Source organism: Cetorhinus maximus, chromosome 21, assembly GCF_964194155.1.
Source record: "Cetorhinus maximus chromosome 21, sCetMax3.hap1.1, whole genome shotgun sequence".
NCBI classification, from domain to species: domain Eukaryota; kingdom Metazoa; phylum Chordata; class Chondrichthyes; order Lamniformes; family Cetorhinidae; genus Cetorhinus; species Cetorhinus maximus.
Window position 1 is genome coordinate 19566807 of NC_135899.1, and position 72089 is coordinate 19638895.

Below are 72089 nucleotides of genomic sequence, written 5' to 3' on the forward strand. Positions count from 1 at the left end.
TGGCACAGATCTTGTTTGGCCGTCCAGTGCATACCAATTTATGGACTCTTACCCATTCTACTGTCTAAAAGACTAGAGAGCAACTTTTAAAACTGTAAGAGAAGACGGCCAATGTCTTGATAAAAATGTGGGTACAGAGCTGCCAAGTTTACAGTTGGGACAAGTTCACATCCAGGGGCCCACAGAAGGGTACGTGGCAACCAGCCGACGCGTCAAAGATTGGTTCAGAACCAGGGTCCTATGAAGTCATGACACAAAAAGGCACAATGGTGAGATGTAACTGAGGAGAAATCAGATCTATTCCAGCTCCTCAACCACCGTACATTCCTATTGCATTTAGGAAAAGATCCCTAATGAAACCAGAAACAAAATGCAAGTCTCACAATCGGGCAGGTCACTGTGAGCAATTAAATACACCTCCAGATAAAGTTACCATCATAGGATCTGGGCGTACCAGCAGATTGCCTTTACCCTTCAGGGACTCATAGATTCATCCGTTCGATATGCTCATGTTATACCATTAGGTAACTAAACATGAACAAGTATTGTAAGTAGTTACACTTCTTTGGAAGGGGTTAAAGTACCTTTAAAAAGGGGGAATGCTGTAATATGTCTCTAAGAGATAGCTGCCTATCATCACTAGAAGGGAAGTGTGTCATGCAATCTAGCTTTAGTTTCACTTTTGATAGTGAGCAGAGCACACAACAGACAGTTCTGCTGCTGATGCCTTCAATGTTTCTATCCATGTATATCTGTCCCCATGTTCCTCGCCTCAATAAATGAACCCACAGCATATTTACACAATCACTTATGTGCAATTGATGCCTTTATATCATTGTAAAATCACCGACATGGAGTACAAGATAATGTATGTATACAGGCGAGCAAAGCTTCCCATCAGCACAGGCTGTGTCTGCCCGGTGTCCCTATGTGGTTCACAAAGTGAATGAGGGGGAGAGAGCGCTGTGTCAGATGATGTACAGGTGAGTGATACTCAGTTTCTGGTTTTCCTCAATGTTTGTGCATTTTCCCCTCAATTATTTTCTGTTCTGTCATTTAATATACTTTTCCCCAGACAACGTACCAGGGAATGTTTGATATGAAACGAGAATTGTAAATCTATTTGTAATCTGTTTGTGAGCGTGCTGAAGTATCTCAGAATGTCAAAGGCTGCATTAAACAAAATAGATCTGTGTTGCACTTTATGTGATGTCAAATTGGAACTGTCGTGTAATTTACCTTAACTTTATGAATAAAGTTTATATTTTGAAAACAATAGTATTACAGTTTCTAGTACCTGTCGAACAGGAATTGACGTTTATCTCGTTGTGCGTCCCTGGGAACAACCTGTAGAGCACAGGGTCCTGTTTCACAGAACTGCTCAGGAAGAAACTCGACAGAAACCACTGCATCTCATTCCAGACTTACTTCGTAAAGACACTTTGCAGCATTTAATCTGTCCTGTTTTCTATTTTATCAGAGACCTTCCCTTCTGTTCATCTCCCCCACCCACCCCACCAACCAATGCATCAACTATCTCACTAGTCACTTCTTTTAAGACCCGAGGATGAAGTCCACAGGATCCGGGGATTTGTCAGACCGCAGCTCCAACTGTTTGCTCAATACCACTTCCCTGGTGATTGTAATTTTCCTGAGTTCCTCACTCCCCTCCATTTCCTGAGATACAGTGATTTCTGGGAGGTTACTTATATCCTCAATAGTGAAGGTTAATGCAAAATATCGGTTCCATTCATCTGCCATCTCATTATTTTCCATTATTAATTCCCCAGACTCACTTTCTGTAGGATTAACGTTCATTTTGGTTAATGAAAACAAAAATTGCTGGAAAAACTCAGCAAGTCTGCCAGCTTCTGTGGAGGGAAGGATAGAGTTAATGTTTCGAGTCCATGGTGACTCTTCTTCAGAACTGAAGAGAAGTAGAAATGTGGTGAAATATATACTGTTTAAGGGGGTGAGACAGATGAAGCTGGATAGTAGGTCAGTGATAGGTGGAGGCAAAGGAGGTATTGCAATAGATGTCATAAACAAAAGTTCAAATGGGGTGTTTATGGTGGTAATACTGGCTAAAGGAAGTGCTAATGGTGGCATTAATGATAGAAAGCAGGATAAGCAAGTTACATTTGGCCCAAATGGGGGTGGGGTGGGGGGGTGGGGTGATGGTGTGGGAGAAAAGATCAAAATAGGCTAAAAGGTGGGGATAAAACAATGAATGGAAATAAATTTTTAAAATAATAATAGGAATGGGTAGGAAAAAAATGAATGTATTTAAATTAAAATTTACAATTAGATATTTGGAAAAAAGGGGATTAAAATGGGTAAGGATGGAGGAGAGAGTTCATGATCTGAAGTGGTTGAACTCGTTGTTAAGTCCGGAAGGCTGTAAAGTGCCTAGTCGGAAGATGAGGCGCTGTTCCTCAATTTTGCGTTGAGCTTCACTGGAACATTGCAGCAGGCCCATGATGGACATGTGGGCATGAGAGCGGGATGGTGTGTTGAAATGGCTAGCGACAGAAAGTTCTGGGTCTTGTCTGCAGAGAGACTGAAGGTTTTCCACAAAGCTGTCACCCAGTCGGCGTTTGGTATCTCCATTGTAGATGTGACATCATTGGGAGCAGCGAATGCACTAGACCAAATTGAGGAAAGTGCAAGTGAAGCACTGCTTCACTTGAAAGGAGTATTTGGGCCCTTGGACGGTGAGGAGTGGGGGGGACTAAAGGGACAGGCATTGCACCTTCTGTGATTGTATGGGAAGGTGCCATGGGAGGAGGGTTAAGGTGTTGGGAGTCATGGAGGACTGGACCAAGGTGTCCCAGAGGGAACAGTCTCTACGGAATGCCGACAGGGTGGGTGGAGGGAGGATGTCTTTGGTGGTGGCATTGTGCTGGAGTTGGCGGAAATGGCAGAAATTTTAAATCCTCTCTGCACTCTCCCCAGTTCCTCTATCATTTTTAATAATAAATTGACCACAGCCACGTGCAGTACTGTAAGTATGATCTAACCAAAGTTTGAAATAAATTTAGCTTAACTTCCCTAATTATCAATTTGATCCCTTCAAAAAGAAGCCCTCCTGGTTGGTTTGTTTCTCTTCAGCCTTTCCCTCCCCAGTATTGACTGGCTGACTAATTGTTTCTCTCACAGACACACGCACACAGACGCATATACGCGAGCGCGCACACATACACACACACACACACACACACACACGTATGCACACATGCACATATAAAGACACGTCATCCATTTATAAATTGTGTTTCTGATTCTGAAGTTCAAAACATTAATGCAAATTATCAACTGCAGTGGGCCCAGTACTGATCCTTGTCAAATACTATTTCCCACTTTCTGCCACTCTGAATAACTGCCCTCTGCTTACTACCTGCTAGCAATCCATTCTTCCCTTCTCCCCTAACCTCCATATTTTCTGACTTTATTCAGTAGCCTATTGTAAGAGGCATTGTCAAAGGCCTTTTGTAAATCCAGGTAAATTGCATCTACTACATTACCATTGTCTACTGTCTCTGTTACCTCCTCCTAAAATTTCATTACTTTGGTCAAGAAAGATTTTGCCTTTTGAAATCCATGCTCATGATTCTTTTTTTTTGTTAGAAGCTCTTCCTGTCTCTAGTAGGGATTGCATTATTTCTTCTAGCACCAACATTAAGCTGACTGATCGACTATTCCCTAGGCACATTCTGTCCTGCCTTTATAAGAACAGGAATTACATTCGCTATCCGCCAGTCCTCTAGCACTACACCTTTTCCTCAAAAAAATATTTTAAATCTGCGGACATACCTCTGCTATCTATTCCCTAGATTTACTTTAAATGTCTGGGTGTGAAACTTCTGGGCGAGGGTTTAATCCTCTTTGAGTTTGATTCGATCCCTTTTCGCTTATTTTAATTGCACTTACTTGAAGACTTAGATTATTAATCAATATCATGTCTACCTGTTCTAGCTCCCTGTTAAATACTGAAATTAAATAATCATTTAATTTACTTAGAAAAATATACTTTATTCATAAAATATCTGAAAGGACATTACAAACGTTTCTAAATCGCCATCAGAAAAAGTGCAATCAGATTCAACTTTAACATATGGATCACGAGGTGCTTCAATACAATCCATGAATATTACAATCATTTCAACCTGGTCATGACAGTCAGACAGTGCAATGGTATTGGAGTTATCAACCTACATCATGTTGCACTCTGAGGTGCTTCAATATAATCATGATACATTTAGTATTCACTACATACATTCATTGTGAGCCGTACAGCCTGAGGGGTCGAGTAATCATTTAATATTTCTGCCCTGTCTCTATCCTTATCTGTGGTATTATCCTATCTATCCCTTAATGGTCCTATTTCCATTCCAGCCTTCCTATTTTTATTTATGTGCCTGAAAGATATTATATTTTTTACCTTCCTTTTCAGAGTTTAACGTTTCAGAGTAATATCAAACAGTTGAATTTACATATTAAAGGGAAAATTAAAGGAGAATGAAAGGCTATGTGAGGAGAGGGCCATGTAAGATCTAACAGGAGTAGAAAAACAAGGAAAAATAGAAGCAGGAGTAGTTCATTCGCCCTTTGAGCCTCCTCCACCATTCAATATGATCATGACTGATCCTCGATCTCAACGTCATAGTCTCGATCACTCCCCAGCCCCTTTGACGACTTTAGTGTCCAGATGTCTACCTAATTCCTTCTTCAACATATTCAGTGAATTGGCCTTCACAGCCTTCGGTGGTAGAGAATTCGCCACCCTCTGTGTGAAGAGGTTTCTCCTCATTTCAGTCCTAGATGGCCTACCCTGTATCCTAAGATTGAGATCCCATGTTCTAGACCTCGCAGCCAGAGGAAACATCATCCCTGTATCCAGCCTGTCCAGCCCAGTCAGAATTTTACATGTTTCGATGAGATCCTCTCTCATTCTTCTAAACTCGTGTGAATACAGGCCCACTCGACCCAATGTCTTTTCACACGACAATCCCAGGCATCAGTCTGGTGAACCTTCGCAGCACTGCCTGTATGGCAAGTTTTCTTTCTCCGCTCAGGAGATCAAAACTGCACACAATACTCCAGTTGTGGTCTCACCAAGGCCCTGTATAGCTGCAGGAAGACATACTTACCCCTGTACTGAAGTCCTCTTGCAACTGCTTGCTGCATGTGCATGCTTGCTTTCAGTGATTTGTATGCAAGGACACCCAGGTCCTTTTGTACATCAACATTTCCCAATCTGACACCATTTAAAAAATATTCTGTCATTCTGTTTTTCCTAGGGAAGTGGTTAACTTCACACTTATCCACATTACACTACTTCTGACATATATTTTCCCACTCACTCAATTCATCTAAATTGCCTTGAAGCCTCTAAACATCCTACTCACCGCTCACATTCCTGCCTTCAAGAAGCCCCCAGCCATTTGTGCATAAATCTGCTACGTAAAGTAACTGAAGTTGGGGAGGCCATTTGGAATTCCACTGTCAAGTGGGTACTGTGTTAACTTGCTGGTTTTTTTAAATTCTAAAATCTGTTTTGTTCAGTTGCCTTAAAGGGGGATGTGTAGCTGGGAATCAGGTTAATATTAGGAATGGTAGGAGTTGGTATAGGAGTAAGTAATTTGTAGTCTGATTTATGTGTTTAAAATCTTTTATTTTGTTAATAAATACTCTAATTTCATTTTTAAGATCTCTAAAGTCTTAGTGGACACATTATTTCTGAATTTAGTGCACACATCTTCTCGTAATAAATACAAATTGTAAAACCATTGTGATAGAGTGACCAAGTTTCCCGTGTGGATGTGGTCCGCCCGGCACACATCATCTGCCTTGTCATAACACCGACCTCTTGGGAACAACACTGTAAAACTACTCCAGTCTGAAAAATAACCATTCACCATACCTGTTTATGCTGCTGAGGCAAATTCATATTCATACTGTCACTGCCCATTTTATCCCACGGGCTTCAAATTTTCGTGTTAGCCTATTATGTGACTTTTTTCAAATGCCTTTTTGGAAGTCTAGAAATAGCACATTAGCCATGTTACCCTATCAATCCTACCTGTTACCACATTAGAAAACTCAGTCAAGTTGGTTGGACACATTTCTTTTGAGAAATCGGGCTGGCTTTCCTTAAGTACTCCACACAATTGTCTACGTGTTTTTTAACTGTGTCCAAGGTTATCACTTCTAAAAGCTTTCCCAGCACAGGGGTTAAACTGTCTTACCTGGAGAGGCTGGATTTATTCTTAGACCGTTTCTGAACAAGGATGAAACATTTACATATCTCCAGTCCTCTGACTCCTCTCCTGTACCTAAGGGGATTGGAAGATTATGACCAGTGTCTCTGCAGGGAACTTTAATGGAAAATTTAATAGAGAAGTTCAAAATCATGAAAGGTTTTGAGAAAATAGGGAGAAACTGTTTCCAGTGGCAGAAGGTTCAGCAACCAAAGGATACAGATGTAAGGTATTGTTTAAAAAAAATCCAGAGTGAGATGTATACAGATTTTCCCGCAGCCAGTTATTATCTGGAATACACTGCCTGCCAGTGTGGTGGAAACAATATTCAAAACTAACTTTCAAAAAGGGATTGGCAGTGGGGGAAAAGGAACTGGACTGGGACCAGTTGAATAGCTCTATCAAGGTGCCTCTCCAGACAGAGGGGGCTGATTGACCACAGTCTGTGCATTGTGATTTTATGATTTTGCATTGCTTCCCACCTGAAGCAGGCTGGCATTCCCACTGCACATCTCAGGTCCCTATCCACGGGAGCGATGGCTGAAGTACCAGAGTAAACTTCAGGACAATTTACAGGCAACTGTCACTCCATTTAATCCAGCCAGAAGCTCTTCAATTCATCCAGGTAAGTTTGGAATGGGGGCTGTAAGAATCCAGACTCTGGAGCAATTTGTAAATAAAACAAACAACATGTTTAGTTTCTGCTTCTCAGATTTAATGATGAACTGTGTCCTTTTTTTTAGAAAACTGCTTCTATTCCACTCGTTTTCAGGTTCTTTTGGTTGAAGAACAAATTTACAAATGTAATCATGGACTTCCAATGTAAATTATAATTCTATATAAAAATGATAATATGAACAGGTTACATGTACAGAGAGACTTAATAATGTTTTTAATAAAATATGTAACTACATACTAGTTATTTAAGGACTATTTCACTGACGGGGAAAGTGATGAGACAGAGCAGACAAACCACAGATAAATGATAACTGTGACTCCACTTCTTTTTGCAAAGTATACTTTATTCCTAAAATATCTAAAAGAACATTTCAAAATGACCATCACAGAAATTGCAATGATATTCAAATGATCATGTTGCACTCAAAGGTGCGTCAGTACAAGAGAAAGCCCATGACAAACATTATAATGCAGCAACCGAACTACTTTTCACGTGGTCAACACTGCTTGTTAATGGCATACATACCCGATCAGTTCACACATCACGTTCAATACAGACAGACTATCACATCAGTATTCACAACAGTGTCACATCATTTACATGCTCAAACAGTCTCAAAGCACGTTCGCATTTTAACGTGAAACAAACCGGAAACACCCCTCCAATTTTATTACAGAGTACCCACTTGAATTTGACAGTCTGGGCAATATTTACAGGCGTGTACCAACCCAGTCCAGTTTCTCAGTGTTATTGAAACATGGTGAGAGTTTGAAGAAAGTTAAGATGACAGTTTTATCGCGATTACAAGAAACAAACCAATTAGAGATTAATATAAACAGAAAATGATGGAAATACTCAGCAGGCCAGACAGCATGATAACGGCACTTGCTCACTGTCTGAGCCCAAATTGAAGACGGACGAGTATCACAGCAGCAGCTGGACTTCCACCTCCCCTCCTACCGAAAGGAAATGTCAGACTCACCGCTGAAAACCATGACAGCCGAAATGTCCATGGCTGTGAAGAAGGGAGAGAATTCGGGAGGTTTGGGGGTGGAAATCTTGACAGCTGCTTATGCAGGAATAACACTAACTCCTGGGAATTTATACAAAGCGGGGAGCTTGTCATTTCCCCCACTTCACTTCCTCTCCCTCTTGTGCTTTTCTATCTCTCTCTCCCAACCTCTGGAGAAATTATTTCCTGGACCCCCCGGGAAAGACTCCCCGGACCCCAGTTTGAGAATCACTGAACTGATTCATCTCAAACAAGCTGATGTCCCACCACCTTCCGCCTGTGGAGCAACATTACAGGCAGGAAGGTCACCGGGTTCCTGCAGTTCACAGCTCATTCTACCCTGTAACTTCCTCTCTACAATTGAGCTTCTATTTGTTTCTTCTCTCCCCCTCCTTCTTTCCCCCAGCCCTACAGAGGTCCTCGCTGATCTTTCAGTTCCCAGTTCCCACACAGGGTTTACACCCGGAATGTTAACCTGGCTTCTCTCTCCACCTGTGACTGAGACCCACACCCATCAGTTTACAGCTGGCAGGAGGCAGGGAGCCGGTGTGAAATTATGGGATGGATCTGTTAGTGACCTTGAATCCCGCAGATTCTCAGCGGTGCCGAGTTTTTCCCGTCGTCATTCGGTCCCGGACTGAAGATGGGAAAGATTCTCCCAGTGAAAGTGTGGGTGAAAGTGTGGAGATGGGACATGTTGTCCGCATTGTAAAATGACACCTGTCCACCCTCATAGTCCAGGAAAACCCCGATCTTCCGGGGATTCACACTCGGGGTGAGGGGGGTCCGTGAGGGGGAGGTGGCGGCTAAATAACCTCTTCCGGGATCCAGCTTCACAACCCACAATCCGGACTCGGGGATCAGCGAGTTTCCCCCTTTCCTCTTCACAGACTCTCGGGCCACTCCGAGCCCCCACCGAGTCTCCTCCCCCACCCCCACCTCCCAGTAATGTCTCCCTGATGTGAATCCCTCTGATCCCAGGACACATTCCCAGGGATCAAACCTCTCCGGGGTGTCAGGGAGCGGCTGCCGTTTGTCTCCGAGTCTCACACTGGTCCGGTCCTCAGACAGGATGAGCCGGGGATTCGCTGTGTTCAGATCCAGAGTCAGAGAGGCTGGAGCTGGGGGAAAGTTAAAATAACACAGTCAGTGATTTAGAGAGAGGGGCTGGGGAGGGGGAGAGAGTGTGAGGAAGGAGCCCGGAGAGGGAGAGAGGGGGAGAGGAAGTGGGAGAGAGAGAGAGAGAGAGGGAGGGAGAGAGAGAGGGGGAAATAGGGAGAGGGAGAGAGAGAGTGAGGCGGAGCGAGAGAGAGAGGGAGGCGGGGAGAGAGAGAGGGAGAGAGAGAGAGAGGGAGGCGGGGAGAGAGAGAGGGAGAGAGAGAGAGAGAGGGAGAGGGGGAGAGGGAGAGAGGGAGAGGGAGGGAGAGAGAGAGAGAGAGAGGGAGACGGAGCTGGAAAGAGATGGAGGGGGGGAGGTGAAGTTGAGGAGAGAAAATGGCAGCAGAGGAGGGAGCAGGAACGTGGAGAGGGAGAGTGTGGGTGGACTGATGGAGAGGAAGAGGTGGGAGAGAGTGAGAGCAGGAGGGTTTGAGAACATGGGAGCAGGAGAGAGAGAGACCAGCATGACAGAGATTGGGAGAGTGGGTGAGAAAGAGAGGGTGGAGCAGGGGGGTGGCAGGATGTGTGTGGGGATGTGAGAGTGAGATGAAGGGGTCGAGAGCGCAGTGGGGCAGGGAGAGTGCGAGGGTGAAAGTGAGATGGAGGGGTCGAGAGTGCAGGGTGGCTGGGAGAGTGTGATGGTGTGAGAGGGAGAAAGAGATGGAGGGGTAGAGAGTGCAGGGGGCAGGGAGAGTGTGATGGTGTGAGAGGGAGAACGAGATGGAGGGGTAGAGAGTGCAGGGGAGCAGGGAGAGCTTAAAGGTGTGAGAGAGAGAGCGAGCAAGAACTGGAGGGTGAACGCAAATCGGGCAGAGTGAAAAAGAGAGAAGGGGAGGGCTTACAAGGGTGGGAGAGAGAATGTGAAGGTCTCAGAGAGAGTGGGAGACTGCTGAGAATGTGAACGAAAGCAGAAATGGGAGGGGCGAAAGTGCAGAAGAGGAAAGGGAGAGCGTGGGAGGAGGGGAGGGTGTGGGAGAGGTATAGCGGAATGGTGAGGAAAGGGGGAAGGAGAGGAAGGAGAGAGAGTGTCTGGGTCGGTGGAAGAGAGGGCGAAATGGGCCTGACAGGGACAATGGGTGGGGAATGGAGGTAGAGGGCGGGAGGGACTGATATTAGATCGAGCAGGAGCATTGTTGAGAGGGTGAGTGCATGGCAGGAAGAGGGAGAGTGTGTGTGGAAGGGGAAAGAGAAAGATTGTGGGAAGGTCAGAGGTAATAATGAGAGCAGAAGTTAAAGAGGCAAAGAGAAAGGGAGAGTGGGAGGTGAGTGAGAGAGTGTGGGGACAAGGGGAGTGAGAAAGTGTGGGTGGAGAGAAGGATGGGGGAGAAGAGGGAGAGCGTAAGGACGGGAGAGCATGAGTGACAGGGTGTGGAAAGAGATAGTGACGCAGGGAGAGAGAGAGTATGAGAGAGGGAAGAGAGATTGTGAGAAGGAGAGCAGGAAGGGGAAAGATAAGGTTTGGGAGAAAGGGGGATGGAAACAGCAGGCTGGAGAGAAAGAGAGCTGGAGAGAGTAGGTGGGGAGTGATACTTCTGCGAAACAGGTATGAAAATGTCATCACACAGATTGTATACAATCTGATCCTGTAAGGTACCAAAGAAAATTAAATTACAAGAACACTATGGTTAGGAGCAGGGGTAGGCCATTCGGTCCCTCAAGCCTGCTCAACCATTCGACGAGATAATGGCTGATCTGATTGGATATATTCAATGACCCAGCCTCCACTGCTCGCCAGGGAAGAGAATTCCAAACACTAACCACCCTCTGACAGAAAACAAATTCTCCTCATCTCAGTCTTAAACGGGAGACTCCAAATTTTAAAACTGCCCCCTAGTTCCAGATGCCTCTCCAAGGTAAATGTCCTCTTGGCATCCACCTTGTCAAATCCTCTCAGCGTCTTACACGTTTCAGTAAGATCACCTCTCATCCTTCTAAACGCCAATGAGTAAAGGCCAAACCTGTTCAACCTTTTATCATAAGATAATCCATTCATCCCAAGAATCAGTCGAGCGAATCTTCTCTGAACTGCGTCTTATGTAACTATCTCATTTCTTAAGTAAGGAGATCAAAATGGTACACAGACTTCAGATGCAGTCTCACTAAGACCCTGTACAGCTGTAGCAACAATTGCATAGTTTAATACTCGATTCCTCTTGCAATAAACATGAACATTCCATTTACCTTCCTAATCACTTGCTGTACCTGCAAAGTAATTTTTGTGATTCATGTACCTGATTGTCCAGATCCCTCTCTACTGTAGAGTTCTGCTGTCTCCCTTGGTACATTGCGAGGTCAGACCCCAAAATTTGTTACAGTCCCAGGCAAGACCCTCAAATTTGGTTATGATCTGCTTAGTGACCATTAACTTTTTTATGTTAATCGACCAAATTTGAAATCCCAGTTGCTTGCTAAGATGATAAATCCATAAGATTCCATGTTTTGAAACAAACAGAAGAATTTTACTAACCAAGAGTCAACAATGCAAACAGATAATATTATCTCTTATATTCTAACATAAAGAATTAACATGAGGTAAACATTAATTAACAGGAAAACTGCGGTCGAACACACCACAAACCACATGTTTAATGACAGACACGAGCAAGGCAAATCACATGAACTTGCTCATAATCTGCCCAAATGTCAATTATCACCATTAAAAACCCCCCGGAATAATGGAGGATCAAAGGACAAATATCAACAAGGAACTGCAACACAATATTATTAGTTAAAAAAAAAGTACAAGAGAAATTAATGGGACTTAAAGTAGATAAATCCCCTGGACCTAATGATCTACATCCCAGAATGTTGAATGAGGTGGCTGTGGAGAAAGTCGGTGCATTGGTGGTCATCTTTCAAAATTTTAGACACTTTGGACTTGTTCCTGCAGATTGGAAGGTGGCAAATGTAACCCCACTATTTAAGAAACGAGGAAGAGAGGAAACATGGAACTACAGACCCGTAAATAAAGGATGTGATAACGGGACGCTTAGAAATAATGGGAAGCTTGGGCAGAATCAACATGGACTTGATGAAAGGGAAATCACGTTTAACAAACCCCTGTTGGAGTTTTTGGAGGATGTAACTAGGAGAATAGGGAAAGGGTAACTGGAGGATGTCGTTTATTCAGATTTTCAGAAAGCTTTTGATAAGGTCCCACAACAGAGGTGTGCAAACAAAATCAGAGCAAATGCAATTTGGTGGAATGTACTGGCATGGATTGAGAACTGGTTTATGGGCAGAAAACAAAGAGTAGGAATAAATGGGTCATTTTCAGGTGATCAGGCTGTGACTAGTGGGGTATCGCAAGGATAGGTGCTTGGGCCCCAGATATTCACAATCCATATCAATGATTTGGATGTTGAGATTAAATGTAATATTTCCAAGTTTGTAGATGGAAGTGTCAGTTGTGAGCAGGATGCAGAGATGATTGAAGGAGATTTGGAGAGGCTCAGTGAGTGGGCAAAAATATGGCAGATGGAATTCAAGGTGGAGAAATGTGAGGATATCCACTTTTGTGGGAAAAACCGAAATGTAGGGTTTTTCTTAAATGGAGAGAGGCTGGGAAATGTTAATCATAAAAGGGACTTATATGTCCATGTTCATGAGTCACTGAAAGCTGGTACAGCAAGGAATTTAGAAGGCAAATGTTATATTGGCCTTTATTGCAAGATGATTTGGTTACAGGAATAAAGGTGTCTTACTACAATTATATATAGCCTTGGTGAGACTGCATCTGGACTAATATGTTCAGCTTTGGTCTCCGAACATGAGGAAAGGTATATTTGCCATAGACTGAGTGTAATGAAGGTTCACAAATAAATTCCTGGAATGGAGGGATTGTCCTGAAGATGCAGAAAATTTGGATTTATTTTAAAGTGCCAGCTAGGACCAGCATCTAGGTTGCCAAAGCATACACAGACAATCACAGCCTTACATGAAAGCTAAAAACATGTACAAAGGGCTCAGCTGTAAATTTGCTATTAGGAAATGGGAGACACACATGGGCAGGGACTCAGGATGACTCGATCAAGACATGGGGAAGGCCATTTAACACCATCTGATAGCCCCAAACCACACCCAGTCAGCCCCCGTAAACCTTTTGTCTAGAACAAATGCACATTCTTTGTTGTCTCCCAAAAGGATAATGCCCAGTCTCTGCACTGCAATTACTGTACAAGAACACAATGATCAGATTATTGTGCTGTGGCCTTTGTCTAACTAGCACCATTAAGTTGTAACTGCTAGTAAAAAATATATTAACTGTGCTCATTTGAACCTCGGTGGAGAAGCGCCTGGATTGCCCAGCGTTAGCTGCCCACATGTGTAATAAAGGAACCACTTGAATATTGCATCTGGACTCCGAGTGTTGAACTTTTGTACCAGAGTATTCCTCGGACCTTTCAGTCCTGTGAGCAAAGATTAAATAGACGGGTCCTTTGCTCTCTGGAGTTTAGAAAAATGAAAGGTGATCTCATTCAAACATACAAAATTCTAACAGGACTTGACAGGATAAATGCAGAAAGGATGTTTCGCTGGTTGCGGTGGTGGGGCGGTCGAGAACCAGGGGACACAGTTTCAGATTAAGGGGCAGGTCATTTAAGGCCAAGATGAGGAGGAATTTCTTCACTCAGAGGGTGATGAATCTTTGTAAGTTTCTGTCCCAGACGGTTGTGGAGGCTCAGTCATTGGGTATGCGCAAGACTGAGATGGATAGTTTTCTACATATTAAAAACATCAATAGATAAGGGGATAGTGCAGGAAAATGGTGTTGAAGTACAGAATCAGCCATGATTTCATTGAATGCCAGAGTGGGCTGGAGGGGCTGGACGATCTACTCCTGCCAAGAGCAGTTCTACTCCAGTATCTTGAAAGGGTTAAACAATTTTAGTTAGAATTGCCTGTTAGTAACAATAAAATATAAGCAGAAAAGCAGAACGGGAGAATAGCAGATGTGTTTCAGACAGAATAAGAAAGGAGATGGGCAAGGCAGTAGAACAAAGAACAAGTTCAGGGAGTGAGTGGGCATTGAAGTCAGGAGGCACAGACTCCTGGACAATCAGCAAGAGATGGTGGTCTTGCGAGGATGAGAACAATGTCGAGTGTCTGTACACACGGGAAATAAGTGACCAAAGCCGAAGGCCTCTTTAAGCATGTGATTGTGAATTGACAAGATTAGATTACAAGCCTGTGACTAATTGTGTATAAAAACAAGATTTCGCTGTAATCTGCACAGCTCGGTCTAGGAATGCCCAACGCTGTCTCTCCGTGCATACACTTGAATCACTAATGAAAGATCTTGGCCTGTACCTGCGTCTCCTGGTAGTTTGTAAGGCAAATTGTAACATGCTGACAGCAGTTCCACTCTAGCATCTCAACACAGGCACGGTCCCAGCTCCTCAGCTGAGCTGCTGCACCAACTGCTGCTCCCAACTCTTTAAACTAAATACAAATGAACACAAATGGTTGTTAACTGACCTTTGAATTCACCTGTTAACCTGTGATCTCCCAGCAGGGTTCAGCCCCCTTGCCCTGAGACAGGATCTGAATGTATCAACCCTTGGGACATTCTGAACCTTAAATGTTACAATCTCCAGTCAACACAAAGGTTATTCCCACAGGTGTGAACTTACAATCGCTCCACACCAAAAATACACAGTCAGAACTCCAGCAATATAGTTTTAATCATCCTCGCTATTAAAATAATACATTGCCTTGATATTCTTCCTGCCAAGTGGACAAGTTCATGAATTTGGACATTATAATCCACCCGCTAAGTTAACTATCAATTAATCTATCTAAATCCTTTTGTAGACTCTTCATGTGCTCTTAACAAGTTAAATTCCTAATATCTTTGTGTCATGAACAAATTTAACTACCATACATTCGGTCCCTTCATCCAAGTCATTGATATAGATTGTAAATAGTTGAGTTCCCAGCGATCATCCCTGTGTCACTCCACTAGTTACAGCTCAGCAACCCAAACACAGGAGCAGGATTGGGAGAGAGAGAGAGAAAAAACGTGTGAATATAGAGAGGGGAGAGGGAGGGGGAGGGGAGGGAGAAAGGGTGATGAAGGAGTGAGAGATTGAGAGGGGTGGGGGTGTGGTCAGTGAGTGGACAGAGTGGAGCCAGAGTTAGCTGGAGGGGACAGTGACAATGGTGGAAGGGGAGGGCTGAGATGGTGGAAGGGGGAGGGGAGAGATGTTGGGAGGTGGAGCGGAGAGAGAGCATGGGATGGGGAGGGGAGAAAGAAAGCTGAAGGGAAAGGAGGAGGGATTGCGAGGGACAGTGTGCGGGACAGGGAGGACAGGGAGAGTATGGGACTGAGATGAGGGAAGAAGTGCGGAATGGGGAGGGAAGACTGACTAGAGGGAAGTGAGTGAGAGAGGGGAAGGATGGGGAGTGGAGTATGTGTAGGAATGGGCGGAGGGAGAGAACAAAGGCCACGGAAAGGGAGGTGGAGGGGAGCAGGGGACCAGGAAAGTGAGATGAGAGAGAAAACAGGAAGGAGGGTTGTGAGGAAAATGTACAGGGTGGGGGTGGGGGGAGGCAGAGGGAGCATGGGAGCAAGAAATCGAGGAAGGGAGGACTGGGGGGGAAGAGGGAATGGGTGGCGAGTATAGAGAGTGGGGGAGGGGAGAGAGCAGAGATGCGGGAGGAGCAAGTGCAGATTTGGGTGGGTGATATTGGGGAGACACTGGGTAGGTGAGCGTAGAGTGTGAAGGGGCCAGACAGCAGTGGGAGGGGTGTGGGCATTGTGTCATCCAGCGTGGACAGGAGCATTGAGGAGCTGAGAAAAACACTGCTGCCTCCCCCATCTCCATATTGTAAACAGGAAAATAAATGTGCTCAGCTTTTCACTGTCGCCCACATCCATGTCCAGGAAACCCAAGGCTCAGGGCTTGAGTCTCAGGACATCCCAATTTTTGGACAGAGTCCAAAACAGCACCAACATTAGCAGATGGATGGCACCAAACGCCTGTTTTCGGGACTTCCCTAGTCCCTTAAAAACATCCCAGCCCAATTATGAGTTGGACGAGATAACGGAATCTTCTCGCACAGAAGGAGGCCATTCAGTCCATCGTACTTGTGCAGGCTGTCCAATTTAATCTTCTAGTCCAGCTTTTTGCCCGGATCCCTGCATATTAGTCCATTTGAGAACATCTTCAATTCATTTTTGAAAGTTCCTATGAAATCCACATTTTCAGACAATGAATTGCAGATCATGAACATAGTCTGTGAGATTTCATTTTTGCTCATTACCCCTCTAATTCTTTTGGTGATTATTTTAAATCTTAGCCTTTAGTTACAGACACACTTACCAGAGTAAACAGATTCTCCTGATCTGCTCAATAAAGCCCTCATAATTCAAATTCCTGCATTGAATCTCCCTTTAAACTTCCCTGTTATAGGGAGAGCATTACCAGCTTATCCAAATACCCTGTAAACTGAAGTCCCTCATCAGTGCTATTGTGCTGGTAAGTCCCCCCTGTACCCTCTCCAAGGACTTGACATCCTTCCCAAAGTGTGGTGCCCAGAAATGCAGAAATTACTCCTCCAGAGGCCTATTTGAAGTGCTCATTGGTGCAAACACTGCACCTGAAACTGTTCCTTTCTATACCCGTGCACTTGCACACGAGGGACAAGTTCACTATCCTGATTTCCTAATCCAGAAGGCGATCAAGAGTCACCAACAGATGCTCGAAGGTGACATGGAGACACATGGGGTGAAATTTGTCATGGATGGTTGTGTGACTTGGACAACACTGAAGTAGCAGCTTGGAACACATTCCTCTCAATATCTGTTTCCATTAACTCCGATGGAGATTGATATTGAGCACGATGTAAGCTGGGTTACTGATTTACTGTCTGATTTTCACATATTGCGTTACCATCCAAACAAGGTTTACTCTTTCTGAAACTCTTTTTCAACTGTTTAAAAATAAAGACAGTTTTAACTAAACACAGACATTTCAGGACATGTCATTGAGGTGGTGGCTCACCAACAGGCAATCCGTCTACAGCAACTTTCATAGACAATGGCCTCTCTGGATATGTGTGAATCGCTTTCTTACTGCCTTATCAAGATACAGATATTACATCCATAGCTGGCATACACCTGGAGATATCCCCTGCTGAGAGCAGGAAATGGCCACATGCAGGTGGAGGGATTGATAAGGCATGAAACACAATTGGATGACCCGAATCAAGGTATTAACTTATATATCAAGGGACCAGGGTCAGAAAGGGATATAAAGCCACAGCCACAAGGACAGCCAGGAAGGCGTGATGTGGTCAGTCACAGGAAGTCGTGCAGGAGAAGTCATTCAGCAGACTGACCACGTGGGAATGGGCTCCGACAAACGGATCTCACTGAACAACTGGTGTTGGAAGTGTATATTATTGCATGGTTGGTTAATAAAGGTTTTGAGGGGTTGTTTAGGTTGGGCCTGTACTCATCAGATCTCAGGGTCGGGAGGGCATGTGGAGGTGGATCAGAATAATGCCCAGTGGAACGAAGGGAGGTTCAAGGGTGACAGAGGGGAGTGGAAAGCTGATATTGGGTGGGTTAATGTGATGGGGGGAAGTTGGTGGGTGGCAGGGGGAAGGGTAGAAGTTGGCGGATGAAGTTTGGAAGGTGACACACGCCATTCTTCAAATCTGACGTTGACCACGCAGTTAGTCAGTAAGTGAGATGCCTCGAAGTGGGAGCAAGGTCTTTTTGGTGGGTGGTGCACAAGGTCAGCAGAAATGGCCGACTAAAGGGACACCCTAATAATTATGAGGTAACTGGATGTCATCCATGTTCAGTCGTGTTCTCCCCTCTATGGTGAAGCCCACACGTCAGCAAGTTTATGCCCATCTCATCACATCGAGATCCCAGCAAGGTATGGAGCTTCCTTTCATTCTGTGCCATTCGCCATCAGCTGCAGTCAGAGGCAGGGATGAATGGAGAGAGAGAGGTGGAAGCCTCCAAGGAGCACGGGTGGTGGCCAACTCATGACTCCAAAACTCCATCCCCCCAGCTGAATGGTCATGCCTGGCAAGGGCTCATGTGTTTAGTCTTTCTATGTTACCAAGGCAATGGTCTCTCTGTAGGGACTCGAGGGTAGTGGAGGGTATTAAAGGAACTATCTCGGTGATTGCCGGGTAGGATCCTCAGAGACAAGGGATACCCCCAGCAAAAATGGCTGATGACGCCAGTTCACCACCCGTAGAGTACTGCTGAGGAGATACAATGATGGCTATACCCCTACCAGGTCCCTGACTGAGCAGGTGATTGAGCTCCTAAAGATGAGGTTCAGATGTTTGGATGGCTCAGGCAGTGCTTTCCCATACTGAGAATGTCTCAGATCATCATTGTCTGCTGCACCCTGCACAGCCTCGTGATACAAAAGGGGGATGTGTTGCCTGAGCGAGACATGGGGAAGCAAGATGTCTGCTCCAATGAGAAGGACAATGAAGGGGATGGGAGGGCCAGGATGTGGCCGAACCACATGCAGCGGCTATAGCTGGAATATGATGTGGTAGACAGGCTCATACCAATCTGATAGTTACTAATTTCCAGGCAGAGTAAGCTTCCGGGACATTTGTTGAACTTTTTGGTTTTCTATCCTTTGCAGACTGGAAGGCCCCAGCACCTTCTTGTTTACTGACCATAGGTTTCTCAAATGAACCTTTATTTATGAGAGCAGAATTAAATTGCAGTAGTGACATCTTCCGTGCTGTAGGTTTGAGCCTTCCATGTGCCCAACTATAATAAAACGCAGAACCCTGGCGCAAAATGCGCTTATTAGGATCTGCACCATCTCCTGCAACCTCAGGCACCTGTAAGTAGAATTGTGATTTCAGCAATGCACTGACAAAGTCCTGAACATGACAGATTGGAAGGAATGTCAAATCTAAACTTTCCAGAGATGCACTATCCTGATTGGGCATTCTGAATACACTTGTGTGTCACTGACTGAAAGATGATGCATTGGTCCCAAGTGAAGCCCTAGAAGGGTCCATTATTAAAGAAGTTCAAGGCGGGGGTGACCTTCAACGCCACCAGCATTGGATTCCCTCCAAGCCCTTGTGGCCGCAGCTCGTTGTGGAGAAGCAGGCAGATAGATCCTGGGATCTACAAAGCCGCCTCCGGCATTGCCTTTCACCCATTTGTAGATAAGAGCACCGCCTGTGATACACCTGTGGCCAGGCCAATGGCCGCCATCTTGACTTCCGTGAGGCCGGCTCTTGCTAACCCTGACACTTGCTCTCAAAGGGGAGCCGACCTAGCAGAGAGCTCTTTCAAGCTGAACCAGCTGTGGAGGAGCAACATGAGAACATTTGGCCCCTATAAATCGCTGCTACATGCATATTAATGAGAGATCATCATGTTCCTGCACCCCCTGGTCACCACTCACACATCATAATCGCATATCCCTTGACATCTTTATCATGCCAATAAGATTAGAGGTTACTCTGTAGTCCACTCACTGAGTGCCTCACCTGCACTATGCTTTGCTGAGGTGCAAGGCCCCTGACCCTCCAGTCACAGAGAACCTTACAAGTCTCAGTCTCAGATGGGCCTTAGCTTTAGTGGAAGACCGTGATCAGTCATTGTGGCACCCAAAGCCAAGGTAAACTCCTTTCCTGCATGGACCCTGCACAAGACAGTTAGAGCTGCTGATCCTTCTCATGGATCTCCTCACTGCCCTCAGCACAGGTCCAATCTACACTCCCTCTCCTCATGCTCTAAACAAGCAACGATCCTTCAATGATGTCCATTGCACTTTGGTTAGACACATGGCAGCATGATATCATCGCTATAACAGAAACTTGGCTTATGCAGGGGCAAAAATTGCAGATTAACATCCCTGGATATAGTGTTTTGAGGCACGGTAGAGAGGGGGATGAAAAAGGTGGGGGTGCAGCATTATCGGTTAAAGAATCAATGACAGCTGAAAGGAGGGAGGACATCCAAAATGAAGCATCAAATGAGGCCCGATGGTTGGAGTTCAGAAATAAAAAAGGGGCAGGCACACTACTAGGAGTGTACTCAGGCCCCCAAATAGTGGAAGGGGGCAAATATGTAGGCAAATTTCTGAGTGCAAAAACAATAGGACGGCAATATTTGGAGACTTTAGCTACCCTAATATGAATTGGGATGTGAACAGTGTGAAGGGCACAGAGGGCACAAAATTCTTGAACTGCAGTCAAGAGAACTTTCTTAGCCAGCACATAACTAGCCCAATGAGAGCGGGCACAATTCTAGATTTAGTCTTCGGAAAAGAACCTGGGCAAGTGGATGAAGTAGCAGTGGGTGACCATTTTGGAGATACTGACCATAAGACAGTTAGATTTAACACTATTATGGAAAAGGACAAATAGAAAGCAGGAATTAAAGTTCTAAATTGGGGGAGACAAATTTTACAATGCTGAGAGGTTAATTGGCGAAAGTGGACTGGATAGAGTTATTAGAGGGAAAAATGTTGTCAAATCAGTGGGAATTATTCAAAAGCAAGGTTCTATGGGCACAGTGTAGACATGTCCACATAAAAAAAAGGGTGATACTGACAAATCAAAACCCCCTGGTTTCGCAGAAGCAGAAAGGTCAAGATAAACAAAAAAAGAAGGCTCATGGCAGTCACAAAAAGTCTAATATTGTAGCAAGTCTAGAGGAGTATAGAAAGTACAGGGGTGAAGTAAATATGTAAATTAGGAAAGCAAAGCGAGGATTTGCAAAAATATTGGCAGGTAAAATCATATAAAACCCTAAGGTGTTTTGCCAGTACATTAAGAGCAAAATAATAACTAAAGGAAGGGTAGGGCCTATCAGAGATGTACATGGTAACCTGTGCATTGATACTGAGGATGTGGGCAGGGTTCTCAATGCGTATTTTGTCTCAGTCTTCACGAAAGAGAGGGCTGATGCAGACATTCTAGTTCAAGAGGAGGAGTGTGAAATATTAGATAAAATAAGTACAGTGAGAGAGGAAGCAATGGAAAAAATGACATCCTTGAAAGTGGATATATAACCAGGACCACGTGGATTGTATCCCGGGTTGTTAAAAGAAGCCAGGGAGGAAATAACGGATACCCTGAGGATTATTCTCCAATCCTCACTAGAGACAGATGAGGTACCAGATGATTGGAGGGCTGCAAACATTCTACCATTATTTAAAAAGGTTGTGAGGGATTGGCCAGAATATGATAGGCTGGTCAGCCTGACTTCAGTAGTGGGCAAATTATGAGAATCAATTCTGAGAGGCAGGATAAAGTGTCACTTAGAAAGGCATTGATTGATCAGGAATAGCCAGCATGGTTTTGGAGGGGAAGATCATGTCTTACTAACTTAATCGAAATTTTTGAGGAACCAACAAGGAGGATGGATGAGGATAATGCAGCAAATGTTGTCTACATGGATTTTAGTGAGGCATTTGACAAGGTCCTACATGACAGACTGGTCAGGAAAGTGCGATCACCTGGGTCACAGGGAAGGTGGCGAGTTGGATGCAAAATTGGCTCAGCAACAGGAAACAAAATGTCATGGTCGATAGATATTTTTGCAAATGGATAATGGTTTCCAGTGGTGTTTGACAGGGGTCAGTGTTGGAGCCCTTGCTACTTGTTGCATATATTAATGATTTGGATGTAAATGTGGGAGGTATGATTAAGAAATTTGCCGATGACACAAACATTTTCCATGCAGTTGGAAGTGTAGAGGGTAGCTGTTATCTCCAGAATGATATCAATGGTTTTGTTGAGAGGGAAAATTGAATTCAATCCGGATAAGTGTGAGTAATGCATTTGGGGTGGGGTTGAGGAAGTGAGAGACGTTGGTGTGCATGCGCATGTCCTGGAAGGTGGCAGTACAGGTGGGTAGAGTGGTCAAGAAAGCATATGGAATGCTTTTCTTTATTGGACGAGGTAATGAAGTCCAAGGCAGGGACGTTTTGATGGAACTGTATCAGATGCTGGTTACCACAGGGTACAGAAGTAAGGTGATTGGTAAAAGGATTAGAGGGGAAATGAGGAAAATATTTTTCACCCAGAGGGTGATGGGCATCTGGAATTCTTGGCCTGGTTGGTGATTTAGGCTGAAACGCTCAACTTATTTGAAAGGTACCTGCATCTGCACCTGAACTGTTGTAACCTGCACAGCTATGTATCAGGAGCTGGAAATTGGGATTAAAATGAGCGGCTAGATTCTTTTTTCTTTGGCTGGCGCAGGCACAATGGGCTGAATGGCCTCTTACTGTGCCGTAACTCTCCAATCATTCTATGGTTGCAAACCTTTTATGTGAGGCCTACTGCCACCTTTGATAATGGAGATAAAGTAGACGAGCAGGCCACCAAAATCTCCATGTGCGATCTGACAAAGGATTTAGGCAAATGCACAAACATCTCTTTAATATTACACCCAAATCCCTCTTCCAGTGCAGCCTCTGGTTTTCTACTGTTAAGAAGACAGCGTAGAGGTTCAGTGTCTTAGCCTTGAAACTGCATCCGTGCCACTCACATAGCAGATTTAACTCTGATTGAGTACTCGTGGCAACCACCACATCTCACATCAGGGCAACAGCTGCAGGAGAAACAATGACCTAGATGATCCATCTTGGTCTCCTTCCAACGTCACCAATGTCACAGATGCCAGTCTTCAGCTGATGTAACTGACTCCACATGATCACAAGTAAGGGATGAACACACTGGGAACAGCAAAGGCAATGGGCACTAACAACATCCCAGCTGTAGTACTGAAGATTTTAACTCCAAAATTAGTGACACCCATAGCCAAGTTGTTCCAGTCAAGTTACAACACAGGCATCTGACCGACAATGTGGGAAATTTCCCAAGTATATCCTGTCCACAAAATGCAGGACAAATGCAATGCGGAAAATCACAGATCCAACAGTCTACTCTCAATCTTCAGGCAGGTGGTAGAATGTGATGTTGACAATGACATCAAGTGGCACTTACACAGCAGTAAAATGCTTATAATCCTCTGTTTGTGTTCTACCAGAGCCACTTGAAATCGAATCAGTTCGATAAAAATGAAATAAAGATGGGCAGGTGATGTGTTGCAGTTGCAGCAGGTGGGGAGCGGACGCTACCCGTCTGATTCACGGCAACCACATCTGCAGTAAGTGTCTGCAGCTTGAGGAACCCCAGCTCCGAGCTGATCCACTGGAATTGGTGATTTGGACAGTACAATGCATTGGAGAGGAGTAAAGTTACCAACACATTTTGTTCCAGGAGGCAGTGGCACTCTTAGGTATTTCCGATTTGTTTAGTGGTCAGGGAAAGGGAAGAAAGTCAGGTAAGAAAACCCAGCTCTTGCAATTCTCCAACAGATTCAAAGCCCTTGCACCTTATGTGGACGAGAGCATGAATGCAGGGAGGATGAGCAAACTGACAATGGCACAGTGGTGCAGGAAGCTATCCAAATGCAAAAAGGAATGTAATTCTAGTAGGGGACAGGTTATTTAGGGGGATAGAAACTCTTCACTTCAGGCAAGTGCAAGCATTCCAAAGGCTGTGTTGCCTGTCCTGTGCCAGAGTCAAAGTAATCCTCTCAGGGCTGGCGAGGAACTTGGAGTGGGAGGAAAAGCATCCAGTTCTTATCGTCCCCGGATATTCATATTGATAGTACTAAGAAAGAGGTTCTACTGAGAAAGTATGTGCAGTTAGGCACTAAATTCAAAGATAATAATCTCTGCCTGAGGCATCAGCTGATTGGCATGGAGTGAATACGATCAGAGAATTGAATGTGTGGCTCAAAGATTGGTGTTGGAAAAATGTGTTTCAATTCATGGGGCCCTGGCAGCAACGCAGGGGAAAAAGGGAACGATACTATTAGAATGGCCTTCACTTGAATTACGCTGGAACCAGTGTCCTGGCAAATTGTATAACTGGGGCTGTGGAGAGGACTTTAACCTAAAGAGTGGGGGAGGGGGAGGAAGTGTTCATGTGCGGCGAGATTTTGAACATGGAAGAACAAGGACAAGGCAATAGTGCAGGGTAGCATTGCAGGTGATGATAACCAGAGTGCAACAGGAAGCGACAGAGCTTACAAACATAAGAGTATACCAGCCAATAAGGCCAGGGTAGGGAAAAATTGCCCAAAGACCAAAATAACAGCTCCTTATCAGAATGCACACAGAATTCGTATCAAGATGGATGAATTGATAGCACAAATAGAAATAAATTATTATATGATGGCCTTTACTGAGATATGGTTGCAGAGTGTCCACAGCTGGGACCTGAATATTCAAGGGTATGTGACATTTTGGAAGGGCAGGAGGAAAGGAAAAAGAGATCGGGTAGCTCTGTTAATCAGGAACGTGATCAGTATAGTCGTGAGAAATTATATTGTTTCCGAGGATCAAAAGGTTGTAACAATTTGAGTGGAGATAAGAAACACCAAGGGAAAGAAATCATTAATGGGAGTGGTTTACATGCCTCCTGAAAGTAGCTAAGCTGTAGGACAGAGTGTAAATCAAAAAATAATGGGAGCTTGTAAGAAGGATACTGCAATAACTGTAGGCGGTTGTAATCTTCATACCGTTTGGCTGAATCAGATTGGAAAAGGTAGACTGAGGATGAGTTCGTAGATTGTATTTGGGACAGATTCTTTGAACAATATGCTCCTGAACCAACCAGAGAACAGGCTATTTCACACCTGGTAAAATCTACTGAGACAGGATCAATAAATGACCTCATGGTGAAAGATCCTCTAGTTAAGAGAGATCAAAATAAGATAGAATTTCACATTCAGTTTGAGAATGGGCAATTTCTGTCTGAAACTCATGCCTTAAACTTAAATGCAGGCAATTACAAGGGTTTGAAGACAGTGTTGGCTAAAATGGACAGGGAAAATAGATTAAAAGCAAGTTGGTAGAGAAGCAGTGGCAGACATTTAAGGGGATATTTCATAATTCTCAACATACCATTGAGAAAGAAAGGCTCAACGAACAGAGTGCGCCATCTGTGGCTGACTTAGGAAGGTAATGGTGGCATCAAATTGTGATAAAAGATGTACAATGCTGCAATGATTAGTGGTAGGCCAGAAAATTTGGAAAATTTTAGAAACCAGGAATGATTGACTAAAAAAACGAGGGAGAAATTGGAGTATGAGAGGAAACTCGCAAGAAACCTAAAGACAGACAGTAAAAGTTTCTACACATACATAAAAAAGAAGAGTAGCGATAGTGAGTGTGGGCCCCTGAGAGGGTGAGAATGAGGAATCGATAATGGGAAACCAGGAAATGGCAGAGGCATTGAACAAGTATTCTTCATAGTAGAAGGCACAAGAAGCATACCAAGAATAGTAGAGGTACAAAGGCAAAAAGGAGAGAGGAATTTGAAACAATCAAGATCACTAGAGAAAAAGTAGGAGGAACATAATGCGACTAAAGGCTGACAAGAAATTTGGTCCTGATGACTTGCATAGTTGGGTTTGTGAGGCAGTGACTGCAGAGATAATGGATTCGCTGTTTGCAAACTTCCAAAATTCTCTAGTCTCTGGGAAGGTCACAATGGACTGGCAAGCCATGAATGTAACACCACTGTTCAAGAAAGGAGGGTGACAAAAATCAGTGAACTATAGGCTAGTTAATCTAATATCTGTCATTGGGAAAATGCAGAAAACCATTATTTTAAAGGTAGTAGCAGGACATTTAGAAATCATTACATTATCAGGCAGAGTCAACATCATTTTGTGAAAGGGAAATCATGTTTGACAAATATATTAGAGCTCTTTGATGATGTAACAAGCAGGATGGATAATGGGGAACCAGTAGATGTCGTGTATTTTGATTTCCAAATGGCATTAGATAAAGTAACAATAAAAGTTTACTACAGAAGATAAGTGTTAGGGGTGATAGAATGGCATTGATAGAGGATTGGATAATGAGCAGGAACAGAGATTCAGGATAAATGGGTCATTTTCAGTTTGGCAAACTGTAACTGGTGGAGTGCACCCAGGATCAGTGCTTGGGCCTCAACTAATTACAGTTTATAGACAGGACATATTAAAAGGACTGACTATATTGCAGCCACATTTGCTGATGATGCAATAGGTAGGAATGCTAGTTGTGAGGAGGGATTAAAATTGTCTGCAAAGGAATATGAAAAGATGAAGTAAGTGGGAAAAATTGGCAGCTGGAGTATAATGTGGGAAAATATTAGGTAGTCCACTTTGTAAGAATCTAAAAAGAGTATTATTTCAATGGAGATAAGTTGCAGAATGCTAGAGTATAGGGGTATTTTATATGTAACGTTCAAGCGGGTGGCAGACTGCGTCCAGCTCCTGAGGGTGTTCGAGGAGAAGAGAAACCTGCCAGAGATGAAGATCCTGACGGCGGAGCCGCTCTTTTCTCTGCCGTTGCAACGGGAACGTGTGGTGATGGTGCATCTGTACAACCCCTTCGTCCCTGTCGCCGACGTGGTCACCTTCCTCACCAGGTACTTCGATAAGGTGGGGAGTGGCACCGAGATTCGAGACGACTTGGGGATCTGGACAGGCAAACGCCAGTTTAAGGTCACGCTAAAGACCGACGGTAAGGGAGCCATTTTCCACCCTCCTTCCAGATTCACTATCGGGGGAAACCGTGGCTACCTGGTCTACGCTGGGCAACCCAAGCATTGTCGCTCATGCGGCAAGGCTGGTCATGTGGCGGCCAACTGCAGCGCCTCCCTCTGCAAGATCTGCAAACAGGAAGGGCACCAGACAAAAGACTGCAAACAGGCAAAGTGCTGCAACCTGTGTGGCGAGGCAGGTCACCTCTACAGGACCTGCCCCAAACGCTGCCGTACTTACGCACAGGCAGCCAAAGCCAACGAGGGGGAAGCAGAAGAAATGCTTCGTGTCACTCCAACCACCAAGGCCCCCAGGGAGCTCAACGGGACAAAGGAGAACACAGAGAGAGACAAGGTGGAGGAAGAGATTGAGGCAACAGATAGCCAATCAGCAGCACTACCCCCTGAACCTCCCAGTCCTCAGGACAGCAAATCAATGGAGGAGGAGGCAGCAGTGGAAAAGCAGCAGGGGGAGTGGCGGACGGTGAAAAATGCCAAAAGGAAGAAGGAGCGAAGAAGAAGCAAAGCCACTTCCCAGACAAGCGGCAAGAGGCGTCTCCCATCCGACATGGATGACAAAGGCAGCAGCTCTCCGGATGAAGAAGTGCCAGGGCGGCACCGACAGAAGAGGCGGCAAAGCTCCAGGGAGTTGGAGGACGAGACACCCGAGCTCCAGAACATTGGAGACAACAAGGAGACCAGCGCACCCCAACTTTGCCTGCAGCCTGAGGAGGCCAGTGCACCACAGCCCCTGGAATCTGGGAGCAGTGAGGTAATCATCGCACCCCAGCTCCAGGAAGCCGGGAACATCAACACTCCAGAGGGGGTGAGTTTTGGTGAAGCTTCTCCAGCAAAGGTCATCTCAAAACCCGCTCCCTACGCGAACCTCCAGATGCCACCTGAGCAGAACACTGCCAAGGAGAACTACCTCAGCCCATCCAAAGTGAAGGAATTTGAGCTCACTACGGGTATGAAGGAGCAGACTAAAGGTCTGGGACTCTCAGAGACAATGGGTTTGGTAGGAGAATAAATGCTTTAAAATGGGTTTAAAGATTGTATCCATAAATGTGCGTAGCATTAAATCTACTACGCGATGTGTTGTGACCTTGGACTACCTTGCCAAGGTCAAAGCTGACCTGTTGTTTCTGCAGGAGTGTGCGATACCGCACCTCAGCTCCTACAGGCAATGGTCACGATGGTGGGCCCATGGGCCATCGATCTGGTCGGGCGGAAACGACTCTGGTTCCTCCGGCCTGGGTGTTCTGCTGCGGGGAGGCAACTTCACCGTCTCCGAGGTTAAGGAGGTGGTGGGCAGGCGCCTCCTCGTAGCAGACGTAATGTACAAGAACGCTCCACTCCGGTTAATTAACGTGTATGGCCCGTCACAAGGGGCTGAGCGGCTGGAGGTTTTTCAGCAGCTCCCACTGCTGCTGGTGACCTCCAGGCCAGTCATTCTGGGCGGTGACTTCAACTGCATCATCGATGCGGCAGGACGATCCAGCAGGGCCGACAGCAGATTGGACGCTACGTCCAGATCCCTGATGGAAACAGTTAAGGATGCCAAGCTGCACGACGTCTTCAGCAACCCTGCAGATGGAGCGCAGCGTAGATACACCTGGTCGCGGCCAGACGGGTCCATTCGTTCCAGGATAGACTTCCTGTTTGTGTCCCGTGCATTCACAGTCAGATCCACCGACGTCAAGCCGGTGTTCTTCTCTGACCACTGCCACTTGGAGAAGGACCTGAGGGTGGGCAGGGGGGCATGGAAGCTAAATGTGCAACTGCTGACCCCAGAGAACATTGAGGAGCTCAAGAGGGATTACAAAGGTTGGAGAACCGTGAAACCCCTCTTTGAGTCCCTGACACACTGGTGGGAAGCGATCAAGGGAAACATCAAGAGGTTTTTCATCCTCAAAGGCACCCAGAAAACTAGAATGGAACAGAGGGAAATGTCCCGACTCCAGAAAAACATGCAGAATCTGCTCCGGCTGCGTTCGATAGGGGTCGATGTCAAGGAGGAGCTCCAAGAGGTGAAGAGCCAGCAAGCCTCGCACTTTGCCTCGGAGGCCTCCAAGATCATCTTCCGTTCCAGAGTCCGCTCCGTGGAGCAGGATGAGACGTGCTCACGTTTCTTCTTCCAAAGGTACACAGAGAGAGCTCTGTGATCAGCAGCCTGAAGGAAGAAGACGGCTCAGTAAAGTCATCACGGTCTGACATTTTGAGGATCAGCAAATCCTTTTATGCTGGATTGTATGACGTGAAGCCCACGGACAGCACGGCCTCCCAGTCCTTCCTGTCCTCTATCACGGAGGTCTTAGACGACAGTACGCGGGAGAGCCTGGACAAACCGCTAACTCCTGACGCACTGACTAAGGCCCTTGAGTCCTTCGAGAAGAGTAAAACTCCCGGAAGTGACGGCTTGCCGGCGGAGTTGTATTCGGCTCTGTGGGACTTGATCGGCCCAGACCTGCTAGGAGTGTACGAGAGTATGCTCCTGGCTGGTAGCATGTCAGAATCCATGAGGAAAGGCATTATCACCCTCATCTACAAGCACAAGGGGGGAAGGGAGGAAATTAAAAATTGGCGACCCATTTCACTGTTGAATGTGGACTCTAAGATTCTGTCCAAGGTCATCGCCAATCGGGTCAAATCCGCTCTGGAATTGGTGATTCACCCTGACCAGACCTGCACTTTGCCCGGCAGGAAGATCTCTGACAGCCTGGCGCTGCTCAGGGATACGATTGCCTATGTACAGGACAGGGGTGTGGATACCTGCCTCATCAGCTTGGATCAGGAGAAGGCCTTTGACAGAATATCGCACACCTACATGGTGGATGTGCTCTCCAAAATGGGGTTTGGGGAGGGAATTCGAAATTGGATCCAACTGCTCTACACTAACATCAGTAGCGCAGTCTCAATCAATGGGTGGGAAACAGATAGCTTTCCGATTAAATCTGGAGTCAGGCAGGGCTGTCCTCTCTCGCCTGTTCTTTTCGTGTGTTGCATAGAACCCTTTGCCGAGTCCATCAGGAAGGATCCGGGCATAAGAGGAGTGACGATCCCAGGCAGTGGAGGCACTCAGGTAAAAGCCTCCCTGAACATGGACGATGTCGCCGTCTTCTGCTCGGATCCGCTGTCGGTGCGCAGACTGATCCACATCTGCGACCAGTTCGAACTGGCCTCGGGAGCCAAGGTAAATCGTGGGAAGAGCGAGGCCATGTTCTTTGGGAACTGGGCTGACCGATCCTTTGTCCCCTTCACTGTCAGGGCGACGGCTTGAAGGTGCTGGGGATATGGTTCGGAGGGACCAGGGCATGCATTAGAAACTGGAAGGAGCGAGGGTCTATGGTGAAAAGGAAACTGGGCATGCGGGAGCGACGCTCCCTCTCCATTGCGGGTAAGAACCTGGTCATCAGGTGTGAGGCACTCTCGCTGTTGCTGTACGTGGTGCAGGTCTGGCCCATTCCACACTCCTGCGTGGTGGCGATCACTCGAGCCATCTTCCGCTTTATCTGGAGGTCAAAAATGGATCGTGTCCGCAGGGACGCGATGTACAAGCCTCTAGATAAAGGGGGAAAAAACGTGCCCGACATCGCCCTCATACTGATGGCCACCTTTGTGTTTGGCTGCACCAAGCGGTGCGTAGACCCTCAGTACGCAAACACCAAGTGTCACTACATGCTGAGGTTCTACCTGTCCCCGGTGTTGCGAAGGATGGGTCTGGCCACGCTGCCGCGGAATGCTCCAAGTAGTTGGACCGTGCCGTACCACCTGTCCCTCGTGGAAAAATTTTTGCAGAAAAACACCTTTGACCACAAGCCCATCAGGCAGTGGTCAGCACGTAACGTCTTAGAGACCCTGAGGGAAAAGGAGAGGGTGGACCCTGTGGGATGGGTTCCCCGAGCAGACTGTCAAAGTCATTTGGCAGAATGCCTCATTGCCAGAACTTTCCAACAAGCACCAAGACGTGGCTTGGCTGGTGGTGAGAAAGGCCCTCCCCGTCAGATCCTTCCTACACGCCAGGAGTCTCACCCCCTCTGCACATTGCCCTCGAGGTGGCTGTGGTGGGGAAGAGACCGTTGTTCACCTCCTTGTGGATTGTGCCTTTGCAAAGAAGGTCTGGAGAGAGATGCAGTGGTTGCTGTCGAGGTTCATCCCGAGCAGTGCTGTGACACAGGACTTGGTACTCCACAGGCTGTTCCCAGGGACACACACCGAGACAAACATCAACTGCAGCTGGAGGATCATCATAAAGGCGCTCTTTGGTCTGCCCGAAACTTGTTGGTCTTCCAGCACAAAGAGTTGTCCCCGACCGAGTGTTGCGCACTGGCACAATCCAAAGTCCAGGACTACGTGCTGAGGGACGCACTAAAGCTTGGGGCAGCTGCCGCAAAGGTGCAATGGATAAGGGTCGCTGTCTAAGACCTTTCTGCCACAGCGCACCGAGGGGCTGGGAACTGTTTAAACCCCCTCGGGCTGTACAGCTCAAAATGAAAGGCTGCAAATGATTGTAATATTGTTTGTACTGATGCACCTGATGATACATTTTGTAAAAGTTGAACCGGATTTTACCCCTGAAATGGTGTTTTTGAAATGGTTTGGAATGTGATTGAAGATATTTTATGAATAAAGTATATTTTTGCAAAAAAAAAAGTATAAGGGTATCATATATTAATTACAAAGGTGAGCGCAAGAACAAAAGTATTAGGAGCAGGAGTAGGCCATTTGGGGCCCGCGAGCCTGCTCCACCATTCAATAAGATTGTGGTTCATCTGATTGTGGCATCAGCTCCACTTCCTTCTACCTCCCCATGCAGGTACAGAAAGTAATTAGGAAGCAGATGGAATGTTGGCCTTAATTGAAAGGGAGATGGAGTATAATAGTGGGGAACTCTTGATATAGCTGTACAGGTCATTGCTGAGAGTAACAGTATAGTTTGGGTGTCGGTTAGCTCAGCTGGCTGGACGGCTGGTTTGTGATGCAGAGTGATGCACCAGTACAATTCCTGTACTGCCTGAGGTCATCCATGAAGGCCCTGCCTTCTCAACCTCAACCCACACCTGAAGTGTGGTGACCCTCAGGTTAAACTCACCACCAGTCGTCGCTCTCTAATGAGAGCACAGCCGATGATCCTCTGAGACTGTGGTGGCTTTAACTTCACAGTTTTCGTTTCCTTACTAAAGGGAGTTCTTTTATGTCTTAGAAGCAGTTCAGGGAATGTTCGCTAGGCTGATTCCTGGGATGAAGGAGTTGTCTAATGAAGAAAGGTTGAACAGTTTAGGCCTATACTCTTGAAGTTCAGAAAAATTAGAGGTGATCTTATTGAAACATATGTGGTTCTGAGGAGATTGATAGGATAGATAGTGGGAGGATGATTCCTCTTGTAGGGGTATCTAGAAGCAGTGGACATAGTTTATAAATCAGGGATCTGTCTCCCTTTTAAGACAGAGATGAGAAGGAATTTCGTCTCTTTGAGGGATTTTAGCCTTTGGAATTCTGTTCCACAGACTGCAATGGAGACGAGGCTGTTGTATAGACTCAGGGCTGAATTCGGCAGATTTATGATTAACAATGGAGTTAAGGGCTATATGGAACAGGAAAAAAGGGCAGTTAAAGCCACAGTTAGATGAGCCATGATCTTATCGAATGGCGGAACAGGTTTAATGGGCCAAATGGCCTCCTGCTGCTCCTATTTCTTATGATCTTATGATGATCATACTACCACAACCCCTCACTGGAGGGACGTTAAATTTCCTGTTTCCCCCACATCCCTGGAACTTTGGAGCCCATTTAGTTCCTTCACAACTGGAATTATAGTTAGGAAAATTAATAAAAACGTTTTTACCAGTGTTAATGGAATTGATCATTTCCCTCCAAGCTGTGTACTGTAAAGGTCCTTTGAACTTTCCGATAGACAGGGCCGCAGCATCTGCTACTGAGAGTTGCTTATAGTCATCACTAATCCTGTAAATATTAAAGAATTGATGGTGTAAATTCATCCCAATTGAACATTTTAGACATGATTTAAATGGTGAAGCTACACCAACATTCATATCTTTCAGCATTTTTCATTTTAGAACAAATGTGATAGAAAGTGAAATTTCTCTCTATAACTTAGCAAAAGATAACTTGGAAATGCAAGGGCAGAGGATGGAAACACTCATATCCTGCAAAAGGCCCAAAGCATGATAACAAATTAGTTGCCAGTATATCACAGTTCACAGGAGAAGATAAACATTTAGCCTGTTCACTTGCTGTATTCCAAACAAAGCTTGTCGAATGAAAGCAAATGCTGAAAACATCAACCCAACTCTCCGAGACAACTGCGCTCCTCTACTTCTGGCCAATTGAATATCCCTGATTTTAATCACTTCACCATTGGCAGCTGGACCGGCAGCTGCCGAGGCCCTGAGCTCTGAAATTCCTTTCCTTTCTGCCTCTCTATTTCTCTTTCTTCCTTTAAGACATTTTAAAACCTACCTTATCTTTGGTATTAATATCTTGTGGTTGGGTGCCAATATTGCTTTATATGTTAAAACACGTTTCTGCTGTTGAATTTTTTTCAATCATTCATGAGGTGTATGCTTCACTGGCTAGCCCAGCATTTATTGCCCATCCCCAACCGCCCCTTCAGAAGGTCGTCGTGAATTGCCTTCTTGAACCCCTGCAGTCCAAGTGGTCCAGGTAACACCCACAGCACTGTAAGGGAGGGCGTTCCAGGAATTTGACCCAGCGACAGTGAAGGAACGATGATATAGTTCCAAGTCAGGATGGTGAGTGGCTTGGAGGGGAGCTTCCAATTAGTGGTGCTTCTACACATCTTCTGCCCGTGTCCTTCTAGGTGGTAGCAGTCATGGATTTGGAAGCTGTTTTCTAAGGAGGAAAGGTGAGTTCCTGCTGTGCATCTTCTAGATGGTACACACTGCTGCCACTGTGCGTTGGTGGTGGAGAGAGTTAATGATTGTGCATGGGGTTTCAGTCAAGTGGTCTGCATTGTCCTGGATGATGTCAAACGTTTTAAATGTTATCGGAGCCGCTCTCATCCAGGCAAGTGGAAAGTATTCATCATGCTTCTCACATGTGGCTTGTAGGTGATGGGCAGGAAGAGTTAGTCATCGCAGGATTCCTAGCCTCTGACCTACACTTGTAGCCATTGTATTTATATGGCAAGTCCAGTTCAGTTTGTGCTCAATGGTAACCCTCAGGATGTTGATAGTGGGGGATTTAGTAATAGTAATAGCAAGCGATGGAATATCAAGGGGCGATGGCTAGATTCTCTCATGTTGGCGATGGCCATTGCCTGGCACTTGTGTGGGGAAAATGTTACTTGCCAGCTGTCAGCCCAAGACTGGATATTGTTTAGGACTTGCTGCATTTGGACATGGAGTGCTTCAGTATCTGAGGAGTCACAAATGGTGCTGAACATAGTGCAATCATCCGAGAACATCCCCACTTCTGACCTTATAATGGAAGGAAGGTCAATGATGAAGCAGTTGAAGATGATTGGGCATAAGACAATGCCCTGAAGAATTCCTGCAGTGATGTCCTGTAACTGAGATAATTGACCTCCAACAACCACAACCATCTTCTTTTGTGACAGGTATGACTCCAACCAGTGGAGAGTTTTCCTCAGATTACTATTGACTCCAGTTTTGCTAGGGTTTCTTGATGCCACACTCAGTCAAATGATGTAATGTTCAGTCACTCTCACCTCACCTCTGGAGTTCAGCTCTACTGTCCATGCTTGAACCAAGATTATAATGAGGTCAGGAGCTGAGCAAGGCAGAACCCAAACTGAGCGTCAGTGAGAAGGTTATTGCTAAGTATGTGCCGCTTGTTAGCACTTTTGAAAACCCTTCGTCACTTCACTGATGATCGAGAGTAGACTGACGGGGCAGTACTTGGCCAGGTTAGATTTGTCCTTCTTTTTGTTTACATGATATATCTGGGCAATTTTCCACATTGCCAGGTAGATGCCAATGTTGTAGTTGTACTGGAACAGCTTGGCTAGGGGTGCGATAAGTCCTGGAGCACAAGTCTTTAGTGCGATTGCCAGGATATTGTCAAGCCCCATAGCCTTTGCAGTATCCAGTGCCTTCAGCCATTTCTTGATATCACGTGGAGTAAATCAAACTGGATGAAGACAGGCATCTGTGATGCTGCGGACTTCTGGAGAAGGGCGAGATGGGTCATCCACTGGGCACATCTGGCTGAAATACTTCAGCTTTAATCTTTTGCACTGATGTGCTGGGCTCCCCATCATTGAGGGTGGGGGTATTTGTGAACCCTTCTCCTTACATTAGTCAATTTATTGTCCACCGCCATGCAACACTGGATGTGGCAATAGTGCAGAGCTTTGATTTGATCCGTTGGTTGTGGGATCGCTTATCTCTGTCTATTCATTGCTTCTTACGCTGTTTGACATGCACGTAGCCCTGAGTTGTAGCTTCACCAGGTTGACACCTCCTTTTTAGGCATGCATGGTGCTGCTCCTGGCATGCCCTCCTGCACTCTTCATTGAACCAGGGTTAATTCCCTGGCTTGGTGATAATAGTCGAGTGCAGGGTATGCCAAACCATGAGGTCACAGAGTGTGGCTGAGTACAAATCTGCTGCTGCTAATGGTCAACAGTGCCTCATGGACGCCCAGTTTTGAATGAGGGTATCCTCAATGTGAAGGCAGGAGTTCATCTCCATTACAACTGTGCGGTGGTCACTCCTACTGCTACAGTCATGAACAGATGCATGTGCGGTAGGCAGATTGATGAGGATGAGATCAAGTATGTTTTTACCCTCTTGTTGGTTCCCTCACCACCTGCCACATACCCAGTCTAGCAGCTATGTCCTTTGGGACATAACCAGCTCGGCCAGTAGTGGCGCTTTTTAAAAAATTCATTCATGAGATGTGGGCATCGCTGACTAGGCCAGCATTCACTGCCCATCCCTAATTGCCCTTGAAAAGTTGGTGGTGAGCTGCCTTCTTGAACTGCTGCAGCCCATGTGGTGTAGGTACACCCACAGTGCTGTTAGGGAGGGAGTTGCATTAACGAGTCACTCTTGGTGATGGTCATTGAAGTGCCCCATCCAGTGCTGTGGCTCAGTTCATAGCACCCTCGCCTTTGAATCAGAGGGTTGTGGGTTCATGTCCCACTCCCGGAAACCAAGAACTGTGATTGTACTCGAAAAGAGTTGCAATCTGTGACTGTTGATAACTCGAAAGAGTATCCAGTCTATATTCTGCACCCTTGCAACTCTCAGTGCTTCCTCCAAGTGGCGTTCAGCATGAAGGAATACTGATTCATCAGCTGAGGAGTGAGTGATAGGTGGGTGTGGTTGGCAAATGGGTGGGTACGTGGTCATCATCAGTATGTTTCCTTGCCCATATTTTACCCGATGCCATGAAACTCTATCAGGTCCCGAGTCAATGTTAAGTAGTCCCGGGGCAACTCCCTCCAAACCTTATACCACAGTGCCGCCACCTCTGCTGGGTCTGTCTTGTCGGCCTTAAGGATACAGGTCAAGATTCTATACTGGAATCAGAACAAAACCCGTTCCCACTTTAACATGTGACTGCCTCAGTTTAGACAGGAGCCTTGCATTGACATGGTTGTTTGACACCATGAAAGCATGGACGGTGTGGCTCTCTCAGGGTCAGTCAGAAGGCCACAGCCACACTAACAGCAGTCTGCAGCCTGCAAGTGAGCACTTCAGGATTGCATGGCATCTTGTAATTTAATACAATCATGTAGACCAGTTATATGAAATCTAATTTAATATCTGCAATAAAGCATGTCATCATAACAAAAGACTAGTACTTAAACCATAAGCAGAGTTATTGTCGCCCGATGAACAACCCTTTAATGTTGCGATGTTAACTAGTAAAGAAATTCATAACAAAACCTTTCTGAGTTATTTTACCAAATTGTGCAGAGTTTCAGCAGAAAACATGTCCTACCTTCTCTTCCGACAAGCTTCCTCCTGAAATAAATGAATCACGAACAATGAGGAGCATAGTAACAGATTTAGAAACATAGAAAGTTTACGGCACAGAAAGAGGCCACTCTGCCCATCGTGTCTGCGCCAGATGAAAAACAAGCCACCCAGCCTCATCGCACTTTGCATCATTTGGTCCAAAGGCCTGCAGGTTACAGCACTTGATGTTACTATCCAAACAGCTTTTAAATGAGTTGAGGGTTTCTGCCTCTACTACCCTTACAGGCAGCGAGTTCCAGATCCCACAACCAACTGGGTGTAAACGTTTTTCCATAAGTCCATAAGACATAGGAGCAGAAATTAGGCCATTTGGCCCATCGAGTCTGCTCCGCCATTCAATCATGGCTGATAAGTTTCTCAACTCCATTCTCCCGCCTTCTCCCCATAACCTTTGATCCCCTTACCAATCAAGAACCTATCTCCGTCTTAAATACACTCAATGACCTGGACTCCACAGCCTTCTGTGGCAATGAATTCCATAGATTCACCACTCTCTGGCTAAAGAAGTTTCTGCTCATCTCTGTTCTAAAAGGTCTTCCCTTTACTCTGAGGCTGTGCCCCCGGGTCCTGGTCTCTCCTACTAATGGAAACATCTTCCCCACGTCCACTCTCTCCAGGCATTTCAGAATTCTGTAAGTTTCAATCAAATCCCCCCTCATCCTTCTAAACTCCATCGAGTATAGACCCAGAGTCTTCAAGCGTTCCTCATATGTTAAGCCTTTTATTCCTGGGATCGTTCTTGTGAACCTCCTCTGGACCCTCTCCAGGGCCAGCACATCCTTCCTGAGATACGGGGCCAAAAATTGCTCACAATATTCTAAATGTGTTCTGACCAGAGCCTTATAAAGCCTCAGCAGCACATTGCTGCTTTTGTATTCTAGTTCTCTCGAAATAAATGCCAACATTGCATTTGCCTTCCTAACTACCAACTCAACCTGCTAGTTAACCTTAAGAGAATCCTGGACTAGGACTCCCAAGTCCCTTTGCACTCCAGATTTCTGAATTCTCTCCCCATTTGGAAAATAGTCTATGCCTCTATTTTTCCTACCAAAGTGCATGACCTCACACTTCCCCACGTTGTATTCCATCTGCACTTCTTCGCCCATTTTCCTAACCTGTCCAAATCCTTCTGCAGCCTCCCTGCCTCCACAATACTACCTGTCCCTCCACCTATCTTTGTATCATCTGCAAACATAGCCAGAATGCCCTCAATTCCTTCATCTAGATCATTAACGCATTAAGTGAAAAGTTGTGGTCCCAACACTGACCCCTGCGGGACTCCACTAGTCACCGGCCGCCATCCTGAGAAGGACCCCCTTATCCCCACTCTCTGCCTCCTGCCAGACAGCCAATCTTCCGTGTCCGGCCCATATCCCGCGCATCCTCCCTCACGCCTTCTCCTCCTTCCCAGAAACATGATAGGGTCCCCCTTGTCCTCACTTATCACCCCACCAGCCTCCGCATTCAAAGGATCATCCTCCGCCATTTCCGCCAACTCCAGCATGATGCCACCACCAAACACATCTTCCCTTCACCCCCACTGACGGCATTCCATAGGGATCATTCCCTCCGGGACACCCTGGTCCACTCCTCCATCACCCCCTACTCCTCAACCCCCACCTATGGCACCTCCCCATGCCCACGCAGAAGATGCAACACCTGCCCCTTCACTTCCTCCCTCCTCACCATCCAAGGGCCCAAACACTCCTTTCAAGTGAAGCAGCATTTCACTTGCATTTCCACTAACTTAGTCTACTGCATTCGTTGCTCCCAATGCGGTCTCCTCTACATTGGAGAGACCAAACGCAAACTGGGCGACTGCTTGCAGAACGCCTGCGGTCTGTCCGCAAGAAAGACCCAAACCTCCCTGTCGCTTGCCATTTTAACACTCCACCCTGTTCTCTTGCCCACATGTCTGTCCTTGGCTTGCTGCATTGTTCCAGTGAAGCCCAACGCAAACTGGAGGAACAGCACCTCATCTTCCGACTAGGCACTTTACAGCCTTCCGGGCTGAATATTGAATTCAACAACTTTAGATCTTAAACTCCCCCTCCCCCCATCCCCACCCCATTTCTCACCCCTCCCTTTTTTTTCAATAATTTATATAGATTCTTCTTTTCCCACCTATTTCCATTATTTTTAAATCTAAAACTAAAACCTTGTTAGTCTTTCCACCCCACCCCCACTAGAGCTGTACCTTGAGTATCCTGTCTTCCATTCTTAATTAGCACTTTTCTTAGACAAATATCACCACCTTCAACACCTCTTTGATCCTTTTGTCTGTGACATCTTTTGATTATCTGCTCCTATCACTGCTTGCTTATCTCCACAATCACCACACCCTCCACTTCTCTCTCCCCCCACCCCCCACCTTAAACCAGCTTATATTTCACCTTGCTCCTAACTATGCTTCAGTTCTGCCGAAGGGTCGTGAAGACTCAAAACGTTAACTGATTTCTTCTCCACCGATGCTGCCAGACCTGCTGAGTTTTTCCAGGTAATTCTGTTTTTGTTTTGGATTTCCAGCATCCGCAGTAGCTTTTAGCTTTTTGTTTTTAGCCAATCTTCTATCCATGCTGGTACCTTGCCTCTAACACCATGGGCTCTTATCTTACTGAACAGCCTCCTGTGCGGCACTTTGTCAAAGGCCTTCTGGAAGTCCAAGTAGATAACATCCATTGGCTCTCCTTTGTCTAACCTACTCGTTACCTCCTCAAAGGATTCTAACAGTTTTGTCAGGCATGACCTCCCTTGATGAAAATATGCTGACTTTGCCCTATTTTACCACAAACTTCCAAGTATTCTGAAATCTCATCCTTAATAATGGACTTTAAATCTTACCAACGACCGAGGTCAGGCTAATCAGCCTGTAATTTCCCGTCTTTTGCCTCACTCCCTTCTTAAACAGGGGGGTTACATTAGCGATTTTCCAGTCCTCTGGGACCCTCCCTGACTCAAGAGATTCCTGAAAGATCACCACTAACGCCTCCACTATCTCTGCAGCTATCTCATTCAGAATCCTGGGGTTTAATCTATCTGGTCCAGGTGATTTATTCACCTTCAGACCTTTCAGTTTTTCCTCATCTTCCCTCTCACCTTTCAAGGCACTTTAAATCTGTGCCCCCTCGTCACTCACCTCTCTGGTAATTAAATAGGCCCTTCCCCACCCACTCTATCAGGCCCCACACAATTCTGTGTATCTCAAATCTCCCCTCAGCCTGCTCTGTCACAGGGAGAACAGCCCCAGCCTTTCCAATCCTTCCTCACAGCTGCAATTTTCTAGTCCTGGTAACATCCTTGTACATCTCCTCTGTACCCTCTCTAATTCAATTACACCCTTTCTGTAATGAGGTAACCAGAACTACACACATTTCAGGAGGACATAAACAGGGCGGCTAGTGAAATGAGCAGACTCAGAGCATATTAGATTTAACACGGAATTGTAAAGTGATGCAATTTGGCAGGAAGGTTCTGGAGAGTCAAGTAAACTGGAACTCAACATCAGTCCCGCTCACAGACACAGTGACTCTCACACACCGTACCAGACACACCCACACACTCACAACATGAACTGGAACTGGATTACAATTGGCGTTCCAGGAGTAAATTAAACTTGGCAACACGGAAATAATCACAAAGCAAGTGTGAAGATCAAGAAAACTCATTCTCTGGAGGTTACAGGTATTCTCGGGAATCTGCAATGTGGAAGTCGATTATTTAGGCGAGACCGCAGAACTGCCACGAAACAGACAGAAATTTGTTTAACTCAGTTTTTATTTATTCGGTAAATTCAATATTTAATCCACAGTTATCAGTTATTTTGTGACTGTGTGAAGTTTCACGGAACTGACCCGCAATATATTCCCTCACCTTTAAAAATATCAACTCGTCCTTTTGCTCTATCTGTTTCTGCAACTTTGAGAGCTTCTCCTCAATAGAATTTAAATTCTCCTCAATCGCACGAAGGTTTTTCTCCACTCTTTCGAGAATCTTCTCCTCTTCTTCCCTGAGATCTCTGAGTAGTCGCTGCTCTTTCTCAGTGAGAATCTGGTGCATTTTAGTGAACTCGGATGTGATGTGGGTCTGCAGACTGCTCGACTGTTCCTACCAAATGAAATGTGAAACATAATTAATGTCCCGCGATAAAGGGAGCAAAACTGACCGAGATCCCAGAAAACCAGAACAGGGAGACCTTACCCTGACTTCGGAAATCTTCCGCATCTGTTTCTGTTCCGTTTCTAGAACCGCCGATTTCTTCTGTGTGAGAGAATCTAAGGAAGATTTCAGCTGATCCTGGGATTGGGAGAGAAAATCACAGAATTGAAGTGTTAGACCATGAAAATATGATAAAACTATCAGTTTAGAAAGGAACTTGACAGGTCGAACTCTCTAAATTCTCTGTATTTTACCTTGTAGATTTCAACAGCTTCTTTAATCGGTAGGAAGTTGTGAGATTTGTGTACCCGCGAATCTCTACAAATCACACAGATCAATTTCTTGTCAGTTTCACAAAACAGCTTCAGTTCTTCCTGATGTTCCTCACAGTGAAGTTTACTTTCCTTCTCTTTCAGATCCAGCTTTAATTTTCGAGTTTTCTCGGCCAGATTCGCTAAGGCCCGATTTACCCTGAGGTTTCTTTCCGGAAACTCCTCTCTACATTCCGGGCAGGAGTTTATCTCCTTCTTTTCCCAACACTGGGTGATACAGGAGCGGCAGAAGTTGTGTCCACAACCCAGTATTACGGGATCAGTGAAGAACTCAAGACAAATGGGACAAACTGCCTCCTCGGTCAAACTCCGGACCTGTTCTCTGGAAGCCATCTTCACACTCAGCACTTCCTGATTCAAATCACTTTCAGTTTCGATGTTGCTGCCGCACACCCTCAGTTCAGCTTTTTCCCTATAAAGTTCACTCCGATCCTCAGGGAATTATTCTTCCATCGTGGTCTATGTCCTCGCGACTTTCACACAGGACAGTAAAAATAACACGCCCAGTCTAAAGGGGGAAAAGCAGAGTTAAAGCAGAGGGGAATAATTGACCCATATCGAGGGCGGGTTGGGCTCCAATGGATAGTTGACAGTGGAGAGAGGGAGAGGGAGGGAGGGAGGGAGGGAGGGAGAGAGAGGGAGGGAGGGAGGGAGGGAGAGATCGGCGGGAGGGAGAGATCGGCGGGATCGAGATTCTATTGCACTTTTCTCCAGTCTGAACTCGCTGCCGATTACAAACCCTCTGGTGAAACAAGGTGTGAGATACAGATCCTTAAAATGCGTTATTGGTTGCAGTCGCTCACACTAAGACAAGAAGTACCATAACTTCAAGAAAGCATTTCGAGTGTTAATTACCGAGAACTTAGAGAGTTCAACCTGTCAAGTTCCTTTATATTTTCTAAAAGAAAATCCTGCGTTTTAAAAGCGCCTTTCGCAGCCGCTGGACGTCCCAACGCGCTTTGAAGCAGATGAAGTACTTTAGAAGGGGAGTCACTGGTGTCACGTTGGAAAATACATCAGTCAACATGAGAACAAGTCTGAGTTCTGTACCGAAGCATCTGGAGTAAGACTCGATCCCACCACTTTCTGATTCAGAGGTAAAACAAAACCAACGAGCCACAGCTGACAGATGGCACTAAAACGAGACATTTGTTCACCCGTTTCTGGAATGTTTCTGGAATGTGGAGAGATGAGGCCCCGGATTTACTGGCGAGGGCGTCTCCTCCCAGGTAACTCTGTAGCACAAACCCCTGTGCTTCATGGATCCTTCCCAGGGACACCTCAACTGATGCAGGAAAGCTTTGGGGTGACATATTTCCCCCAGTATTAGGAAGCATTTCTCCATCTGGCGATTGGTCACAATGTGGAACTCGCTGCCACATGATGTGGCTGAGGTCGAGAGCATTAATGCATTGAAAAGGAGGCTTGAAATCCTAGATGTTTTTATGCAGAATGTGTTTGGCGTTTCTTTGTAAGTGCTTGAGAAAATAAGATTTAGTTTCGAAATAGAAAAAAAATCCATAGATATTCAAACTCCGCCTCGGGGATTTTGAGCTCTGTGCATTCATGTCTCAGGCAGTGCTGCCCTCCCAGTCCCTGATAAAGAGGAAGAACATCACAGGGTGTGGGGGCAGGGCTGTGGGACAGGCCATTGGAAAATGGGATGGGGTCAAACGGCATCCTATTGGGATTAAACTTGAAGAGCTTCCCCCGACACTCGTGCTACGGCAGCAAGGAAAACCACAGGCTATTGAAGTTTTGAGATACATCAGGATTATAAACAGACAATTCAGTAAAGTTGGAAAAATATAGGGCAGAATTTAGCCCTCGATGGGCGAGCGGGACCCGCCCCCAACTCGCCGACGGTAAAATTCTGGCCAAAGAATTAAGGCGGCAGAGGGGAAGTGGAGAGATCAATGTCGATTGGAAAAAAAATGTCTTGTTTTATTGCAGAGATATTGTCTGATATTCTCGTGCGAAATGCTCCATATATTTGACAGTATTGAACATTGGATTTTAATGTCACTGTCTGGGTGTTAAACAGCTCCTGTGTGGGGCACAGAAAGGACAATCTGGCCTGGGGGACATGAACACCCCTTACACAGCCCAGCGGAATTTACTGACATTCATATCAACGGAGGGGAAACCTGGGAAGTTCCTGTCATTGGAGACATTCCTCCCCACCGGTCGGAATTCTACTCGATTTTGGAAAATACTGTCACCCATCATCAACATGAGGAGAGTTCTGTCATCATCGTTAAAATTTGACCGAGGCCATTCAGGAGTGAAATCTCGAAGCAACTTTTTACCTCCAAGTGTCGGAGAAATGTGGAATTGTCTCTCCTTTAAGGGGGAATACTAGGAATAATGTAATTTTCCAGGGTATCAAAACATACGGAGCTGAGGCGGATAAATGGAGTTGAGGGACATGTCAGTCATATCTAATCGAAAGGTGGAAGGGATTCAGGCGGCTGAACGTTCCAATCCTTTTCCTGTCCCCCTCCGACAGTCTGAGACCTTCCAATGAGATATTCAACCAAGGCCTCAAGTGGGAATTTCAGATCCCACGGTAAAGTGGAGCAGGGGAATTCTCCCGGTGTCCTGGACAACATTCCTCCCTCAACCAACACCACCAAGGACAGATTAACCCGCAATTCATCTAATTTCCTTTCTGTAGGGTCGTGCTGGGTGTAATATGACTCATTCATTTCCCTACAAAACGGCGATTACTGCGCTTGCGAGAAATGAATTTCGGGTGCGGTCAGTTTCTGGGATGGGTTCAGACTCTATGTGATCGTCTCTTTTATTCATACAAAGTGCAGCACTGCCACCTGCTGACAGAATATCAGTTCCGAAGAAGGGCCTTGGAAACATCGAAACAGAGAAAATAGGAGCAGGAGTTGACCATTCGACCCTTCGAGCCTCCTCCGCCAATAATTATGATCATGGCTGATCATCCAACACAATAGCCTGCTCCCGCTTTCTCTCCATATCCTTGGGTCCATTTCGCGTATTGAGATATATCTAATTCCTTCTTACAATGTTTTGGCCTCAACTACTTTCTGTGGTAGTGAATTCCACAGGCTCACCACTCTCTGAGTGAAGAAATTTATCATCATCTCAGTCCTAAATTGTGCGGCCGATCAAGCAGGCCACTTTGTCCTGGAAGGTATCAAGCATCTTGAGTGTTGTGGGTCGCACTCTATCAAACTCCTGACTGTGCCTTAAAGATGGTGGAGAGGCTTTGTGGAGTCAGGAGGTGAGTTACTCATTGCACGATTCCTAATCTCTTAACTGCTCTTCTAGCCACAGTATTTATATGGCTGGTCCAATTAAGTTTCTGGTTAATGGTAACCCCCAGGGTGTTGATAGTGGGGAATTCAGTGATGGTAATGCCATTGAACGTCAAGGGGTGATGGTTAGATTCTCTCTTGCTGGAAATGGTCATTGCCTGACATTTGTGTGGTGCAAATGTTACTAGCCAGTCGTCAGCCCATGCCTGGATATTTTCCAGGCCTTGCTGTATTTGGACATGGACTTCTACAGTGTCTGAGAAGTCACGAATGGTGCTGAACATTGTGCAATCATCAGCAAACAACCCCACTTCTGACCTTATGATGGAAGGAAGTATATTGATGAAGCAGCTGAAGATGGTTTGGCCTAGGACACTATCCTAAGGAACTCCTGCAATGATGCCCTGGAGCTGAGATGACTGGCCTCCCAACAACCACAACTTTCTTCCTTTGTGCTAGGTATGACTCCAACCAGTAGAGAGTTTTCCCCCTGACTCCCATTGGCTCCAATTTTGTTAGCGATCCTTGATGCTTCACTCGGTCAAATGCTGCCTCCATGTCAAGGGCAGTCACACTCACCTCACCTATATCTTGTATTTGGTAGATGTACACACTTGAGGAGTTTGTGCATTAAATAAGTAAACAGCAAAATATCTCCGCACCAGTTTTGAGAAGGTCTATTACTTCACTCCATTCCCTATACTGAGTGCATCCATTAAATGCTCCCAGAGACAGACAGCCTTCAGCTTTTATTGGCTGAAAGACTTTTTCATTAATTATGTAAATATGATATATTTAATAGCAGAAACTGAAACAAACACTTCATAATGTTGCTCAGTAATTTTTCGAGAATATATCATCAGATGTACTATCCTGGAATATACAAAATTCAAATGTTAACACATTGTAGACTGATGAAAGTCCAAAAATAGACTCAAAAAACTTTGATTTTCCAGCATGAAAGAGCACAAGAGTCAATAATAAAATGAGGAGCAAATTGCTGATCTCAGCTGCAAAGAACCTGAAGGGAGAGCCTTTGGGACAGGAGTGGACATGAACTAATGGAAGGAAGCGATTGAAAAGCTAATTAGAAAAGGAGAGTGAATAATACAGGACTAATTGTGTAAAAGTTCAGTGGACGGGCTGTTATTCAATATTGAGGGGGATCACTGGTGAACTGTGTCAGGGATTTTTACCAACAGACAGAGTCAGCGGGAAACAGAAATAAGTGCAGGGGGTAACCAAACACATAAAATAATAGAGGATGCACTGACGACAGGGAGAACACTTGTAAAGACACTGATAAAGCCACAACAATGGGAAGCTACAGGAACAGGAGTAGGCCTTTAAGCCTCTTGAGCCTCCCCACCATTTCATTAAATCAAAAACTAATGCCTAATACAGAAGACCCAGTCACGACAGAGGTAGTAGTTCAGAAGCCAGAGAACGTGGTTAGGACAAACATGCTGTTCTGTTGAAGGGTCATGAGGATTTGAAACGTCAACTTTGTTCTCCGCCGATGCTGCCAGACCTGCTGAGTTTTTCCAGGAAATTCTGTTTTTGTTTTGGATTTCCAGCATCCGCAGTTGTTTGTTTTTATGTTGTTGGGAAGGTGCAGGGAGATTCTGGCTGTGAGTAGTGATGAGTGTGGGAATGATGATGAGTTGAGTATCTAGAGATAGATATGTGTACATTGAGGATAAATGAGAAAAGGTACTAGAGGAGCGGGAAGGACTAAATAACAAAATAAGAAATGATGGAACTTATTCTGGAAAATAGAGCCAGGCCTTACAGGAGTGAAATTAGGAAATATTTCAAGATAAAAAGAGTGGTACAAGTCTGCAACTCTCTTCCACAAACGGCAATCGATGCTAGATCAATTTTGAATTTCAAGTCAGAGATAGATAGATATTTGTCAGCAAAGGGATAAGGGAAAAGGCAGGTGTATGGAGTTACATCGAAGCTCAGCTATGATCTGACTGAATCACAGAACAGCTTCAAGGGGCTAAATACCCCCCTGCTGTTCCTATGTTCCTTTAGGAAAATGATGGCCTGGACAAATGTGTATTTTGATGCCCTTTGAGTTGTATGTAGCAGTATTTAGTGAAAGTTTCAGAAAGAAAACTGCAATCTCGAAAGTTTCTCTACAATTGGTTATTATTTAAATTATAAGAATAAAATTGCATTAAAGTGGCAAATAATCTACACATATGTCACTGAACTAATAAATAATAATACCGATTTTAAAAATCCCAAGATATTTTGAATCACATCACTTGTGATCCTGTCTATCGAAAATGAAGATAGTCTGTCCTCTCCCATATTCAATCACTAATGTGATTTTCTAAGCTACAACTGTTGACTGCTCACCACTGATGTGAGTTAACAGGGTCTTAAGTGTTATCCATGTGTTCAGAAACCTGAAATTTGTTCTCTGTAACTGGCACTAGTGTTAGTTGGAAGCAGATTTTTGAGTTAGCCAAATTCTTTGCAGAGGTTGATTTCAGTATTATCAGGCTCTCCCCAGGCAGTCAACCAACATTAATATCGGCCCTGTCTAAATAAGTCCATTTAGGTTATGATGTCTCTATATCTTTCCACTATGGAAATGCATCACTTCACACTTATCCACATTAAATCTCATTTGCCTTGAGCCTGTCCATTTCACCAGTCCATATGCTCCTGAAGTCAGCTACTCTTCTCTTCACTATTTAGCCTGCAGCCAAGTTTTGTATCATCTGCAAATTTTAAAAGTGTAATTTTTATAACCAAGTCCAACTTATTATAAACAAAATAATTTATTGTCAATTGCCTTGTATTTCTTGTGGATTTTTCTGCATTTGTCTCCTCAACACCCAAACTCAACTACTCCTCAGCCCCATAACCCTCCTCCTAAGCCACCATTTGCCCTTCCTCCTTTCCCCATCCCCCTCCTATTTACGCCATCATCCCTCCACCTCAACCCATCCCCCTTTTCCCCATCTCCCCCTCCTCAGCCCCCAGATTCCCCCTCCCCTTCAGCTCCCCATCGCACTGTCCTCCTTGCCCTTACCATGCCCCCTCCTCTTCATCTCCCATTCCCTTCCTTCTTACCCACCAATTCCTCCTCATCCTCACCCACCCATTCTCCTGCCTCCACATTCACCCTCCTCCTCAACCCCATCCCACTCCTCCTCTCCCCCACTCCCCCATCTCCCCACCTTCATTCCTCCTCCTCTTCACCCCATCCCCCTCCTGCTCCTTACCCCACATGCCTTCTTCTTCCTTACCCCATCCCCATTCCTCCTTACCCCATTCCCCCTCCTCCTGACCCCATCCCCTGACCCCTTTACCCCCATTCCCCCCTTCCTTCTTACCACCCATTCCCTGTCCTCTTTACCCCCATAACCCCTTCCTCCTAACTCCCCCTTTCCTCCTTACGCCTATCCCCCCATCCTCCACAGCCACCATCCTCCTTATCCCGCTTCCTCCTTGTCTCAGTCTTCGCGGCTCAGCAGGTTCTCGAGGAAGAAACGACTCTCCAGCTCGCTCACCAAATCCGTTTCCATGACGTTCGCCCTTTCGCCAAATGAATAATAAAACGCCTTCAGCAACTGCGGCCAATCCGCTTCCAGATTCCCCGGAAAACCAGCCTTCCTCGCTCTGAGTAACAGTCGCTTCCGCCAATCAACCTTCCCATCTCTTGCCCACATGTCTGTCCTTGGCTTCCTGCATTGTTCCAGTGAAGCCCAACGCAAACTGGAGGAGCAGCACCTCATCTTCCGACTAGGCACTTTACAGACTTCCGGGCTGAATATTGAATTCAACAACTTTAGATCTTAAACTCCCCCTCCCCCCCATCCCCACCCCGTTTCTTCCCCCTCCCTTTTGTTTTTTTTTCAATAATTTATATAGAGTTTTCTTTTCCCACCTATTTCCATTATTTTTAAATCTACAACTAATACCTTGTCAGTCTTTCCACCCCACCCCCACTAGAGCTGTACCTTGAGTGTCCTGCCATCCATTCTTAATTAGCACATTTTCTTAGATAATATCACCACCTTCAACACCTCTTTGATCCTTTTGTCTGTGACATCTTTTGATTATCTGCTCCTATCACTGCTTGCTTGACCCTACAACCACCCCACCCTCAACTTCTCTCCCCCCGCCCTCCACCTTAAACCAGCTTATATTTCACCACTCTCCTAACTATACTTCAGTTCTGTTGAAGGGTCATGTGGACTCGAAACGTCGACTCTTCTTCTCCACCGATGCTGCCAGACCTGCTGAGTTTTTCCAGGTAATTCTGTTTTTGTTCAGGAAAACCTGCCTTCGTTATTCTAAGTGACAGTCCCGCCGGCCATTCGGCTCCTCCATTTCCCGGGAGCTCTCCACCCTCACTCTGAGTGACAGGCCTGCTGGCCAATCATCTCCTCCATTTCCTGGGAGCTCTCCACCCTCACTCTGAGTGTCAGGCCTGCCAGTCAATCGGCTCCTTCATTTCCCAGGAGCTCTTCCTCCTCACTCTGAGTGACAGGCGTGTCAACCAATCGACTCCTCCATTTCCCCGTAGCTCTCCCACCCTCACTCTGAGTGATAGGCCCGCCGGCCAATCGGCCACTCCATTTCCCGGGAGCTCGCTGCGCTCACTCTGAGTGACAGTACCACTGACCAATCGGCTCACCCATTTCCCGGGAGGTCTACACCCTGACTCTGAGCGACAGGCCTGCCGGCCAATGGGCTCCTCCATTTCCCGGGAGCTCTCCCCCCTCACTCTGAGTGACAGCAATTGTCAATATTCCACTGTCCTTTCACCGGAAACTCAGAGTTTTATAACAGGGAAAGATTCACTTCAGCCCATCGTGTTCTCGTTGGTCATCAAGCACTTATCTTTTCACTTGCACTTCCCCCAACTTAGTCTACTGCATTCGTTGCTCCCAAAGCGGTTTCCTCTACATTGGAGAGACCAAACGCAGACTGGGTGACCGCTTTGCAGAACACCTTCAGTCTGTCCGCAAGAATGACGCAGACCTCCCTGTCGCTTGCCATTTCAACACTCCACCCTGCTCTCTTGCCCACATGTCTGTCCTTGGCTTGCTGCATTGTTCCAGTGAAGCTCAACGCAAACTGGAGGAACAGCACCTCATCTTCAGACTAGGCACTTTACAGCCTTCCGGGCTGAATATTGAGTTCAACAATTTTAGATCTTGAACTCTCTCCTCCATCCCCACCCACTTCCCGTTTCTTCCTCCTCCTTTTTGTTTTTTCCAATAATTTATATAGATTTTTTCTTTTCCGAACTATTTCCACTAATTTTAAATGTATTTCCACCATTGTTTATTTCTACCTTTTAGTATTCCCCCACCCCCACTAGAGCTATCTGTACCTTATCTGTCTTGTCTTATACTCTTAATTAGCACATTCGTTTAGATAATATCACCACCTTCAACATCTCTTTGTTCTTTTGTCTGTGACAGCTTTTGGTCATCTCCTCCTTTCACTGGCTGCTTGTCCCAACAACACCCCCACCTCCCCCCTTAAACCAGCTTATATTTCACCCCTTTCCTAATTTTACTTAGTTCTGTTGAAGGGTCATGAGGACTCGAAACGTCAACTGTACTCTTCTCCGCCGACGCTGCCAGACCTGCTGAGTTTTTCCAGATATTTCTGTTTCTGTTTTTGTTTTGGATTTCCAGCATCCGCAGTTTTTTGTTCTTATCTACTCTAATCCCATTCTCCAGCAATTGGTCCGTAGCCCTGCCTGCTCTGGCATTTCAAGTGTTCATCTAAATGCTTCTTAAATGTTGTGAGCGTTTCTGCCTCTATCACCATTTCAGTTGTGCGTTCCAGATGCCCCCACACCCTCTGGTTGAAATTTTTTCCCCCTCAAATCCCCTCTAAACCTCCTGTCTCTCACCTTAAATCCATGCCTACTGGTTATTCACTCCTTCACCCAAGGGAAACGTTTCTTCCCATCTACCCTAGCTATGCCGCTCATAGATTTGTACACCTCAATCAGCTCCCCACCCCCTCAGCCGTCTCTGACCTAAGGAAAGCAACACTAACCTATCTAGTCTCTCTTAACAGCTGAAATGCTCCAGCCCAGGCAACATGGTGGTTAATCTCCTCTGCACCCTCTCCAGTGCATTCACATCCTTCCTGTAGTGTGGCAACCAGAACTGCATACAGTACTCCAGATGTGACCTAAAAAACACTTGAAACAGCTCCATCATAACCTCCCTGCTCTTGCATTCAATGTCTCGACTAATAGAGGCAAGCGTTCCATATGCCTTCTTAACCACCTTACCTACCTGTCCTGCTGCCTTCAAGGGCTGCTGGAAATGTACACCAAGGTCCCTCTGATCCTCTGTACTTCCTCGGTTCCTACAATTGTTCATGCACTCCCTTGCCTTGTTAGTCCTCCCAAAACACATCACCTGACACATTTCAGGAATAAATTCCATTTGCCACTGTGCTGCCCATCTGCCCAGCCCGTCTATATCGTCCTGTAGTCTAAGGCCTCCTCGCTGTTTACCGCACCAACTTTTGTGTCTTCTGAGAACCTACTAATCATACCTCTTACATTCATGTCTAGATCATTAATACACACTACGAACAGCAAGGGAACCAGCACCAAACCCTGCGGTATGCCACTAGACAAAGGTTTCCAGTCACAAAAACAACCTTTGGCCATGACCCTCTGTCTCCCCCTGCCACTAAGCCAATTTTGGATCCAATTTGCCCTGGATCCCATGGGCTGTTACCTTCTTGACCAGTCTTCCATGCGAAGCCTTGTCAATAACCTTACTGAAGTCCATGTAGCCTACATCAACTGCAAGACCATCATCAACACACCTAGTCACCTCCTCAAAAAATTTAATCAAATTTGTTAGATATGATCTCCCCCTGACAAAGCCATTAGACTATCCTTGATTGATCCTTGCCTCTCCAAGTGGAGATTAATTCTGTCTCCCAGAGCTTTTTTCAAAATTTTCCTTGCAACTGATGTTAGACTCACTGGCCTATAGTGCCCTGGTTTATCCCTACCACCCTTCATGAACAATGGTGCCACATTAATTGACCTCCAGAGAGGATTTAAAAATTAATGTCAGGGCTCCTGCAATCTCCTTCCTTGCCTCCCACAGCAGCCTGGGATACATCTCAACTGGGCTTGGGGATGTATCCACTTTTAAGCCCACTAAAACCGCCAATACCTGCTCCCTCTCAATGTTATTATTGTTCAAGTATATCACAGTCCCCCTCCCTGATTTTTGTACCTACATCAACCTTCTCTATAGTGAATACAGATGCAAAGCACTCAGTTAAAACCTCAGCTACGTCTTCCAGCTCTTCACACAGATTGCCAGTTTGGTCCCCAATGGGCCCAACTCTTTACCTGGTTATCCGCTTGCCCCTAATATACTTATAAACTCCCTTTGCATTTTCCTTTATTTTATCTGCCAGTGTTTTTTCATGCCCCTGCTTCGCTCTCCTAATTCCTTTTTTAAGAAAACCCCTGCACTTTCTATACACCTCTAGGGCTTCTGCCGTTTTCAGCCCTCGGTATCAACCATAAGCTTCCCTTCTTGTCCTTATCCAATCCTGTACATTCCTCCACATCCAGGGTTCTCTGGACTGGTGTTGGTCTCACCCTTCACCTTCTTCTCTCGCCTCCCTCACTCTGATTGACAGCTGAACCAGCCAATCTGTTTCCCAATCTCTGGAAACCCAGAGCCTCTCCCTCACTCTGAGTGACAGGTGCTGTGGTAGAAATATCAATGCGATAATAGAAGGAATTCAGTTGCTTTGAAACGGGAGTAAATTTACCCTGGGACTTCATGATCCAATCATGACTGATCTGTACCTCAACTCCATTTACTCACCTTAGCTCCAATTCACTGCACCCTACATCAATCCCATCTATACAATAGGCATGATATGATATGAACAGTTTCCATGTACAGGGAATTTCAATAATGTTTTTAATAAAACCAATATTTACATATAAGTGATTTAAGGACTGTTTCACTGATGTGGACAGTGATAAGACAGACCAGACAAACCAGAGATAAATGATAACTGTGACTGAACTAACTTTTAAAAAAATATATACTTTATTCATAAAATATCTGGAAGAAAATTACAATGCATTTCTAAATGGCCATCACAAATAATGCAATCAGATTCAATGTTTACACATGGAGCACGAGGTGCTTCAATACAATCAATGAATATTGCAGTCATTTCACCATGGTCATTACAGACAGTCAGACAGTGCCATGGTATTGGGGTTATCTACATACAACATGTTGCACTCTGAGGGGTTTCAATACAATTATGTCATATAGTCTTCACCACATACATTCACTGAGAGTCATACAGCCCGAGAGGGTCCATAAAATTCCCAGCACCTCGGTGCACTGTGGTAGAAAGGCTTTAGACAGCGACCCTTCCCCATTGCACCTTTGTGGCGACTGCCTCAAGCTTTATTGTGTCCCTCAGCACCTAGTCCTGGACCTTGGAATATGCCAGTCTGCAACACTCGGTCGGGGACAACTCTTTGCACTGGAAGACCAACAAATTTTGGGCAGAACAAAGAGCGTCTTTATGATGATCCTCCAGCTGCCGTTGATGTTTGTCTCGGTGTGTGTCCCTGGGAACAGCCCGAGCAGCACCGAGTCCTGTGTCACAGCACTGCTCAGGATGAACCTGGATAAAAACCACTGCATCTCTCTCCAGACCTTCTTTGCAAAGGCACATTCCACAAGGAGGTGAACAACAGTCTCTTCCACACCACATCCACTTCGAGGGCAAGGTGCAGAGGGGGTCAGACTGCTGGCGTGCAGGAAGGATCTGACGGGGAGGACTCCACTAATTTTCCAGTGCAGCAACTGAACTGCTTTTCCTGTGGTTAAACATTATCAGTTAATAGCATACATGCCCGATCAGTTCACACATCACATTCAATACAGACAAGCTGTCAAATGTTTAAACAGCATCAAGGCAGCTTCTTATTTCAATGTAAAATAAAACCTTCCATAAAAACACGAGTTTCCATCCCTCCAACTTAATGACAGAGTACCCACTTGAGCGTGACATTCTGGGCAATATTCACAGAGTTGTACAAACCCAGTCCAATCCGTCAGTGTTATTTAATCATGCAACAAAGTTACGTTATTGAAACATGGTGAGAGTTTGAATAAAATAAACTGACAGATTTATCACGATTTCAAGAAACAAACCACCTAGAGATTAATATAAACAGAAAATGATGGAAATACTCAGCAGGCCAGACAGCATGATAACAGCACTTGTTCACTATCTAAGCCCAAACTGAAGACAGACGAGTATCACAGCAGCAGCTGGTCTCCCACCTCCCCTCCCATCCCCTCCCCTCCCAACCCCTCCCCTCCTACCGAAAGGAAATGTCAGACTTGCCGCTGAAAACCATGACAGCCGAAATGTCCATCACCGTGAAGAAGGGAGAGAATTCAGGAGGTTTGGGGATGGAAATCTTGACAGCTGCTCATGCAGGAATAACACTCATTCCTGGGAATTTATACAAAGCGGGATACTTGCTACACTCCACTCGCCCCTCAGCCTTTCAACTTTTTCCTTCTCCCTCTCTCTTTCCTGCCCTTTGCAGAAATTATTTCTTGGACCCCCTGGAAAGACTCTCTGGACCCCCACCCCTAATTGGGGGCACGGCGCCCTTTTTCATGGGCGGGACAATTAAGGCCGGCCTAGCGTGACGTCCGCACGGAAGCGCTATCCGCTGCCTTTGCGGGCGAGGGCGGAATCCCTCAACCCGAGAGTGCGCTCTTTAGCGCATGCGCACAACGGAGCGCGCTCATCTCCCTGAGGCTAGTTGCTGCCTCAGGGAGGTCGGCTGTTCTGTCACAAATATAAAAAATAGAATAAAAAATTCCTGACATGTCCCTTCATGTGACAATGTCACATGAGTTGGGACATGTCCAGAAGTTTTTTTAAGACTTTAATAAAATGTTTTAAAACCTACATGTAACCTTATCCCGCCCGTGGATGAGGTTTCATGTTTTTTCTAGTTCCCGGTGGGGCTTCTGGCCTGCCCGCCAGCCTTAAGGTTGGACGGGCAGGTCCATTAATTAGTTTAATTACTCTGTCAATGGCCTCAATTGGCCATTGACAGGTCAGCGGGTGTGCAGCTGATTTTGCTGAGCCCCGCTTACCTGAAAATTTAAATGGGGCACGGTGACATCGGGAGCTCCGCCCGCTCACCGACGGGAAAGTCCTGCCCAAGGTCGACTGTGCTTCTTGCATCACAACAGTGACTACATTTCAAAAGTATTTAATTGGCTGTCAAGCACTTTGGAAGCACTGAAGCTGCTAAATACATTTTATAAATGAGCCATTTTTATGTCTTCCATCACTTTATTGATGGGAGATAGGAGGCTGATAGGTCAGTAAATGCCTCTTCCCTGAATTAAGATTTCAGAACAAAACAATTAGCACAACATTGCACTGAATGAACTGGTATATGATAAATGAAAATGAAGTTGTATATTAACAGATTTAAACAACCAAATACAAAACTAAGTCTTAAACTAAGATGTCAAACTCACTTTCTTTGGTGGGCCTGATCCAATATCTTGCCAAATGTTATTAAAATAGAAATGAAAGTTGAACTATATCAGTATATATTTACATTTAGATCTGCAATAATTCGCATATTGAATATTACTGAAGCCTTTCATCTTACACTCCTCAGGACAAACTCAAGAATGCCAAATTTCAAACAATCACAACAATTATACCACAGGGGAAGAGGCTGCAGGGTGAGACCTGTACTGGAGAAGTGGGGGTATGCCAGGGTTTGTGTGGGGGCACCAGTTGACCTGCGCAAGTGACTCGAGATGGTGAGGGCTGAGGAGGCAGTTTCCAGAACAGATCAGGCCAAATGGAGATGTGAGGGTGTGTAAAAGGGCAAGTAGTGGTGTCCATTGAGCTGGCAGCGAGAGAGATGCCAGTGCATGTATGATGGGCTTGAGTGTGTGAGTTTAGAGCGATGAGATGGTTGCCATACCCTGGCGGGACGTGTGAGAGCATTCATCCTTTATCTGCAATGGATAGCCAACTTCTTCTGTGCAGCATTGAATCTGATCACCAGAGTCATCGGCCACCAAGCCGGGGTGGTAATGTTGCTGCCCTTCCTGTGCCCGGTGTGGAGGTAGAGTACATCACAGCGGGCCCCCACGGCATCCAAAAGGCGCTCGAGAGACACATCACTAAACCTGGGGGCTGCAGTCTTCTTGTCTTTCAGGGCCAGGTCTTACTTGCAGCTGTCCTGGGCTGGAAGCACTGAGAGATGTGCGTGTGGCTGTACTTTGAATGTGGTGCCTGGCGTTATGAAGCGGCGAGGTGATGGCATGTTGGGGGAATCCGAACCTGCCCGCCATCGAAATGGCGTGTTTCCCGGTAATGCATAGTTAAACGTGGCAGGTTTGTGATGATATGTGATAAGAAGCCACCATTGCGGCTGGCAGGTAAAACATCGTTTTTCCCTCCCGCTACCACACTTGGTGCAAATCTGGGACAATTCTGCCCACTGACTTTGAGAAAGCAACAGGGAACTCTAAGCTTCCCAAGCTGCTGGGTAATTCAGAAAAGCTTGAACTTATTCCTTTTGTTTGCAGAGAACGGATCTCTATTTATGAAAATGTGTTGCTTTTAACAAACATAAATGAGCCACATTATGAGCTCGATTGTTATCGTAAATTGGTCCTTCGTGCACATTCAGGATTGCTCAGTAAGTGCTGCCCAATCACGGAATCACGTCGGACAGTTTTGCAAGTGTGGGCTGGTTGAGTGCGGTCTGTACTCTGCCTATTCTGAGCAACCAAAGGAACAGGCTGTTTGATTCCATCAGCTACTCGCTGCAACATTTATGGCATCCATAACTAGCTCACAGCAGCACTGCAGTTCATCTCTGACATCTCTTAGCTTGAATCAATGCATCAAAATTTGGAGCAAAATGATTGGGCTGAGGCCTGACCTGGGTAAACCCCTTGACATGATGGAACGTTTTGTTCCAACCACTAACCCCGGAAGTGAATTCCACAGCCTCACCGTTCTGTGTAGAGAAGTTTCTCTTGATTACTGTTCCAAATCTCAGACATTTTATTTTGTACCTACGGCTTTTTGTGTTGACCGCTCACTGGAAATAACCTGCTGCTGTCTACCCCATCCCATTTTTGCATAATTTAATCATTCCTATGCTATCGACCTGGAACATCTGAAGACTTGAGATGGTTCACTCCTGACAGAAAGGGTACAAAGTCAGGATGGACCTGGGACTGAGGCACCTAACTTTCTGGTGACTATACACTCGTCTTGTTAAATTTCCCCATTCCTGCTCTGTTTTACAATCACAACTGGCCGCCTTCACCTGTGAACCATAAAGACCTAATGCTATCTGCTTCAGGGATGTAGTGCCAAATTTTGTGGTGCAGAGTTCCAAGAAAATATGTTGGCCACATCATCTCTAAATTTATTATTACGTCGTTTTCCTGTATATTAATTATTTGAGTCCCCAAAAATCGGTAAAACTATGCTTTTTAAGTGAAAAATATTGCTGCCAGTGGGCAGTGGGCATTTTATTTTCAACTGTGTGGTATTTCAAATCATTCGTCTCTAGCGTAGCTAGAATTACATTCTGCAATATTCATACAGGCTGAGTATCTGTTATCCGAAATCCTCGGGGCCAATCGCATTTCGGATTTCAGATAATTTCAATTTTCAGGATGCCATATATCAGACTGGGCCTACTTGCATTACAATAGTCCAAGCCTAACTTGAATAAAATGGCTAGAAAAGTAAGATGTATCAGTGAATAATAAATGCAGGCTACCTGTAATTGTACCCACCCATGGCAACGTCTGCAATTCTGCTTGAAGGATAGGGTTCAGAGTGTCGATGTTCTCTCCTGGGAGGCATTCTTGAATAGTCCCCCCAGCTTCATTTGCCTCATCAACATTGGCTTTTCTTTCATAAGTTTGTCCTTTGACTGACGTTATATCTTGCTCACTTATAATTGCACGTTGTTCGAGTGCATTTATCAACCTGTCACACATCTTAATAATATCCTCTATGGGCACTTTCTCTACTGGGTTCACTCATCAACACTGTATTTCTCAAGTTGATCTTGATGTAACACCATTCCTGTAATCTCCCTGTCAGTCGAAGAATGCACAGTGGGAGCATTGTTAACAGTGTTAAGCACTTCCTCAATATACTTAGCCTCCAGTGTATTCACACATTCCATTCATATGCATCTTGAACAATCAAGGAGCTAGTTTACCAGAATTTTTTCCTTGTTCAGATGAAAAACTTCAAAGTCTTTGTCAATATTATCGTTTCGATGAACACTGTTGGAGGCCAAACTTGTATCAGCATTGGTCGGTGTCTTTATCAACAAAGCACCACACATTAGCAGATGCATAGATGGTGTCAGGGGTAGCTGGTGGCATCGTGGTATTGTCACTGGACTAATACTCTAGTGACCCAAGGCAATTCTCTGGGGACCCAGGTTCATAATCCCACCAAGACAGATGGTGAAATTTGTGTACAATCATAGTGTGGAATTTAAAGTCTGATAACAACTTTGACACCATTGCTGATTGTTGCAAAAACCCATCTGGTTCACTAATGTCCTTTCGGGAAGCAAATCTGCTGTCCTCACCTGGCCTACATGTGACTCTAAACAAGGAAAATAAATGCTGGTCTAATCAGTGATGCCTACATCACTTAATGATTTTTTTTAAAACTGTAAACTCCTTTTGGAAGCATACCAACCCCCAGGCCTCTGTCATAGCGCCAAATATACTATTCAAGAAGGAGTCTTTATATTTACATTTCATGAACCGCAAATTGCCTTGGTCCATTGACTGAGTTAATTACGTTACTTTGGGAGAAAAGTAAACAGCGAAAACATTGTTCTTCACCAAGAGTTCAGCAGGAGAATGTGCTTAACCATTGTCCAGGAGCAACATGGTTTCACAGCTACCCAATGTGCCTCTGGTACAAAGTGGTTGTGAAATCAATCAGAAAACATATCCCTGGTTACCCTCATTGGCAGAATAACAGGTAATGTCCGAATACTCTTGAAGCATCTGGGACATTTGCTCTTCCCAATTACAGAGAATTTACATTTGCAGTCAGCCTGTCCTTAGCATCCTTAACACCTGTTGGTGCATTCTCCTCAGCCGCTGTTAGCATTTTCCTCGGGGTGTATCACAAGTATCAACAACTTTAGATCTTGAACTCCCTCCTCTATCCCCACCCCCTTTCCGTTTCTTCCCCCTCCCTTTTGTTTTTTCCAATAATTTATATAGATTTTTCTTTTCCCACTTAATTCCATTATTTTTAAATCTATATCTGTAATGCCCTGTCAGACTTTCCACCCCACCCCCACTAGAGCTGCACCTTGAGGGTCCTGCCATGTAACTAGCACATTCTCTTAGATAATATCACCACCTTTAACACCTCTTTGTTCCTTTTGTCTGTGACATCTTTTGATTATCTGCTCCTATAACTGCTTGCTTGTGCCTACAACCACCCCCCCCACCCCCAACTTCTCTCCCCCCACCGCCCCCCCCCCCCTCCCCCACCCCACCCCCCTCTCCACCTTAAACCAGCTTATATTTCACCCCTCTCCTAATTTTACTCAGTTCTGTTGAAGGGTCATGAGGACTCGAAACGTCAACTCTTTTCTTCTCCGCCGATGCTGCCAGACCTGCTGAGTTTTTCCAGGGACTTGGGAGTCCTAGTCCAGGATTCTCTTAAGGTTAACTTGCATGTTGAGTCGGTAGTTAGGAAGGCAAGTGCAATGTTGGCATTTATTTCGAGAGGACTAGAATATAAAAGCAGGGATGTGCTGCTGCGGCTTTATAAGGCTCTGGTCAGACCATATTTAGAATATTGTGAGCAATGTTGAGCCCTGTATCTCAGGAAGGATGTTCTGGCCTTAGGGAGGGTCCAGAGGAGGTTCACGAGAATGATCCCAGGAATGAAAAACTTAACATATGAGGAACGTTTGAGGACTCTGGGTCTATACTCGATGGAGTTTAGAAGGATGACGGGGGGTCAGATTGAAACTTACAGAATACTGAAAGGCCTGGATAGAGTGGACGTGGGGAAGATGTTTCCATTAGTAGGAGAGACTCGGACCCGAGGGCACAGCCTCAGAGTAAAGGGAAGACCTTTTAGAACAGAGATGAGGAGAAACTTCTTTAGCCAGAGAGTGGTGAGTCTATGGAATTCATTGCCACAGAAGGCTGTGGAGGCCAGGTCATTGAGTGTATTTAAGACCGAGATAGATAGGTTCTTGATTGGTAAGGGGATCAAAGGTTATGGGGAGAAGGCGGGAGAATTGGGTTGAGAAACTTATCAGCCATGATTGAATGGTGGAGCAGACTCGATGGGCCGAATGGCCTAATTTCTGCTCCTATGTTTTATGGTCTTATGACATGTAATATTTGATATTTGTTGAGCACGGTGATTTGTGATCTTCAGCAAGTAAAGATTGCAGAATCATCGGTGACATTTTAAATTGCAGAAAAGATGTAAAGTGCGTTTGGTGATCACCCTGGCCTGGAGCCTCTTAGACCTGAGCACCGTTTCTGCCCAGTCTCCTCTCTCTGAGGACCCCCGGGAAGCTGATTTGTCAGTCAAAACCCAGCTGTCAGCTTCACATCGCAATGCTGGTTATAATCCAGCATCATTTTGGTAATTGTCCCGGGTTACTAGCTCAAAATGACCTGACGTGGTTCCTCTTAATGTGGACCTGTGCTGAGATTTAGGTGAGAAAGGCATTCAGTGTCAGTGTGAAAGGCTGATGAGTCAGATGGGGTTCAGCATCTGTGTGATCTAGGTCCAGAGGAGATAGGATACTTGGAGTAACTGGTGAGCTAATTTTGGAGAAGCAGTATTTGCTGATCGTAGAAATGTCACTTTCTCTCTCCCATTTCTAGAAAACCTTATATCCAATAACTCTGAAGCGTAAAAGGAATTAAAATAGCTCATTCTTTTCTGGGGGACAAGTCCCAAGACCCCAAGGAAATGCATCACCAATCTTTCACATTTGAGTTTCCTATTCATGCTTTTGTTTATTTATAGTTTCTGAGGACATACATACGAATTAGGAGCAGGAGTTGGCCACTCAGCCCCTCGAGCTCCACCACCATTCAATAAGATCGTGGCTGATCTGAATGTAACCTCAACCTTACCCCCGATAACCTTTCACCTCCTTATTATTCAAGAATCTATCCAGCTCTGCCTTAAAAATATTCAAAGGCTCTGCTTCCACCGTCTTTTGATGAAGAGAGTTCCAAAAACACCCAACCCTCTGAGAGAAAAAAATTCTCCCCATCTGTCTTAAATGGGTGACCCCTTATTTTTAAACAGTGACCCCGAGTTCTAGATTCTCCCACAAAAGGAAACATCCTCTCCACATACACCCTGTCAAGAGCCCTCAGGATCTTAAAGGTTTCAATTAAGTCACCTCTTATTATCCTGAATTCCAGTGGATACAAGCCTAACCTTTCCGGCCTTCCTCATAAGACAGCCCTCCCATTCCTGACATTAGTTTAGTAAATCTTCTCTGAAATGCTTCTAATGCTTTTACAACATTCATTAAATAAGGAGACCAGTACTGTGCACAGTGCTCCAGATATGGTCTAACCAATGTTCTGTACAACTGAAGCATAACGTCCCTACTTTTGTAATCAATTCCCCTCACAATAAATGATAACATTCTATTAGCTTTCCTAATTACCTGCTGTAACTGCATACTAACCTTTTGTGATTCATGCACTAGGATGCCCAGATCCCTCTGAAGCTCAGAGCTCTGCAATCTCTCACCATTTAGATAATAAGCTTTTTTATTCTTCCTGCCAAAATGAATAATTTCACATTTGCCCACATCACACTCCGTTGGCCAGATCTTTGCATAACTTATTTATGTCACTTTGTAGCCTCATTACATCCTCTTCACAATTTACTTTCCTGCCTATCTTGGTGTCGTCAGCAAATTTACCATCCATTCCTTTGGTCCCTTCATCCAAGTCATTGATATAAATTGAGGCCACAGTACTGATCCCTGTGTTACACCACTCATCACATCCTGCCAACCGCAAAAAGGCCCATTTATGACAACTCTCAGCTTCTTGTTAACTGGCCAATCTTCTATCCTTGCGAGTATGTTACACCCTACACCATGAGCTTTTATTTTCTTGCATAACCTTCGATGTGGCACTTTATCAAATGCCTTCTAGAATCTAAGTACAGTACATCCACCGGTTCCCCTTTATCCACGGCACAGGTGACTCCTTCAAAAAACTCCAATAAATTGGATAAACATGATTTCCCTTTTGCAAAACCATGTTGACTCTGTCTGATTGCCTTGAATTTTTCAAAGTGCCCTGCTATAACATCTTTAGTGATAGCTTCTGACATTTTCCCCATGACAGATGCAAGGCTAACTGGCCTATGGATTCCTGATTTATCCTGAATAAAGGAATTATATTTACTATTTCCCAATCTACTGGAATCTTCCGCAAATCCAGAGAATTTTGGAAAATTAAAACCAATGCATCAACTATCTCACTAGCCACTTTCTTCAAGGCCTTAGGTTGAAGTCCATCTGGACCTGGGGATTTGTCAGCCCACAGCCCCAACAATCTGCTCAATACCACTTGCCTGGTGATTGTAATTTTCCCGAGTTCCTCCCTTCCTTCCATTTCCTGATTTACAGCTATTTCCAGGATGTTACTTGTGTCCTGTATAGTGAAGACTGAAGCAAAACACCTGTTTCATTCACCGCCATCTCCCTACTTTCCATGATCAATTCCCCAGACTCATTCTCTACCGGACCAACAATCACTTTGTTAACGCTTTTATTTAAATATCTATAGAAATTCTACCTACCTGTCTTTATATTACTAGCTAGCTTTCCCTCATTCTCTAATTTTTCCCTCCTTATTAATCTTTTTGTCATTAGTTGCTGTTCTTTATATTCTTTCCAATCTTCTGACCTGCCACATGTCTTTGCGTAAGTATATGCTTCCAAGTGAAGATGTTTCTTTACGTCATATGTTACAAAACCTGTTTTCACGCAAGTGAAATGTTCTTGAGGATACAGCACTTTTGGATTCGATGCAAATTTTGACACTGGTTCAATGGGAGATGATGAACGAAGAGATAAGACAACATTATTAATTTGGATTATGTTAGACTAGTTAATCAGTGCGCTGTCTTTCACCCATATCAATTATGCTTTAACCTGGAAATGAACTGCTGACCCCGTGATCACAAAAACTCCATTCCTGTAACATTGTCCAGCTTTGCCCAGACTTCAGCCCGACTGACACACTCAGCCATCACTCTGACTCCAGTCCTGACTATTCCAATGTTCTCATCGCCAGTAACCCGCCCACCGCCAAACATAAACTTCAGTTTAGCTGTAACTCTACCACTTATATCCCATCTCTTGCCAAGTCCCTGTTACACATCATCCCTGTCCTCACTAGTCTACAGGGGAACAAAGCGAGGTGTCTTTCTGATCTTCAGTCAAACGGAATCTCTGTCTCGGCTTCCTGCCACACTTAGGGACACTTAACTCCTTGTATATGGGAGTTAATGGCAGCGGCCTTCCTTTGCCTACCTTATCTAAACCTGTCATAATCTTGTCCACCTCTATTAGACCCACCACCTTCGCTCCAGGGAGAACAAGCCTAGCTTCTCCAACCTAACCTCAAAACCAGTGGGGGTTAAGCCCAGGACCACCCAGCAATCCAAAGATAAATTTGGGCGGCACAGAGGGGTGGGACAGAAAGGAAGGGAGAAAAAAACTTCTCTTTTTGAAAAAAAAATATTGAAGGAGACAAACTGAGTGAAGCGTTGAGAATGCCTTGGGAACAGCCCAGGACTGTTTTGCAGTGAGGATGTCTGAGTTTTGGAGAGAGCAGAATGAGGGGTCAGGCTGAGAGCTGAGGGAGTGGCGCCACCAAATGGGGAATATCCATACTGCAGGCAGCGTTTCCTCAGTGAGTTCGAGCGAGTCTGCCTCAAACCCCATCACCCCAAAGCCACAACGTGACCGCCAACAAACCCCCTGCCGTGTCCCCATTAACATTATCCTGAACCCCAATAATCCCCGGTGCCCCCAATAACATTATCCTGTAACCCAATAACCCCTGCCCCCAATAACATGAGCTTCAACTCCAATAACACCCGTCCCCACTAATGATACCCTGAACCCCTATAACCCCCCGTTCCCACAAGCATTATCCTAAACCCCAAAACCCCCATCTTCTTCAGAACTGTAGAGAAGTAGAAATGTGGTGAAATATATACTGTTTAAGGGGGTGGGACAGATGAAGCTGGATAGTAGGTCAGTGATAGGTGGAGGCAACGGCGAGATTGCAATAGATGTCATAAACAAAAGGTCAAATGGGTGTTGATGGTGGTGATACTGGCTAAAGGAAGTGCTAATGGTGACATTAACGATAGAAAGCAGGATGAGGTGGTGGTGATGGTGTGTGAGAAAAGATCAAAATAGGATAAGAAGTGGGGATAAAACAATGAATGGAAATAAATTTTTAAAATAATAATAGAAATGGGTAGGAAAAAAATGTATGTATATTAATTAAAATTAAAAATTAGATATTTGGAAAAAAGGGGATTAAAAATGTGTAAGTATGGAGGAGAGAGTTTATGATCTGAAGTGGTTGAACTCAATGTTAAGTCCAGAAAGCTGTAAAGTGCCTCATCGGAAGATGGGGTGCTGATCCTCAAGTTTGCGATGAGCTTCACTGGAACATTGCAGCAGGCCAATGATGGACATGCGAGCATGAGAGCACGATGGTGTGTTGAAATGGCAAGCGACAGGAAGGTCTGGGTCATGCCTGCAGACAGACCGAAGGTGTTCCGCAAAGCGGTCACCCAGTCTGCGTTTTGTATCTCCAATGTAGATGTGATATCATTGGGAGAAGCGAATGCAGTAGACCAAATTGAGGGAAGTGCAAGTGAAGCACTATTTCACTTGAAATGAGTATTTGGGCCCTTGGACGGTAAGGAGGGGTGGGGGGTGGGGGGGGGGGGGTGCGGGGGAGTGGACGAAAGGGACAGGCATTGCACCTTCTGTGATTGCATGGGAAGGTGCCATGGGTGGGGGTTGCGGTGTTGGGGGTGATGGAGGACTGAACCAAGGTGTCCAGAGGGAACAGTCCCTACGGAATGCCGACAAGGTGGGGGATGGAGGGAGGATGTGTTTAGGGGATGGCATCATGCTGGAGTTGGTGGAAATGGCAGAATTTTTAAATCCTTTCTGCACCCTCCCTAGTTCCTCTATCCTTTTTAATAATAAATTGACCAGAGCCATGTGCAGTACTGTAATTATGATCTAACCAAAGTTTGAAATAAATTTAGCTTAACTCCCCTAATTTTCAATTTGATCCCTTCAAAAAGAAGCCCTCCTGCTTGATTTGTTTCTCTTCAGCCTTTCCCTCCTCAGTATTGACTGACTGACTGACTGTTTCTCTCTCACACACATGCACACACACACACACACACACATACACACGCATGCACACATACACATATAAAGACCCATGTCATCCATTTATAAATTGTGTTTCTGGTTCTGAAGTTCAAACCAAATTATCAACTGCAGTGGGCCCAGTACTGATCCTTGTCAAATACTATTTTCCACTTTCTGCCATTCTAACTAACTACCCTCTGCTTTCTACCTGCTTGCAATCCATTCTTCCCTTCTCCCCTGACTCCATATTTTCTGACTTTATTCGGTAGCCTATTGCAAGAGGCATTGTCAAAGGCCTTTTGAAAATCCAGGTAAATTGCATCTACTACATTACCATTGTCTACTGTCTCTGTTACCTCCTCCAAAAAATTCATAACTTTGGTCACGAAAGATTTTCCCTTTTGAAATCTACGCTAATGATTCATTTTTTTTTGTTAGAAGTTCTTCCTGTCTCTAGTAGGCATTGCATTATTTCTTCTAGCACCAACATTAAGCTGACTGATCTATTATTCTCTGGGCACATTGTGTCCTGCCTTTTTAAGAACAGGAATTACATTCGCTATCCGCCAGTCCTCTAGCACTACACATTTTCATTAAAAAAAATTTAAATCTGCAGTAATACCTCTGCTATCTATTCCCTAGATTTATTTTAAATGTGTGGGTGTGAAACTTCTGGGCCAGGGTTTTATCCTCTTTGAGTTTGATTCGATCCCTTTTCTCTTATTTTAATTGCACTTACCTGAAAACTTAGATCATCATTCAATATCATATCTAGCTGTTCTAGCTCACTGTTAAACACTGAAATTAAGTAATCATTTAAATTATTTAGAAAAATATACTTTATTCATAAAATATCTGAAAGGACATTACAAAAAAATTCTAAATCGCCATCACAAAAAGTGCAATCAAATTCAACTTTTACACATGGATCACGAGGTGCTTCAATACAATCAATGAATATTACAATCATTTCAATCTGGCCATGACAGTCAGACAGTGCAATGGTACTGGGGTTATCAACCAACATCACGTTGCATTCTGAGGTGTTTCAATACAATAATGATACATTTAGTATTCACTACATACATTCATTGTGAGCCATACAGCCAGAGGGGTCGAGTGATCATTTAATATTTCTGCCCTGTCTCTATCCTTATCTGTGGCATTATCCTACCTATCCCTTAATGGTCCTATTTCCATTCCAGCCTTCCTATTTTTATTTATGTGCCTGTAAAGTATTTTATTTTTTACCTTCCTTGATAATTTACTTTTATAGGGCTCCTCTTTGCTTTTCTAATTTCTTTTGATTTCTCTCCTAATCACTTTTTATTTCCTTCTGTCATGCACCCTCTGCTGCCCATGTACTTAACGTATGCTTCTTTCCCAACGCACATTTGCTTCCTTATATCTTCACGGATCCATGGAGTCTCTCTAGTGCTGATTTAGTACTTTCGTGTCTAGCAGAATATATTTTTCCTGTATTCTGTTGAACACTGTCCGAAATGTTTTCCATTGTTGTTTGCCAATTCTGTTGCCCATTTTATTATCCCCAAGTTCAATTCTCAGCCCCTCAAAATCAGCTTTTTTCAAATTGATTAACCTGGCTTTCCTCATAAATATGATACAAAATTGGCAGAAAAATAGGAAGCAGAGTAATGGTCCATGGTTGTGGCAGATGAAGATCAGTGTGGAGAAGTGTGAGGTGATGCATTTTGGTAGGAAGAACATGGACAGACAATTTAAAATAAAGGGTGAAGATTTGAAGGGTGTGCAGGAGCAGAAAGACCTGGGTGTATATGTGCAGAGATCATTGAAGGTGGCAGGACAGGTGGAGAGAGTTAATAAAGCATATAGAATTATTAGGGGCATAGAGTAAATGAGAAAGGAGTTTGTGCTGAATTTATATGAGACACTCATTAAACCTCATCTGGGATATTGTGTACAGTTCTGGGTGCCACACTATAGGAAGGATGTTGCATTGGAGAGAGTGCAGAAGAGGTTTACAAGAATGGTTCCAGGGATGAGAAACTTCAGCTATGGGGATAGATTGGAGAGATTGGGGCTGTTCTCCTTGGAGAAAAGAAGGATGAGAAGAGATTTGATGGAAATTTTCAAAATAATGAGGGAGAAGGTGTTCCCGTTAAAGGAAAAAAGGATCAAGAATGAGAGGGCACTGACTTAAAGTGAGTTATGAAAAGCTTTTTCACACAGTGAGTGGTTCGGGTTTGGAATGCGCTACCTGGAAGTGTGGTGGAGGCAGGTTCAATTGAAGCATTGGAGAGGGTATTAGATGATTATTTGAATAGAAACAATGTGCAGGGGTACGGGGATAAGGCAGGGCAATGGCATTAGGTCATAATGCACATTTGGAGAGCCGGTGCAGACATGATGGACCGAATGGCCTCCTTCTGTGACATTAAAATTCTGAATCTGTGATTATGTCCTTCTCTATCATCATCTTATGGTCACTATTGCCTTGGTGTGTCCCCTTTCTTTTCCTTCTCTTAGCTGCACTGGTTCATTCCCATTTCTTGGTCCAATAGTGAATCTTCCCTGTCCCAGAACTGGTGCCAATATGCCATGAAAAGGAACCCCTCTTTCTCTTACTAGCCCTTTAATTGTGGAGGGTGATGGAATACGGTGGAGCCACTACATAAATATTTGGCACCTTTTTCATACAAGTGGTGTGGAAATAAATGTTTAGGCATGATCGAGAAGAATATGGAAAAGAAATAATGGTGACAACTGTGGAAAAAGACTGATTTCATAAGAAAATCATAGCAGAGCTCAAGGTGACTAAGACACCAGATCCGATGTCATGTAACCTGGACTATGAAAGGAAGTCGGAGAGGAGCTAACAGAGGCTCTGCCTCCAATTTTCCAAATGTCCTTATATATGAAAATTGTTCCAGGGCTCTTTGGGAATGAGAGAAGAATTACTTGTGTGATTATGGACCACCCGGACGAATGTGGTGTGAGCGAATTCATAATTGTAGATAATACTTGTAAATGTCTGGAATTGCACAAGTTGACGAAGAACCAGCCAGCACAGATTTAATGGGTGTCATTAAATCAACTCCTTGTTCTACATCAGTCTGATATTCCATTTCATTCTCTTCACTGGGGGCTGAATTTTCTGTTTGGCCCGACCCAATCGGCAGCGGGCACGGAGACGGCTGCCATTTTGCACGGGCGGGCCAATTAAGGCCCACCCAACACGTTTCAGACTCCCGTGTCCAGCGGGAAATTCTAATCTGCAGCGGGCGTGTTCAGACCACCGGTTCCTTTGGGGAATCGACAGTCTGTATAAAGAAAGGCCTGGCAGCCTCCTTTAGTCTGTTCACCATGGCCAGCGGCCGGGCACCAGAAGAGGTGAGAGCAGAGGAGCAGGGGGGCAGGCTGCAGGGTAGGCCAGAAGGGGTCCAATGTGCCACTCGGTACTCCGATGCCTGCCTTGCTGCCCTCCTGGAAGAGGTGTCAAACCGTTGGGAGATTTTGTTTCCAGAGGATGGGAGGACGAGAGCCCCCCACGTGACCAGGCAGGCATGGCAGGAGGTGGCAGAGGCTGTTAGCTCTCAAGATGCTGTGTGGCACACAGGAACACAGTGCCGCAAGCGCTTCAATGATTTGTTGTGCTCTGGAAGGGTGAGTACCATGGCGGCCGTGGCCATTTTACCCAGCAGGTAGCCTTAGCCCTTTGAGGCCCTCCCAACCCTTGTGGTTCACAGGGTTATCTGTCTGCTGGCCTCGGCGCCACACCTAGTTGCGCCTCCTTGCCATGGGCGCTAAGACCCATGTGTTACTCAAAATGATGGACGCTGAATGTGTCAAAGGTGGCCATTAGGGGAGGGGGTTGGGAGCAGCCATACTATCTACTGGTGACTGATCACCAGTAGTATGGACAGGAGCCGCTGGAGACCTCAGATGGGCCACTGTGTTTGGGGTGCATGGTGCGCGTGCAGAGTACATGAGCGATCAGCCCCAATAAATGCTTTTCTCTGTTCTGCAGGTAAAAACAAAGCACAATATGAGGAAGCATCAGCGGACTGGTGGTGGGCACGCAGTGCTGCAGCACATCACCACTCACGAGGAGCAGGCCATGAAGCTGGGGAGGAGGCACGTGGCCAGGTCGGCAGGTGTCGGCGACGCTGGGGTTCAGCGGCCAAGTATTTGAGGGCCACAGTCCCATCCACTCTGTCTCCCCACCATCCAAAGCACTGATGGTTGCTGCAATCGTTAATGCAGCAACACTGCTCGTTCATAGACTGATACAGTTAGACATGTGGGTCATACACAAAGGTCCCTCGGCCCCTTGAGGATGCGCGTCTCTAGCACCTTCCAATGTCGCCTTATCCCACTTGTGACCACTATCGCATCGCTGCTGCACATCCAAAGACTTATTGCATCTTAGGAGGGTTTGTACCTCCACCACCCTTTCAGCCAGTGCGTCCCACATTACTCTGTCCAAAAGGTCCTCAGCACCTCACCTGTCAACCTCATGGCACTCAACTTAAATAAATGCCACCACATTAGTCGTCCCTGCGCCAAAGTGAAATGTTGCCTTCTGTCCACCTGGTCTATGCCCCTCATAACAGTATGAAGGTCAATAATGTGATCTGTCAATCTCCTGTGCTCCACAGCAAATGTCGCAAGTGTATGAAATGTTTCCTCATAACTCCAACTCTCCAGGCCAGCATGCATCCAGGTCAGGAACCTCTGCACTCTCCCCACTCAATTACCATCCCTCCCATGAAGCGCAGATCACAAGTAAATGCAGAAGTGTAGATGTGGCCTCGACAGCGTTTTCTGCACGTGCAACATGACCTCCAATTTCCTACATTCTATTCCTCGGCTAATAAAGGCAAGTCTGGCTTTGACCTTGTTAAACGCCTTATGTTCCTCTTCTGCTACCTGAACGGTTCTGCCCAACAAGGTCCCTGTAATTGTCGTGACTTCCCACGTTCCTACCATTACTCATGTATTCCTGTACCTTGTTTATCTTGCCCAAGTGCTTAACTGCACACGTATCCACATAACGTTCCAAGTGGCAATCCTTAGGTCATCTGACCAGCCTGTCTGTATGTGCGTGTAATGTTTGGGCCACCTCTTGACTATTTACCACCCTACCAATGTTCATCTCCATAGGTTCTTGAAGGTTGAGTGCATTATGAGGCTGGAGGGGAAAGGGATGAAAGGTGTTACTCACTGAACGCTAATTGATGCACTGTCCTTGTTGTTAATTTCAGCATCATCACCAACAAGTCCAGAGTCCCCCACCCCCTCCACACCTGAGGGCCAAGACGTGCAACTTGTGTCACATCATTTCAGCGAGCCAGGCACCAGCGCAGCGACAAACACATCGGTAGGGATTATGACATCGGCTAGTGTCCCTGGGCACAGTGGAGAGGGCACTTCACAATTGCTGGAGGAGATGGCATGGAAAGAGAGTGCCTATGGCGCCTGCAGCTGGAGTACTGCAGGGGGCCAGGCACATGCTGAGTCAGGCAGTGATGATTTGCCTCTGGAGATGTCAGCCATGCAGCAGCTGCAGGAGAAGCGGCAGGGTGCGTGGGAGCATCTGGCAGGGTTGCACAGGGGTTTGCTTCACTTGGTCTGTGTGGTGGAGGAATCCAGGCAGAGTGTCAGCGATGGAATGAACCTCAGGACAGAGCTGCAGGCTTCCTCCATTGAGAGATTGGCGACTATCATGGAGAGGGGCTTCCAGCAGATTGAGAATCTTCTGATTGGGTTACGCTCTGACCTACAAGCCCTCACATCGCTAATGGCCACAGGTTATTGACAATGTGGGAGATGTTCTGGACACCAAGTGTCGCAGCTCAGTGCCCGTTCATTTGCGGTGAGCAGGGAGGTCCAATGTGACCTCACGTCAGTGCAGCAGCTGCCTGTCATCGCTGCGAGCTCCTCTCAGGGCGCTCCGGATGAGGGCAGCAGCTCCTCCGCCCCTCTGCCAGTGACCGTTGCATCCGTTGAGGCTGGGACAACTGGGGAGTTCTGGAACTGGCCACTCCCTCCCAGGCAGGGCCAGCACAAGCTCTACGGGCCAGAGGATGCCCGCCAAGGTCATCGAGGCCAACAGGACAGCCGAGTCAGCAGGCTGTCTCACAAGCCACTCGGAGCAATGGGGTGGCACCAAGACGCAGCAACCCGCAAATGTAAGCCTAAGGAACGTTAGGCACTCCACAGGTTTGTCACTGGTGATTTTGCGTTGGCCCTAAATTAGGGAATATATCATTATCTGCGTCAGAGCGACGTTTGTAATTCATTTTGGTGGCAATAAAGTCCACTTTTCTAAGCATAGTTGAGGGTGTTTCCTTTGTGCTGCATTTGTATGTTTCACAGACATATCATGAGTGTTTGAGTGGACACTGATGTTTCTGTACTAAGCCCTTAGTTGCAGCTGATGTGGTAGAAGATGTAGCACCTAAGTGCTACATGTGGAAGCGCCAGGCAATGCTGGTCCTGCAGACCCACGTGTGTGGCGCTAGCTGAAGGTTCGTTGGATTAAAGCGTCCCGGGTGTCCCTGCCTCCTTGGTGTAGTAGCGTGTTGGAGTCCTGCCCCTCATTGTCCCGTGCTTCCTCATCCTCTGAGCCACTGCTGGATTCAGCATGTGCAGCCTCATCCACTGCGTCAAGGTCTTCATCGTCAATTGCATCCCCCCCTTTCCAGCGCAAGATTGTGCAGAGCGCAGCATGCTACCACATTCACAGAGACCCCGATCTGGGGGGTACTGGAATGCATCCCCTGAGCGTTCCAGGCAACGGAAGCGCCTCTTGGGAAAACTGATGGCTCTCTCCACCAAGCAGAGATAAACATCAGCTTGTTATTCCTCATGAGGTAGTTGCTGAAGAAATATTGTAACCATATTTAAGGGCAAGTTGTCAGGTACAGCATGCATCACAAATTAACTCTTACGCTTTGAAATATCATATTTTGTGATGATTAAAACAACTGCAATTCCACTACATTTATACATTAAAACAGAACAAACAAAAACTGTATTTCTTGCAGAGCAGGTGTAATTTTAACTTTGGCTCAGTGTAAACGAGCGATATTGAATTAGCTGCCG

At 45.5% G+C, this 72089-nt stretch overlaps 1 protein-coding gene across 1 annotated transcript; it reads right to left on the minus strand.

Moving 5' to 3' along the window:
* Window positions 1-8162: 8162 nt before the first annotated feature.
* On the minus strand, window positions 8163-41506 carry LOC144695734 (zinc-binding protein A33-like). Its single transcript, XM_078566693.1, has 6 exons — window positions 41076-41506; window positions 40864-40959; window positions 40537-40770; window positions 36629-36651; window positions 32520-32638; window positions 8163-9072 (listed from the first exon to the last, which is right to left on the minus strand). The coding sequence occupies exons 1-6, from the start codon at window positions 41484-41486 to the stop codon at window positions 8522-8524; spliced, it is 1434 nt and encodes a 477-aa protein (XP_078422819.1). The 5' UTR covers window positions 41487-41506; the 3' UTR covers window positions 8163-8521.
* Window positions 41507-72089: the final 30583 nt, after the last annotated feature.

Excerpts from the sequence above, each read along its gene's own strand:
- LOC144695734 (XM_078566693.1), bottom strand. The coding sequence starts at position 41,486 with ATGGCTTCCAGAGAACAGGTCCGGAGTTTGACCGAGGAGGCAGTTTGT. Across the intron at positions 40,960-41,075 it reads AAGCTGTTGAAATCTACAAG|GATCAGCTGAAATCTTCCTT; the intron begins GTAAAATACAGA and ends TCCCAATCCCAG. Across the intron at positions 36,652-40,536 it reads ACGAGTTGATATTTTTAAAG|GAGGAAGCTTGTCGGAAGAG; the intron begins GTGAGGGAATAT and ends CATTTATTTCAG.